At 33.5% G+C, this 71,863-nt stretch overlaps 7 protein-coding genes across 10 annotated transcripts; 4 read left to right on the plus strand and 3 right to left on the minus strand.

Annotated features, from left to right (window-relative positions):
• Positions 1–1,115: 1,115 nt before the first annotated feature.
• Positions 1,116–8,298, minus strand: LOC108336239 (syntaxin-31). 2 transcript variants are annotated; one of them, XM_017572619.2, is made up of 5 exons: positions 7,747–8,295; positions 4,882–5,030; positions 3,471–3,509; positions 1,906–2,103; positions 1,116–1,725 (listed from the first exon to the last, which is right to left on the minus strand). In XM_017572619.2, the coding sequence occupies exons 1-5, from the start codon at positions 8,209–8,211 to the stop codon at positions 1,566–1,568; spliced, it is 1,011 nt and encodes a 336-aa protein (XP_017428108.1). In that variant the 5' UTR covers positions 8,212–8,295; the 3' UTR covers positions 1,116–1,565. The 2 variants fall into 2 exon arrangements, with proteins under 2 accessions (XP_017428108.1, XP_052735795.1); XM_052879835.1 differs by having other exon boundaries at positions 1,628–1,761; positions 7,747–8,298.
• Positions 8,299–9,110: 812 nt separating this feature from the next.
• LOC108337047 (60S acidic ribosomal protein P0) lies at positions 9,111–11,243 on the plus strand. Its single transcript, XM_017573483.2, has 5 exons — positions 9,111–9,565; positions 9,697–9,765; positions 10,122–10,220; positions 10,466–10,858; positions 10,934–11,243. Exons 1-5 carry the CDS (start codon positions 9,308–9,310, stop codon positions 11,075–11,077), a joined length of 963 nt encoding a protein of 320 aa, XP_017428972.1. The 5' UTR covers positions 9,111–9,307; the 3' UTR covers positions 11,078–11,243.
• An 18,676-nt stretch (positions 11,244–29,919) lies between these two features.
• LOC108337094 (nematode resistance protein-like HSPRO2) lies at positions 29,920–31,623 on the plus strand. Its single transcript, XM_017573542.2, has one exon. The coding sequence runs from the start codon at positions 30,080–30,082 to the stop codon at positions 31,439–31,441; it is 1,362 nt and encodes a 453-aa protein (XP_017429031.1). The 5' UTR covers positions 29,920–30,079; the 3' UTR covers positions 31,442–31,623.
• A 5,353-nt stretch (positions 31,624–36,976) lies between these two features.
• LOC108338302 (uncharacterized) lies at positions 36,977–39,459 on the plus strand. Its single transcript, XM_017575097.2, has 2 exons — positions 36,977–38,594; positions 38,987–39,459. Exons 1-2 carry the CDS (start codon positions 37,408–37,410, stop codon positions 39,231–39,233), a joined length of 1,434 nt encoding a protein of 477 aa, XP_017430586.1. The 5' UTR covers positions 36,977–37,407; the 3' UTR covers positions 39,234–39,459.
• A 305-nt stretch (positions 39,460–39,764) lies between these two features.
• LOC108338303 (glycosylinositol phosphorylceramide mannosyl transferase 1) lies at positions 39,765–44,159 on the minus strand. Of its 2 annotated transcripts, none has more exons than XM_017575098.2 (5): positions 43,486–44,159; positions 42,202–42,598; positions 41,362–41,525; positions 41,179–41,249; positions 39,765–40,165 (listed from the first exon to the last, which is right to left on the minus strand). In XM_017575098.2, exons 1-5 carry the CDS (start codon positions 43,686–43,688, stop codon positions 40,005–40,007), a joined length of 996 nt encoding a protein of 331 aa, XP_017430587.1. In that variant the 5' UTR covers positions 43,689–44,159; the 3' UTR covers positions 39,765–40,004. The 2 variants fall into 2 exon arrangements, with proteins under 2 accessions (XP_017430587.1, XP_052735797.1); XM_052879837.1 differs by lacking the exon at positions 43,486–44,159 and adding an exon at positions 42,720–42,845.
• Positions 44,160–50,874: 6,715 nt separating this feature from the next.
• On the minus strand, positions 50,875–58,523 carry LOC108336378 (uncharacterized). 2 transcript variants are annotated; one of them, XM_017572811.2, is made up of 2 exons: positions 58,012–58,523; positions 50,875–52,150 (listed from the first exon to the last, which is right to left on the minus strand). In XM_017572811.2, exon 2 carries the CDS (start codon positions 52,049–52,051, stop codon positions 51,449–51,451), a length of 603 nt encoding a protein of 200 aa, XP_017428300.1. In that variant the 5' UTR covers positions 52,052–52,150; positions 58,012–58,523; the 3' UTR covers positions 50,875–51,448. The 2 variants fall into 2 exon arrangements, with proteins under 2 accessions (XP_017428300.1, XP_052735798.1); XM_052879838.1 differs by lacking the exon at positions 58,012–58,523 and adding an exon at positions 54,964–55,524.
• Positions 58,524–68,400: 9,877 nt separating this feature from the next.
• Positions 68,401–69,963, plus strand: LOC108338215 (probable aquaporin PIP-type 7a). The gene is made up of 4 exons (XM_017574971.2): positions 68,401–68,823; positions 68,923–69,221; positions 69,312–69,452; positions 69,566–69,963. The coding sequence occupies exons 1-4, from the start codon at positions 68,487–68,489 to the stop codon at positions 69,656–69,658; spliced, it is 870 nt and encodes a 289-aa protein (XP_017430460.1). The 5' UTR covers positions 68,401–68,486; the 3' UTR covers positions 69,659–69,963.
• Positions 69,964–71,863: the final 1,900 nt, after the last annotated feature.

Genomic DNA, 71,863 nt, shown 5'->3' on the forward strand with positions numbered 1-71,863 from the left:
AAAATTTTTCCAATATAATATATCATCATATATGAAGAATTTTAGTCAACTTTATTAGACTTGAGGGAAAAAGCCATATGAGTTGATGTGTATTGGAAGTGCTTTATATAAGAAAATGAAAGTTTTGAAACTTGTATACCTTGAACCTGTGCGTGGCCTTTTAAAGTGAAATGCGCCTGATATCGTAACAGATTATGATGGAACGTATCAAAGCAAAACGAAAACTTAAGAGCGGCCATGTACACGTGCTATCACCTTTAAGTCCCCTTGTCGATCTCTGCATGTCAGCAAAATGCTTAGGCTAAGCTTGGGACTACTTTCCTATCTTTTTATCTCTACTATTGTGATCAAAGTGGAATTTATAAGGACATGAATTCAGATGCTAGAAAGAGAGGGAGATTCTCATGGTCTGCCAAATCTTTTCAACTTGGGCTAGGTAAGATTGACTTCAAATTTTTGCCTTTTGCATGCTTACTGTTACTCGAGGATGCTTGAGTGCGAATCAGTGACCCACTCAATTTTCTTTGAATATCAACAGTCAGAACTCAGGACCTCACCTCAATCTGACTACACTTTCAAATCCTTATTTTCTTTGCCTTTTTATCACGTAATATCTTTGACCAGACTAGACAGGTGGCGGCAAAATACAGAACTAGTTAAACCCACTTAAAAATCTGGCATGAAAAAGGAGATTCTTAGCAATAGCTGCAGAATGAGTTAGTGGATTCCCACCCAACATTTAACATAACCTGCTTTTTGAGTTTGGCGGCATCCATATCTACGTAAAGAAAAACATCCTCATGTGAAAATTAGTGCATTATCCGTGAAGAGTAAAAGACTGCTGTAACAAAAAGCAAGAGAGTAAACATTACACGAACACCACTTTGAAATATTAAATAGTTGAAGAAAGAATCCGTCTTTAACCCACAAGTACCCGAAATGGATTCAAAACAGGCAAACCAAAAAATTTAGTACATACAAGAACAAAAACTATACTGCAAACTTCACAAATAATATCAAAGTTATCCTGAAACATTTTGAAAATCTTTGGTATATGCCAAAGAATAATGAAAAAATAAGTTTAATAAAGTATAATTCTATCTGGCACATAAAACTTTAAGAACAAAATCAATTATGATATTACAATATCAAAGGGTTTACATTGTCAGGTAATTGAACAAAGACTTCTGGTATGCTACCATAACTCGTCCTATACGGTATCTAGAAACGGGATATTTTCTTTCTCCCTCTTAATTGCATCTTATAAAATCCCTCACTTTAAAAAAAAAATTATTGCGAATCTTACATCAGTTGCCAAACACTCGTATATTTCTTACTCAATCTGCTTAATTTGGGGCGTCCACGAGGAACGAAATTTTAATAACACCTATAATAACATCAAAGAATATGGGAATGAAAAAAGTTTACAGATAACGGAGCTCTATTTACATGCAAATAGAATACATCCGCACACTTTGCTGCTGTTGTTATTTTGTCTCCACGGAAGAACGAAGACAAACCCAAGCCGTGAAGTAAAACTTCCATGATTAGCACATGTAAGTATATTAGGCCACAAAGAATATGAAGATCAAGAGGAAAAGTATCAGAACGGCAAATATCTTTATTAGAAGCCACCTATTTGATGATATTCGGTTGAGATGCCTCAATAAAGAGCTGTGAGCTCCTTCAACATTCGCCAATGACTCATCCATGTTGTCATCAATCCTGCCCGTGCAAGTTTGGCAGATTTAATGCTAATTGCTAAAAGAACATGAACATCAACACCTTTGCATACAATTATATTGTAATTTAATTTTTTAACACGCGCCAAAACCATAAGTTGATGGAAAAAATCAGTGCACTATAGTAACCTAGGTGTCAAACATTTATGTTAAAGGAGGAAACCTGATAGCAAGCTCCCCTTGATGGGCAACCATTGTAGCCAAATGCGAGAAAATCCCACTAAGTTCTGTGATGGTAGACTCCACATTGTGCAGAGCAGTTGACCTACTTTGAGTGTAGTTTTCTTGCCGAGGAACAACCTGCTGCACCATAGACATTTCCATTTGCTGAGTTGGAGTGTTGTCCACTGCCAACCTTCGTCTGTATCAGCAATTTAACCAAATTTTGTATCTTAAGTTAGAAAATAAGTACATCCTAGGCATGATAGATATATCTAAAGAATCAAAGTGTAAAAATTTACCAAATATTTCTCTATTCCGTCCTTTTCATCTGTCTTTTAAGATTTTTATGTAGAAACCATGAATTTATTAAATATTCTTGATCCTTATAAAATAACAATAAGCTTTTATATCTTATACTTCATAATAAATTAAAAAGAAGATGAAAAATACGAGTATAATTATCAAAGGAGTAATTATTGTTTTCTTGAAATTGATGCATAAATAGAAACAATTGTTTTCCAAAATCCGAGAGATAAAAAAGAAAGGAAGGTGTGGGAAGCTTGGTTAGGTGCTAGGAGAAGAATTGAGGTTGTAACAAGTTCCAAATTGAATGGCCGCATCAAATGATTGTCTTTGTGGCGTTTCGGTAAATGCCCATTCAATCTATGTAAAGCAAATTATAAATGGCCAACATTAAAACATCAAAGATAATCAAAGCTTTAAACAGATGTTATTATATTTTGTTTAGGAAAGCTACAAGGGAATACTGGCAAGTAAATTACTCATAGCAGGTGGCAAGATGTCTGTCAAATTAAACTCAATCAATGTAAGATACAAAAACCTTGCATTCAGAAATAAAAAATAAAACAAAAGACAACCCTGACATTTAAATACTCATTGTATTTAAGTGACTTCAATGGTAAACTTACCACAATCATCAATCAGATGATTTGTGGATTCAAGAGACAGTGTACAGAAAATAAGCATTTTTAAGTTTACAATTGAATACTGCGAATACATGAACCACATAAAATAAAATAAACTAATAAAAGTAACTTCCAAACAAATTATTATTCTTGTTGAGCTAGAAGTTTAATTCATTTATTTATACAGCACAGACAAGACCTGTCAAGTCTACCTAGAGAGAGAAGGGTGTTTAATCAAGTTTGGACCCGAAAAGAAACACATTCCATGCCTCTTTGACAGAGCCTCCCCTGTCGTGGGAACCTAAATAGTTATCCCCAAACGACGAGCATTATCAGGTTAGCTGTGAAATGGGACCAAAGTTGCAAGCTATTCCCTAGTGTATTTGGGGGTGGTTGTAGTGGAAAGCTTAGTGAATGCCTTGGACCCAATGCCCATCATCACATAAATACGCCAAGAATTCAACAATAAACACAATTGGAGATTTATAATCCATGACAACCAATTGACGGCCACTTGTTTTTACATGAAGTTATAGTTTAAGGACATTTTTCTATTTTTCAGTTTACATAAAACCATGCTATATAGAAATGTAAAAGATGATATTTGATCTTATAGCTTTAAAAGGGAATTTAGACAAACCTTAGTTGATTGCTAACAGGAGCTCCATTTGATGGTAATCTGCATAAGATATATAAATATATATCATTTTTCAGGAATTAAACTTTCAGTGGTCTATCATTTTTTTTCATTAAATATATACAAACCCACCCAGTATTAACTATTTCCAAATTGGGATGGGTTTCAGAAGTGACTTCTGAAAGATAAATAAATAAATTACACAGTCCAACAACACTATAATTTATAAGTATCATCATTAAACAGAAAATTGTGTTTATCATACCACAGCTCATTTTAGGCCACACATGTAAAATGCCAAAACTTGTAACAATTACATTCCAATGATGCCCTAAAACATTTTAAGTGGGAAATGGAAACAATTATGAAGTTAAGATATTTTAAGAATGTTCCAACAGGTTTGGCTTATATTTACTGAGGCAACATACTGAAAGGAAGTTCAGAAAATGGCTAGTGAACATAATTATCTCCAATTGTTTAAAGCACAGTTCAGAACTTTTGGTTTATGCAATTAGCATGTTCATACTGGAATTTTTAAATAGAATACCCTGGCCCTGGCCTTGCATTATTAGGACTCAAATGTTGAGTCTGACTTTCAATTTTCTCAGCAAAGGGAGCCGGGATCACCTATTTAAATTTGGAATATATTGTTCTTCTTCTCTCAGCTATCATTGTTCCTATTACTTATCTGATCAAGCTATCACTGTTCCTATTAGTTATCTAATCAAGAAAAGTATCTGTTGGAATATTTTAATAAAAACAGAATTTGCTTAAGGAAGAGCAGATGAAGATCTGATAATCTTATTTAAACAGAAACATTACAATTTATAAAACTTAAGAATAACTTCCCACTAACAACATGGTTCTAGAAATAAGCCATGAAAATAGGGATAACAAATCAACTAAAATTGACTCCTTAAAACTAGGAAAGCAATAACAACTAAAAATAACAAATTCTGAATGTAGACATGTTTCAGTCCTGAAGCATTTTCCTAACAGTATCAAAGTTGTTAGACTTTCTCTTTCTGCTACAAAATTTCATGATTTAGTTGGCAAATAAATATTGCTATACAAATTGATAATTCAGCTGAAATATGAAATATAAACCATCTCAAAATGTATAATATTATTAAACAATAAATTGTCAGACTGAGAAATCCATGACTCATCTCAGCACCTATCAGCATGCAAAATATGACAAGATTGTTCAAGAGTACGAAACTCTTATATTTTGAAATTTGGATACAACAGTAGCCAACTCCCAACTTTTACAGAAGCACAATAACCGGTAGCTCCCACATGAGCCAAATTCCCTAATTTTATTTTAAATTATGGAAGTTGGGAACAATTATTGATGTCTTGCATAATGATAAATGTTGAACTTTAACTTGTTAAGGAAAGAAAAATTACTCACACCGATTCTTGTTGCAGATTGTCATATGCATTCGATGAATTTGACCAAGGAGGCGGCTCAGTAGCTGGCTTTGGTTGATGCTGGAAAGGGTTCTCCCTTGATGCATTCTTGGAAAAAATCTGCTTCCTGCTCTCGTGAGCCTTGATATTCTGGAGCATACATGCACATGCACAATATTAATTACAAGGTTAAATAATTTTTATTGTTTTTTCTTAAGTATTAGTTTCAGAATGAACGAGGTTAAATGATTTTGACTAATAAGTATTATTAGTCAACTCTACATTTTTTTCATATTCTATCCTTTGTATTTTTAGATGTTCTACATTTTTCTACATGTCTAATCTTTGCATTTTTATAGAGTTTATTCTACATTTGCATGCATTGTCTATCTTTTGTATTTTTAGAAAGTTTACTCTTTACATTTTTCTGCACGGTCTAACATTTATATTTTTCTACCGTGTCAAACATTTGTAATTTGTATGTATTCTTAAAAATATTTATTATTTCTTTTTTCAACATCTAAATTTCTTTTAATATAATATATATTTACTAACCGAAAAGGCCCACAAGTAAACATGGTCTCGTGCATAGGCATGGGTTTAAGAATACTAAATTACAAGGGACAAAAAAATATAGTAAGTCATATGATAATTTAAGAAGCCCAAATACACCACACAATACAGGCAATCAAATAAGACACAAGGCAGTAGACAGGCTCTTGACTAAAGAAGATGGACATCTTGCTTCAATGAAGAGTTTTGATAATGATGACTTATGGAGAAGTGTGGAAGACTTAATGATAATTCATGGAGAAGTATTGAAGACTTAAAGAATGGTTGGATTCATGAGTTATTTTAAAGTCTTTTAATTTTGGTTGTTGAAGCCATGTAATCTATGTATGTCATCTAAGATAGTAAGTGTAGAAAGTCATAAGTCAAAAGGTAGAACCCAAACATCATAGCATTGAAATCCTGATAGTCTTATATTTGAAATAACACACCAGATTAGGATAATTGATTATCTCAGTGAAAAGTGATTTTCGAGAAAAACCACTGTGATAATCGATTATTATTGAGAAATTTTCTTTTGAGAAACGTTGCGACAATAATTGATTATCATTTATAATAGTTGATTATTGACAAAAAGTGAAACTTTAGAGAAAAATTCTTTTGAGAGTGTTAGGATATAATGTGTGCAGAATAGAAGGAAACAGATTAAGAATTAGTTGTCAGTTGGTTAGGGAAGCCTTTGTAAGAAGGCAGGGAGGTCTTGTGTCAGGGTACTTTTGGATAATCTTGTAGATTGAGCTTTGGCTGTTTGTGAAGGGGAAACCCTTGGAAGAGGGAGTGCTATCCTATTCTTGTATTTTTTGGTTACAATAATAATACAGTTCTGTTTCCTGGTGGTCCGACTTGCCGGATCTGCTTGGGAGGGGAGTGCTGGATATCCTTAGGAGAGGAGTGCTGGATCACTGGGAGAGAAGCATGATGGAAGGAAAAATGAAGGCTTTGGAGGGAAGGGTGGATGGAAGAATAAATGCCCTGGAGGGAAGGATGGATTCTGTGAAGAGGTGAGCCAACGAACAGAAAAGGGAGCTAGCAAAAGGGAGAAGAAATATGCAAGAAATGAAAGAAATGCTGCAAGAAATCAAGATTCACATAAAGGGCTTAGAAAGAAGAGAGAAATTTGTCATGAAAGGAAAGAAAGAGGGAGAAACAGGTAAGGATGTTGTGCAAGATAGTCTGCTAGACATCAAGAAAGCCAAGAAACCCTCGTATGGAGGAGAAAGTTCAACCAATAGTGAGAAGAAAAGAGAAACGGAAGCTGCTGTTTTGAGTGTTGATGGTTTTGCAAGAATTAGAGGGCAGGATAGGAGAGAAGAAAATATATGTGGAGAGGAAGACAATGACGAAAACTATGATGGAGACATTAGTGTGACTGCTGCTGAAAAAGTTGCAAAAGCTGTTGTTTTTACTGCGGCTGAGAAAGTAGCAAAAGCTGCTGTTTTTACTGCTGCTGAGAAAGTTGCAAAAGTTGTTGTTTTTAGAACTTTGGCTCAACCAAGGAACAGCAAACTTAAGAACTTGAAATGTGATACCTGGATGTCAGTGGCCACAGAAGCCTTGCTGGATGTCAGTCACTGTCAAGTGCCACGAGTCCTGGGGGGCTAAATTGCTCTACATTCACACAAGGCAGGAAATGCCCATGTGAAAGGTTAATTCTACCAAGGTTAGGCCACTTACAGCCTGACTCTTATAAGAGAACTACATTTCTTGCCGCTATTTCAATAAATGCCAGCATGCTGTTAGTATGAGCACCCTGGCGTGACTATAAAACAGTAAGGAGATCACAAGCGTAGTTGGTTGATAACATCAACTGACCCAGCCTCGTCTAATTTTTGTCCCCAATGCTTTTAAATAGCTGAAATGCAGAAGAGACTTTCTGCCAATACTTTGTCGGAAGCTTACTAACTTGAGTGCTGGACTACCCAAGTAGGTAGCAACCGCTGCTGCGGTAAGAATATAAAAGGGTGTTTCATACTTACCACGGATAAAACGAAACTCAGTTGCCAACTTAGCCTATACAATCAGCACCTTCCCCATTCTAGTTCAACCTAACATTTTCCAATCCCAAAAGGATTAAACTATCATTCTGCTGCTGTAAGTATAATAACCTTTCTATACACTTACAATATTCGATTAAGAGACTAGCAGTGGCATCACATCCATCATATCATTTTCCTCTAAACACAAGAAACTGTTTATTACCAATTCTGCCAGTTCTAAAACTAATTTTCCAATGAGCAAAACGTTGAGTCATGCATTCATGAAAATAAACAAAAATCAAAAGTGTGAATTGACTAACCTCTGTCCTAGCAGTTAAGACATCTTGAAGATGCTTCGTGGCTCCCATAAGTTTGCTCTTCAAGTCATCACAAACCGCGGTTGAATGCACAATCCTATCCTGCGAGTAACTTCCATCAGCCATGTCCATGTTCTGAATGGCTTGCAAATCGGAGAGAGCCGAATTGAGCGCCGTGATCTCGTTCTTAATCAGCACAGTCAGCTCCTGAATCTCCACGGCCGGATCGTTGAACATGGACGACCTCCTCGCCAGCTGCGCGAGCCTCGCCACCTTCTGTGAGGTTTCATTTATCCCCAACCCGATTCGTGAGGCCTTTCGGTTGAATTCAGATCTTGAATAGGAATCGTGAGAGGTGGAAGAAGCAATCTCGGGTTGAACCGAAGGTGAGGTCCCTCCTTCGATCTTCTTCAGAGTCTCCGACAGTAACCGGAACTCCGAGGTGCGGTCACGGTAAGAGGAAGCCATCGGAGACACGTACGTTCGTTCCAATTCCAAGATCTCATGAAGGATTTCATTTCAGGGGACGCCCCAACTAACTTAAGCCTTTCACTTTCTGCACCCCACAATTTCTTCCCGCAGCCCACAAATATTTAAAATAACATTTTAACTCTCTAAAAAAGTGATTTTCGAAATATATATTTTGAAAACATTTTGAATTTTTTTTTCAAAATTCAATTTCTGAAAAGAATGAAGTATATTTTGAAATTCCATGTATATTTGATTGTATATACTTTTTGCACCAAAGTCTAGAATCTTTCTTTATTATTTTTCTTATGGAAAAAATATTTTTTTTTATGAGAAAAATGTTTTTAGTTCTTATGTGTCTCGGTAAACTTACTTTTTAGTCCCTATACATTCACATTTATGAATTTTGTCCTCCATTTTCTATAATATTTAAATTTAGTCATTTCGTATACCTAAACCTAATATCTAGTAATGGCTTTTGGCCACCATAAAATTGAAGATAGTAAATTTACATGTTGTTTTAGAGTGATACATAAAATTAAAGATAGAAAATTTACATATTGTTTTTTACCAAAAGTATCCAAACCAAAACCAATATTTTCTATTTTCTAATTTTTACGATTAAACCGACTTTTGTTCTGATTCTATTTTAGTCATATAAAATTGTTATTTAAAATATGCATTTGAGAGTATTTGTAACACTATGTTAATGATTATCATTCGATTTGTTTTTTTTATATATATATTTTTCCATTGAAAACTACCCAAAAAAAATGTTATATTAGAAGCCCATTGGGCCTCTGTAAACTCAAGCCGTCCGATTAGTTACATGAAATGAATCACAACCGTGGGATTTAGGTTTCTCAAAAACCCAAATTCTCTACTTATAACCTCCCCATGCTACGGTTTTCTTTTCCTCGCTTCCATTCCGCTCCCTACCCTCACAGTCTTCCGCACCACACCTCAAAGAAGAAGAGGTTAAAGAGACGGCGCCGTTTTGCTGTCCGCCTTGACCGAGCAGAGCTTCGTCTTGGCCCTCGATTTTGCCGTGCAAAACTCACGGTCACAGACAACCCCGTCGTCATCATCAACAACAATGGCCCCAAAACAAACAAAGGCAGAGAAGAAGATAGCTTACGATGGGAAGCTGTGCCAGCTTCTCGAAGAATACGGTCAAATCCTCGTGGTCAACGCCGACAACGTGGGGTCAAACCAGCTCCAGAACATTCGCAAGGGTCTCCGCGGAGACTCCGTCGTCCTCATGGGGAAGAACACCATGATGAAGCGCTCCGTCAGAATGCACGCTGAGAAAACCGGCAACAACGTGTATCTCAGCCTCATCCCTCTCCTTGTCGTGAGTTTCCCTTTCTCCTTAATCTGTTTAAGCTTTCACTGTTTTGCATATGCTTGTTTTGTTCAATTAATAGCAATGAGTCTTGGTGTTTTAATTGCTTGGTTGACAGAACGTGTTTTGCGTTGTATTAGGGCAATGTGGGTTTGATTTTCACCAAGGGCGACTTGAAGGAGGTCAGTGAGGAGGTTGCAAAATACAAGGTAAAGTGATATTTTTCATCCTCTTTTATTTTATATTCTTATTTTATTTATTTTTTTACATTTTGTATATTGGGTAATGTTGCTTCTTTACCATTGCTTTAAGAATTTGTGGACTCATTTTAGTAAATGTATCTCTTTAGTAGTTGTTATAGTATTTTTGAACAATTTGTTCCATGTTTTTTTGGTGAAATTTTTGTTTAAAACTCTTTTTTCGAGCTGTTAAGGATAGGGGAGTTACATTTTGCTGGTTTCTTGTTTTACAAGTATTAGTTTCAATTTTCTATTTTTGCAACTGATGTCTAGTGTTTGTATTTCCCTTTAATTGAATGTTCGTTCAAACATTGTTCCTTCAACAGGTTGGAGCACCTGCACGTGTTGGTTTGGTTGCACCAATTGATGTCGTTGTTCCTCCTGGCAACACTGGTCTCGATCCATCTCAGACCTCTTTCTTCCAGGTTAGTTATTTCTTAAAATCTAATCTCTATAGTGAAAAACGAGGGGCTAAAGTGTTAAAACTCTAGTAGTAATAAACCAAATTTTTAGGATGCTCTTTATTTAGAAACTGAGAAATAATACCATTTTAAAGTGTTTTTAAAAATTGCTCTAATCAATTATGAATTTCTGTTTTCTGAAACATAATAAGTAGTTCTTAAATTATTATTATTTATTTGGATTGTATATTTGCGTGTGTTCTATTTAGGTCCTTAACATTCCGACCAAGATTAACAAGGGTACTGTGGAAATCATTACCCCTGTGGAACTCATTAGGAAGGGAGAAAAGGTTGGATCTTCCGAAGCTGCATTGCTTGCCAAGCTTGGCATAAGGCCCTTCTCATATGGGCTTGTGGTCCTTTCTGTTTATGATAATGGCTCTGTGTTTAGCCCTGAGGTCCTTGATCTTACCGAGGATGACCTCATTGAGAAGTTTGTTGCTGGTGTTTCGATCGCTACTTCTCTTTCATTGGCTATCTCATTCCCAACCCTTGCAGCTGCACCACATATGTTTGTGAACGCCTACAAGAATGTTCTATCTGTTGCTGTTGAGATAGATTATTCTTTCCCTGAGGCAGACAAGGTCAAGGAGTATCTCAAGGTAATATTTTTTACGTTTTGACTGTGTAGGTTGTCTCCCCATCTTATTTATTACGAGTTTTTATTCTAAATGCAGGACCCAAGCAAATTTGCAGTAGCTGCTGTTGCTGCTCCTGCTGCTGATTCTGGTGCTCCAGCTGCAGCAGCAAAGGAAGAGGAAAAGAAGGAAGAGCCAGCTGAAGAATCTGATGATGACATGGGTTTCAGTTTGTTTGACTAAATTATGAATGCTTATTGAGGTTGCTTTTCAAGTTTTTTCTTTTTTGATGTTTGAATTGCTGAACCTGTTTTTGGTTTTAGGTGTTGTATTGTTTCGCCGTTTTTCCTATTCATGTTATATTCTGACTAGTTTTCTAATTTAAATTTGCCAAGTTATAACACTTAAACATTAGTGTTCCTTTGCTCTGCAAAATAGTTAACTTTAGAAAATGCAATTTATTGTTGGATATTTAGTTTTCATAAGTCACTGACTGATAAATTTCATATCGAATGATTTAACGCTAGAATCCCCGGGCTGATAAATTTCATAAGTTGCTGTTCTTTTATAAAAAATAGGAAGTTACGTTTCTTATTCTTAGCCAAACGGATAATGTGATTGTGAATTTGAACAAAGATAGTTTAAGTGTGATATGTGTCGAAGTTAAATGATGATGATTGTTAAATTATATGTGCACCAACGTTTCGTATCACGATATAGTGACCTTGTTAAACAATTTAATCTGTATTATATTTCATTTATTTTGAATATTTTTTGTCACTTTACATAATTTTATATTACGAACTTTTCTAAAAAAACTTACGCTAATTTATTTTGGTCGTTGAAACTTTAACTTGTAACTCAACATTTAAATCATTTTTTAATCTTGTAGTCATACAATGCCAATTGAATGGAGAACCGTGCTGATGTTTACTATCTTGTATTTCAATTTCTTTAAAAAATTGTTGAAGTTTTTTATCCAAAACCAAAATAGAACATGTTTAAAGGAATTATTACGTCATTTAAAAGAATTATGTAGGTTAGTTAAAATGATTTTCTAAGAATTGCATATTAAAAACTCAAATAAAATCTCGAAATAAATTATTTTTACAAACAATAGATGAAATTTCAGAGTAAAATTGTTGGGTTCTTTTTAATTTTGTTAGAGTAGAAATAAAGTAAGATTTCACTTTTATGACTTTCTTTTACCTTCTTTTACTGGAGAATAAATTTTAAGAGAATACACTCCTTTCAATTAGAAGATTATGTTTCATATTAAGAGATATAAACTCCTAAGAAATTTCACTTCCATCGGTAGTTATTAAAACCTATTTCAACATGTTATTTACAATTTAATCCTTAGATCAGGTATATATTAAAGATATTTCAATATTTAATATTTAAGTTAATTAGGTATTCAATCAATTTAGCATGTTACAGTAAATGTGTTGTAAAAAGTTTCATATTTGTAGATTTTTATATGGGTTATTTATTATGGTTGGTCTAATTATAGTTTAATTTTGTTAAATTTGATTATTAACCTGTTTAAGCTTAGTTGGCTTATTAGTTAATTCTTATCGATATCGATCGGTTTACTTTTAGTTCGGACGATTGATTTGGGATAGTCTGGTCGGTATTTACCGATTGATGTATATACACTATACAGACCTCCCAAGCGTTGTATTTGGACAAATTTAACAAGCGAAAATGGATTGTCAATATGTTGGTGATGGGAGATTGTGTTGCTTCGTGAATTGCAGTGATGCCTCATTCAGTTGTTATATTTGTTCGGTTCGTCTTTAAAAATATGACGATTAAGTTAGAAATATAACCATTAGGGCTGAAGGGTCTTTGCCTCACTAAACGAGTTTTTCGCTTTAACATCGAATGCAAGACATCGTCTATCCTTTACTGTTGGATGTTGAGGATCCAACGGTTGTAGGAGCGCAACGTGTCCTCAAGAATTCCTATAAATAAGAGTGAGGTAGTCCCGTCATTTTCACCATTTTTGCTTTAATTTTCATCTTGCACCGTTCGATATCCAATTCTTTCTTTTACAGGTAATAATGTTTGGCATCGAAATTTCTTCAGAAGGATTTTTTGGTTGGGAGGGCACTTGGTACGTTGATGACGTGTCTGGGTCTTCCTTGTAACTCAAGTCGTCATTGAGTGTTGGGGGTCATCTAAGAGAAGTTTGGCGTCTATAAATAGTATTACAACACTTATTCAACATGCTAATAAGGGTTTGGTTAGAGAAGATGGTCCAATTGGAGAACAAGGTCTGAGAAAGGACGTTGCAGAGCAAATGAGCGACGACACGTTGGAGAAGTCCAAGTGGATACAATTACTGAAAGGGACGAACAAAACATGCCTGAAGTCCCTTGGTACGCATGGGCTGCACATGAGGTGCATGAGTTTGCCACCCGCTGCAGGTGCAACAATGATTTGGTGGACCTCGGTGGTTGAACCTACATTTTAAAGGACGACGTGGGAGACGACTCTGTGCATCTCCATGTCTACCAATGTAACGAGTATGTCATGACAAAGGGAATTTAAAATTGGATTTCGTCTTTGTCTACTCTTGCCTCCTTACAGACTTGTATGTGCGCCTCTTATTCCATGACTTCCAAGCCGAGGTTATATAGGAGTTGAACATTGCTTCCATGCAACTTCACCTGAACTCTTGGGCGATAATACAGGCGTTTGGTGTCTTGTGTAAGGCTTTGGGTATCAATCCTACCCATGCCTTGTTCCTCCACCATTACCGCACCCATCTGAATGCTTAAAAAGAATGAGCGTCATCAATAAGTGAAAACAATCGAAAATTGTTCCAACTCTTCACGACCTCCTACAAAGGCTTTAAAGACGTGTTCTTCAAGATCGCAAGTTATTCTTTAATGAGGAAAATCGGCCTAAGTTCCCCTTATATTGGACACAAAATCCCGCTTGGATCGACCTTAGAGTCCTCCATGATGACCCTTGAGGAATTCATATCTATTGAAGTTTTGGAGCAATTGCATCACAAGTTCCCGACCATATATCTTTTGAAGTGTTCCCATTCTTGAAATCTCGACCAGGATGTTTATGGTAAACTATTTTTTCTTATTCAATATATTTTTTGATCGGTTTTTAACTTGGCTAAGACCAACCCGTGTAACCTTGTTAGGCGATTTCAGCAAGCGTACCGAATCGTTCAAGTAATAAACCGTGGTAAGACCAATTATCGTTTTCCCAAGAGACTCGTAATACTAGAAAATTGTGCGATTAACAACTCATCTAGACTCAAGAACAACTCATCATTTAAGAATATGTGCAAAAAGATAAATTCACAAGTAATTACAAGGTTGTACTTTGGTATTGAAGGCACTTGAAAATGGAAAAGACTAGAAATGGTATGAAATGATATTGTTAAGGTTAGTTTTCACCAATGCACTCTTGTGTATAACCAATTTCATCTCCTCTCTATCAATTTACTAAAGTCAATCCACTAAAACACTCTAGCCCTAATCCCTTAGGTGAAAGAGCCTAGGTTTTCCTTATCAAACTCCAATCCCTTGGACAATATAACAAGCAAACCTGCATTAAAGAGCTAGGATCTTAAGACAACATGTGAATCATCTTCCATCCCTAGAATCAATGACCATAAGGACTCTTGTTTCAGTTCAAGGTTTCATCTTACGTCCCCATAATCCATGAAACCCCAAAATCAAGTCATGAACATTCCTATTACATGCAAGCTTTAAGATCGGAAACAAGAATACTAGCAATTGATAGAAAAGACATATATATATATTCAAATAATTCAACAATTACACAAGATTCAAAGGCTACAACTAACCCCAATAAGATGGGTTTGGCTCTCCATTTCCATGGAGAGCCTTTAAGCTTACAAAATGGCCATGGAAGAAGATGAAGAACCCAAGAGGAAGAAGGGAGTGTTCCCACGAGCCCTAGCAGCCCTCCAAGCTCTCCTCTAAGTGAGATGCACCTTCAAAGAACCAAAGACCCCAAATGCTTCGAGACAACTTGAATAAATAGGCAATTTTGACACATCAACAGCATCACCGCTCAGCTGCACCCCAGCGGCAGCATTCCAGAGAGCTGGCGCTCAGCTGCACCTCAGCGACAGCATTCCAGAGAGCTGGAGCTCAGCTGCACAAAACCGGTGCCGCTCAACTACAGCAAGTCTGGTCGGGTGGCGCTCAGCTGCACAGAAATTGTGCCGCTCAGCCACAGCATTCCAAAATTCTCTCTTTTTGTTTTACTTGCTTTTGTGGTTGGTTAAGCTCTATACATTGGTGGAGGTTCTTCTAAGCATAATATTAGCTACAAAATAAGGGGATTAGTGATTATAATACATAAATGTAGCCTAAACCACATTTATTTAGAAAACAAGACAAAAGAAGAGGATTAAACAAGTTACAAGTTAGAAAGAAGTTGATTTTGCTACTAAAATGATGCTTAGATAATGGTAAGAATTAGCATTATCAACTCCCCCAAACTTACAACTTTGCTTGTCCTCAAGCAAAAGTACTTCTCCTAAGAAACAATTCAATCACAATGGTATAGCAATCCAAGAATCAATTTAAATCAAATAAACAAAATCAATCATGCTTGCTCAACTTGGAAATTACATTCAAGAGATAATATGACCTTAGCAAGCTAAACTTCAACCATGGTGCTCACAAATTAAAAGTCACAAGATAGATGTGAAAGATAGATCAACAAACATGGCAAGTTGTTTTCATTGAGTGCATGGAACCAATTCTCACCAAAGAAAGTGTTTCACTCAAGTACAATGGTGTATAAGGATGTGTGTTTAACTCTCAAGTATCACAATGTTGCACAAATCAACTTTGCCTTTCGTTTCAACAATGTCAAACACATTAACAAGCAAGTTACATCACAAGGACTTTTTGAAGCTTGTATTGTGGCTGGGCTAAGAAGAAAAATTGGTTTTTCTGGACAACAAAGCACCTTGAGATAAAAGACCAAACAATTTAATTCATGATGTAGCACAATCTCTCTTTTGCTCCAAAATTGAATAAACCACTTCTCAACCTATTTCCCAACTCTTTTTCTTTGAATTCATGTTTTTGTTTTTCTTCTTCTTTCTTCTTTTTCTTTCTTTTTACTAAACTTATTGTTTTCTCAATGCTCCTTATGACAAGAACTCCCTCAAACTTAAACCATTCTCATCATTCTAACATATATGTTCATCTCAACTCAAGGTAAGGAGGTTAATGATTTTTCAATAGGCTTAAGGTTCCAAGAATGTGAAAGTTTTCTTTTTAAGGTTCAAAGGTTTAGCATTGGCTTTTAGGTTCAAAATATAGAAGAGGTGGAAGAACAAGATGGCCTTGATCATTTGTAAAATGCAAGTAACTAGTTCAAATAGAGAAACTTAGGCAAAATCAACTGTGATTCCAAAGTAATAACATTCAACAATAAACTCTGAGGCACAACATCTCACAGGTTTACTTAGGGTTCCAAAATTTGATAAACATCATGCCAAGAATATTGATCACAATTTAAAACCAATCATCTATCTAAACAGATACAAGCAACCATAATCTCTGTTCAACAAGCTCAACCACATAATCTCAATCAGATTTTCAAAACAATTCTCATGGATAAAGAGCAAACACAAGAGATTTGCATTCAATTCAAGCTTAACATATGATTCACTCAAATCACCAGACCAATTGTGCAAGAACTATCCACGAGGCAAGTAAAAAAAGAAATCCAAATTTGAAAACTGAAAGCAAATAAAACTTGAAATTAAAACTGAAAAACCGATTTAGGTGGACTCTTTGCAGCTTCACAACTATTGAACACTAGCTTTACTTCCATGTGAAACATCTTCCTCCTCCCAGTAGCTTATGCACTGCAACTGCTCCAGCTCCCCCATCAGTAGGGGCCTGGCCCCCAGGCCTTGTGAAAAACTCATCAAGCAAACATCATGGTTAGTGTTTGTAAACAAGTTTGGAACAAAAAATTAGCACTTAACCAGTGGTATAGAATCATGTAGCTTGATAAAACATGTAAAACAAAAGGCTAGCAGCAAGCCCCACTTATAACAGAACCAAATTGCATAGAAAGTAGGAGTGTTGTCCTGGTGCGCCATAGCTGAGCGACACAGGTGTCAACACCCAATTTCGTCCGAATAAATATAATTTATCACAAAAAAAAATAATAATAAAAAAATAATCAAAAATAAACCAAAATGAAAAAAAACTATTTATTTTACTTTTTGCACCCCTAAATTTTCTTTTAAACACTTAATCCAATGGCCCAAAATAATCTCACTTTTTTTACTTCCTCACCACCCATCTTTTCTTATCACACCCCATTCTCCACATCACCATCCACCTCACCCTCCACATCATCTACCTTTTCCATTTACTTTTTCCACATCATTTCCATATTAATTTTATATATCAACTTTTCTAATTATTCCACTTACATTTTTTAATTATATCTTCTCCATCAACATTTTTTATTATTCATTTTTCTCCACCTTATTTTTCCACCCACTTTTTATATTATTTCTTTCACTTATTTTCCACATTAACTTTTACTATTCACTATATTTTATTTCACCTAATTTTTCCACAAACTTTTTATATTATTTCTTTCACTTATTTTCCACATTAACTTTTTCTATTCATCTTTTTTTTATTATATTTTATTTCATCTAAATTTTCCACCAACTTATTATATTATTTTTATTCATCAACTTTCTTCATCCTTAACTCTATAAATACCTACATTCTCTTCACTTCACACAAAAAAATTACATAATATCCATCTCTTCTCTCTCAAAATCTCTTCATTCCATCCCAAAACTCTACTTCATTTTTCTCTCACATTTTACTATTTCCTAATCCCTCTATACATAGTAAATCCCATACCACATTTCTACTACAAATTCATCTTCTTCACCATCAATCAACCTCTTCTCACAACTTATTACAAGCAAAGTCTTGTTTCATCTTTCAAATCTTTAACAGGTACACATTTTCTTTTCATTCTACTTATATTCATTTTGATCATTTTTTAGTTTATAAATTTATCCTATTTTCTACCACAATTTTATCCTATGCTTTTTGATATTTTTACGTCATAGATATTTCAACTCATCTCTCTTTCTTAATAAAAAAAAATAAAAAATATAAAACTTTAAAAATATGTAATAATAAATATCGGTATGAGTACTTGTGCGATCGTACGCATCAGCCTAGTACTCGTTACCCAAAATATAAAATAAACAAAAAAAAGCCGTATGAGTGCTCGTGCGATCGTACGCATCAGCCTAGTACTCATTTCGCAAAACAATAAAAAATAATAAAAAAGTCGTGTGAGTGCTCGTGCGATCGTACGCATCAGCCTAGTACTCATTACGCAAAACAATAAAAAACAAAGAAAAAGCCGTATGAGTGCTCGTGCGATCGTACGCAACAGCCTAGTGCTCATTACGCAAAAAAATCTAAATATTACATCAAAAAAATACCAAAAAACATAAAAATCTTCAAAAACTAAAAACATCCACATTTTCAAACAACAATCAATATTGCTAGCCAGAACTACGTGATCCTTGATTCTCCATCAAAAGTGGAGATACGTAGGAGCAAGGCCAGTCCTTGTCAGGCTCACTCTCCCAAAAATCCAAATCATTTTCCAAACAATTTTCCAAACAATTTTCTCAAACAGTTTTCAAACGAACTACGGAACCCTGATTTCTCATTCTGAATGAGAATACGTAGGAGCAAGGTCAATCCTTGTCGGGCCCAAAAACCTAAAAAATATTGTTTGTTTCTTTCGAGTTTTATTTCAAGGGAAAGTTAAACATTTTGAAAACCACATCCATATTCGCATATTTAATTAAAGGTACTGCCTTAAGGCAGGCGTTGTAGGGTGCTAATACCTTCCCTACACGTAACCGACTCCCGAACCAAGAATCTGGTTCTAATAGACCATGGCTTATCATTTTATGGTTTTTCCGTAGTTTTCCAGAATAAACTATGGTGGCGACTCCAAATCTCTTTTTTCAAAAACCCGTTTTCTTTTTCGGATCGTCGTCCCGTCGCGATCCCGGTTGCGACAACAGGTTTTGTGCAGCTGAGCGCCATATCAGTAAAATGCAGAGAAAAGCCTTCTGCTGATATAGCGCGCAGGTGCAGCTGAGCGGTGGTCTGGCATATGCAATTTTTCAGCAGTTTGGACATTCAATCTTGGACTTTTGACATTTTTCATGCATTCACACTCAATCAAAACTAGATTTGCATGTTCCTACTCAATAAAAACACATGGAAATCACAGTGAAACAAATTAAATGCATGAATCTAAAACATGAATGCCATATTCAATACACCTAAACCTTACACCTTAAAACCAGATTTTTACATAGAAACACACCTAAACATATCATAACATAACAAAGCATACTTAATCACACCAAAACAAATGAAAACAGATTGAAGCACTCTTAAACGACATTAACTCACCAAAACACTCAACATTACACCAATGTAACTATTAACATCACATAAGTTAAATTGCAAACTAACATGCTCCAAAATAACTAAATAAAGCTAAAACACTCTAAAGTAAATTCAAGCAATCACATCACACTCAAACAACAAAATCACACATAAGAAAAGGTCAGAAAGTTGGGTTGCCTCCCAAAAGCGCTTGTTTAACGTCATTAGCTTGACGGATTACTCAATGAAGTGCAAATGTTGTTGTTGGTGTGCTCCTTTCACCAACTCTTCTTGAACCACTTTCTAGCCACCAAATCAACTTTCTTAGCATAATTCTCTTCATCTTAGCCCTTCCACTACCTTGACATCTTTAAATACTCAATCCTCTTGATCAACTTTGGCTTGCTAGGCTTGAGCTCGTTGTCTCTCATCAAAGGGTGGTGGTGACTAGTCGTTCTCTTTTCCTTCTCCCTTTCTTCTTCATCTTTCACTTAGCACTTGGAGCAACTTCAAGGGAGGAAGAATTTGGGGCAGCTTGTAATGCTCAACATAGTGGTCTCCTTGTGTCTTATAATTCCTTCAATCTTAGGGTCTTCATGATGCTTTTGAGGCTGCAGTCCTCCTTTTATGAACATCCCCTGCATACACTTAGACACACCTAGGCTAAAGTAACAAATTAGCCCAAATAAAAGTGAAAATCTATTTACAACAAAAGAGTTAGTTCTATATACAAAATCAAGTCTACATAAGTTAGAAACCTCACAAAAGTGTAGTATTGACACGAGTCCCCGACAATGGCGCCAAAAACTTGTTAGACGATTTTGGCAAGCGTACCGAATCGTTCAAGTAATAAACCGTGGTAAGACCAGTTATCGTTTTCCCAAGAGACTCGTAATACTAGAAAATTGTGCGATTAACAACTCATCTAGACTCAAGAACAACTCATCATTTAAGAATATGTGCAAAAAGATAAATTCACAAGTAATTACAAGGTTGTACTTTGGTATTGAAGGCACTTGGAAATGGAAAAGACAAGAAATGGTATGAAATGATATTGTTAAGGTTAGTTTTCACCAATGCACTCTTGTGTATAACCAATTTCATCTCCTCTCTATCAATTTACTAAATTCAATCCACTAAAACACTTTAGCCCTAATCCCTTTGGTGAAAGAGCCTAGGTTTTCCTTATCAAACTCCAATCCCTTGGACAATCTAACAAGCAAACCCGCATTAAAGAGCTAGGATCTTATGACAACATGTGAATCATCTTCCATCCCTAGAATCAATGACCACAAGGACTCTTGTTTCAGTTCAAGGTTTCATCTTACGTCCCCATAATCCATGAAACCCCAAAATCAAGTCATGAACATTCCTATTACATGCAAGCTTTAAGATCAGAAACAAGAATACTAGCAATTGATAGAAAAGGCATATATATATTCAAATTATTCAACAATTACACAAGATTCAAAGGCTACAACTAACCCCAATAAGATGGGTTTGGCTCTCCATTTCCATGGAGAGCCTTTAAGCTTACAAAATGGCCATGGAAGAAGATGAAGAACCCAAGAGGAAGAAGGGAGTGTTCCCACGAGCCCTAGCAGCCCTCCAAGCTCTCCTCTAAGTGAGATGCACCTTCAAAGAACCAAAGACCCCAAATGCTTCGAGACAACTTGAATAAATAGGCAATTTTGACACATCAACAGCATCACCGCTCAGCTGCACCCCAGCGGCAGCATTCCAGAGAGCTGGCGCTCAGCTGCACCTCAGCGACAGCATTCCAGAGAGCTGGAGCTCAGCTGCACAAAACCGGTGCCGCTCAACTACAGCAAGTCTGGTCGGGTGGCGCTCAGCTGCACAGAAACTGTGCCGCTCAGCCACAACATTCCAAAATTCTCTCTTTTTGTTTTACTTGCTTTTGTGGCTGGTTAAGCTCTATACATTGGTGGAGGTTCTTCTAAGCATAATATTAGCTACAAAATAAGGGGATTAGTGATTATAATACATAAATGTAGCCTAAAACACATTTATTTAGAAAACAAGACAAAAGAAGAGGATTAAACAAGTTACAAGTTAGAAAGGAGTTGATTTTGCTACTAAAATGATGCTTAGATAATGGTAAGAATTAGCATTATCAAACCTCAACTATTTCAAAAAGTTATTGGATAAATGTCCAATAGGACCGGGTAGTGTTTGAGCTACTCCTGGCAACGACCCTTCGAACAAGGCTGATGGAGAAAGGGTCGGTCGGCCCTACTGTCTCAACGTTGGTTTCCTTGTTCAAGTCTTTAACGTTCCTTCCCTCACCACTGTATGTGCTGCTCTCATCAATCGGGAAGAGGAGACTAGGAGGAAGAAGGGAAGTTGACAAGAAACAAAAGTCCATGGTTATTAATTGGAGAAAGTGAAATATAAGTAATGGATGAACATGAAGTCAACTTTCAGAAGGCCCTGAACCAGACGACCTTCTACATCTCATCCATTTGCCTTTGTTTATTTTTGGTATATGAAAGTTAAATACAATATCCTATATAAAAATAAGATAAACGACTCAATACTTAATTACTTCAATTATTAGATTCAATTCATACTTTATACAATTATTATCATTATTAATAGGTTTAACATCTCGTTAGGTCCCTATTTTCGTCCATAATCCAAATAGTTCCCCTTCTTGTTTGACGTCTCAATTGGGTCCTTATTTTTGTAAAATTGAAGCAAATAAAGGTATGCCGTCAAATTGATCAAACGCCATTAAGGAGGGTGTTACGTGACATGCTGACAGTGTAGTTTTAATTTACGTGGCATTAAAAAGGTGTGTGAAGTGTATTTTTTTCATTTTTGAATTAAAAAATGGAGTGCACAGAGGGGAAATAAAATTTAAACAAGGTCAAAGTGGGCAAAAGAAATTAAAATAAGTGCAACAACCCCTTTCTTTTTTGAAATCGGGAAAGTGAGTTTTAGGGTTCGTGAGAGAAAACAAAATCATTGTTGCAGAGAAAGGGGCAACTTCTCGATCGACATTTCCTCATCTCGCTTCTTCTTCTTATTACACAACGACCTCCTAACGGATCTATCCTCACCTTCTTCCTCTTCCCTTTCTGAGTCATGAACAAATTAATCAGTTACCACTGTTCTCTCTGTTGAATATTGGATTAGGCTTTCCGTGCTTTTGTATTTAGGTTTGTTTTTTTTTTTTCGCGTCTTAGGCAACCATTGCAATCAAACTTTTAACTGTTGCAATTGCTTTACCAAGTCAGGTTGCAAACTTTAGTGCAGATAGGTGAATCACAGTGGTTTGGAAGTTATTGTAAAGTAACGATTTAAATAACTTTGTTTTTTTTTCTAATTCCATTCTTTCTCTCACTTTCCTGCTCAACAAGTTCCTCTCCGTACAGGTTGCTTCTTTTTCTTTTTCTTCCTATGTCACTGCTTCATCGTCTTTCTGTTCAAATCATCTGTCTTTTCCACCAATTAATCACAAATTCCAGAAAATTACTTATAAATCAATTTCTGATTATTTTCACCCTTTAGAGTTTATTTATGGAAACAAATTTTAATTATTTTTTACTTCTCCACCAGATTCAATCTTAAAGTACCGAACATTATACCATTTATGTTCAAGGTAAGGGGGTGATAACGACATTAGAGTTGCGATTCCTCCACCCTAAGTATATATTCCCAAGAGTCCTAAAACTCAACTTCCCCCAATTTGATTTCGTTTTCGCAATTGTAGAGGAGAATCGGGCTTTCAGCACTTAATTTTATTTGATTTCCCAACTTTTCCCTTATTTAAATTATATTTCCACTCTGTACACTTCATTTTTTAATTCAAAAATTAAAAAATACAATTGACACACGTTTTTAATGCCACGTAAATTAAAACTACATTGTCAACATGCCACGTAACACCCTCCTTAATGACGTTTGATCAATTTGACGACAGACTTTTATTTGATTCAATTTTCCAAAAATAAGGAGTCAGATGAGACGCCGAACAAGAAGGGAACCTATTTGAGATTCTGCACAATAATAGAGACTTAGCGAGACATTAAACCTTATTAATATTATCTATTATTAACTTGAACACTTAAATGTCGATTTCTTGTTTACTGCACTATAAAAAGTCATTTGTAGGTACATTTTTTTTTACACTTAGAGTTCTCTTGTCAAGATTAAAAAGCTTAACTCTTGAGAGCCATGTACTCTCCTACATTATGTCAAATGAAAATAACTAATATATCAATAATACATTTATTCAACAAATAAGAACATTTTACTTTAATTCTTCAAACCTTTTTCACATTTTCTTTTGAAAATGAGAAAATTTGTAAATTGTTCCTAGACAAGAAATATGGAAACCCTAACTTAAACCATTGAATATTTCTATTTTTTTTTCTTATTGTCACCTTTATTTAAGATATTATTCTAATATAAATATTTTCAATTTATTATATAGATTCACTGTATTTATAATTATATAGATTCATTGTATTTATAAAGAGAGATGATGTTTAATATCATTAAAAAGTAGTTTAAATTAATGCTAATATCATAATGTGTCCATTAAATGTACATAGGCAAATAAATAGAAAACGATTAGGTAAAGACTAATTGGATGGAGGAAAACACCTAATAACACCACATAATCCCACCAACCTTATTCTCTAAGACTTGATAAAAATTCTTTATTATAATAATAAAAAATGAACATAAAAACCTAATTAAAATTAAGCCTAACACCACACATATAGACTCCACATATTTTATTTATGTACTTGCTTCTTCATGTCATCCTAAAAAAACAAATAAATTTTCAACCATTTATTCTCATTATCCTTCCTATTTTTTTCCAACAAAAAGGAAGCACTATAATTAAGTTCTCTTTGGTACCATATTTAGGTATTGTGCTAAAGAAAAATACTTCAACTACATTTTTTTTTTAATTTCTCTATCATTTATCTCCCTAGTATATGACAAAAGTTATTAATATCAGAAAGATTTGTACGCAGTTTTGTGAGAAAAATAAGTTAAACTCTAAAAAGACAGTGACATTTACGTCATTAACAACTCTCTCCAGAAGTCCCCATATATGGGCTTTGGACACAGTCCATTCACCCACTTGAATTTTCTCCAAAAGATTATTGTCATTTAATATATATATTTCTTTCAATAATCAACTGTAATTTAATCAAAAGCCCTTAATATCTTCCTATTGAAGTTGCCAACGGCTGCTGACAAGTGACAAGTTTGAATACTTTGAAAAAGTTTAATTTACACCATACAAATTGTATACTCTTCTAACCATTACTTAAATGATACTATTTTTAATTAAATGCCAAAGTATTTTTGTGGTAAATAATATCTTATCTTTGTCAAAGCACACGTCAAGTAAAAGTTACTTGCTAAAGACAAAAATTAGAAAATTGAAAAGAAATTACTCTTAGGGTTCAAAGTTCAAAACTTAACGCTTGGGTTATCCAATTCCAAATGAATATATGAAAAGGATTGTTGCTGAATCAAAATAAGAGATGCTTTGCTCATGCATCCGTAGACGACATTTGCATGAAAGATCAGTCCAAACAAATATTCTTATTTTTCTTTTTATGGCACGCCATGCCGAAAATAAAATCATTTATTTAATAAGTATTTTATTTAAGTAATTATCACAATCTAAAAAAAATCAAATATATAATATAAAAATTGGTCTAATTTGGTAATAAGACATTCATATTCTATATCCGTTAGATACTAGAAGATGGATACAACAAAATCTATAAATTCAAAAATTAAGCTTAGGTAAAGTTTTGATTTGATTAACAATTAAATATTTTAACAAAAGATGAAATGATTTATAACTAAAATATTTATACATGAAAAAGGGCAACACCCAATACACAAAAAACTTTAATTTTCTAATTTAAAAAATTATTAACTTTGAATTAAATTATTCACTATCAACATTTGTTAATTGGTTTAAAACAATCACAACACTTTTTTTTATTGGTGATATGAATATGAAAATTTTGGAAGATAAGTTTAAGTCTAACTAATTTTGATGGTTTCTACTAATTTATGTAGTATAATTTGATTAAATCTACTAATAACCCATATAATTTGATTTTTGTAAAGTATAAAATAAAGTATTTATTTATATTAGGGAAATGGGTGAATTTTGATGATAATGGAAAGGTGTGTTTTTGGCAGCATAGAATCCAATAGCCATAAAAAGTGGTAATGGAATGGATTGGAAGAAGTGCATGCCACTATCTTCTTGTCTTTTCAATTCATCTTCTCTTGCATGCATTCTCTTCCTAACCCTCAAGATTCTACCTTATCTCTTCCTCTTTTTCCTTTCATAGATCATCACAATAACTAATTCACTATCCCTAATATGCTTTCATCTTATCTCTATTGCAATCAAATTTCACTTTTTCTTTCTTCCAATTTTATAACACAAATATTCGGTAACTCCGTCAAAAATTATCATTACTAGGAAAATAGGATGCACCATTCATCCATTATAGGCCTCCATCATGATCCCTTTAAGTTTAGTCAAGTAGGCTTATTTGAAAAAGACAAACAAAGAAAAAGACTACATGTAGGTTTTGACTTTTAAAATCTCTTTTATTTAAATAAGTCAGCCGGTACAAAATTTTCAAAAACAATACTGTTACCGTTGACATGTTTGTTTGTTCATAAATAATTTGATTTTTTAATAATAAAAATCTTATTATTTAATATTTAACTATATAGGAATTCTAACAAGGAAAATAATTTATCTTAAATAACGATAAGTCACCTTATGGTAAGTTTCAAAATATGCATGAACTTATTCCACAAAAGCTGGTTGTTTAGGTTGGTTTAAATTATGTGGACACACACATAGGCCAGCATTGACTTTTTAAGTCAAACAAATACCCACCCCATCTTTTGGTACATATTCAACTTCCAATTATCCTTAACTGTTTACAAAGATAACTGCATTAAAAATCCAAAACACATTTCATTATTTGTGTTCTGCTTTTAATAGTTATATATAAATTTGTTATATTCATTTAATCATATATTTTTTTAAAGATATAATAGTTTATTTTTTTTATTATATTTATTTTTATAATAATATGTCAATAAATAGATCTTGTCTTACTAATACCTAGCAGGTGGATGCAGTCACGTGCAGGCCACGCTCCATGCATGGAGGCAGCGCTGAGTTGTATTAGAGAAACAGAGTGGCAATGGGACAGAGGCATCACCATGCTTATCTTTCTCTCAAAAAGCAAAACAGAATAAAAATAATAATTAAAAATTATAATTCTCACACAGATGGACGATGATGAGACGAAGACATTAGAATTAGTAGAAGATTAGCAAAAAACATAATAATTAATAGAATTGAAAACTGTGTGGGGTGGCCCTGAGAAGATCGAAAAGAAAGTTGTTATTAATGAAGTCAAGTTGGAAGGAAGGGTGTAGGTAGTTTTTTTTTTAAATGTTGACACAACTATTTGGTTTAGCCGACTAATGATACCATAATTCTTAATTAATATGTTTTATTTATTTGTCCCAACTCCCAAGGGATTGTTAGTTTATTTGTTGAATGATGAGGAGTCGGTGGGCAAGAAAGAAGAATATTGTGAAACTAGATTCCCCTTTCTCTACTCTATACATTATAACAATTGTTTCAACTATTTTTTTTAAAATATTTCACTTACCTCTTTTTATCTTATCTTATACAAACCACTAACACCTTTTTAAATTTTTAAATAAATATTCACATACTTTATTTTTTTTAAATAAAATGAGATTTCCATCTTTTCAATTTTTAAATAGATATGTATTTTTCATATTCGTATATATAACATTCACCCCTCATATATGCTTAATAAAATAATATTTTATTTCATTTAATTTAAAAATCTTTTGTTGATTCTAGTTTTAATAAAAATTTTATAATTAAAATACTTTTTTATACAAAAAATGAGTGATTTAATTATATTAAAATTATTATAATCATTAAGCTTAATTAAGTCTCAAGTGTTTTGATAAATTTAAGTATTTAGTTCTTATTATTTGTTTTATTGAACATTATAATTTTTTATATTTTCCAATTCAGATTTTACCAATTTAACTTTTATGTTAATGATGTGATATGATTATTATCTAGTCTTTTATTTTACTCAAATTGATTGTACATGTTATTTTGTGTTAATATTAAATGATATAGTTTTTGTAATTAGCATAATGGATTACTTTTATTTTTGGATAAGGATAAAAATAATAAAGAGGAGAGAACAAAATGAAAAACTAAATACCAAATTAAGGTTGAATAACAAAACAAAAATGAAATGAGATTGAGAAAGAAATGAAAACTAAAATGTATCGGTTAACAAAATAAAGTAAAAAACATAATGAAAATCTAAATACAATGTTAAGAGACACTAGAATAAGGATAGAGTTGGAGATTACAAAACGAAGGTTGTCTTTATGCAAAAACCAAGAACCAAATCTTGTGAAGTTGTAGATACTTTGAAGGGCAGAATAACTATATAATTATATGACTTAATTGATAAATCGTACAATGAAAATAAAATATTATATTTTTAAGAAAATACTGTTTAAATATAAAATAAATAAATTCATGTTTGATTTAAATTTATTAAATTAATATGTATATTTTAGAACTTGACTTTTAAATTTTCATAATTTGTTTATTTAATTTTTAATGAATATATATTTTTTTTAAGAAAAACAAGAACACCTCACGTTATTAAAATCACAAACTATCACTTATTAAAAGTATAAATAATTAAGTTTAATTTAAAAATTTTAGGAAGAGCAAGTGTGAACTTTTATATATTAATTTTTTAAAACTGTATTTCCAAGTTATATATAAGTTAATTTTAATCTATTAAGAAAATTTTAAATAAATATTTATGTGAAAATTCTTCAAAGTATCTCTATACCACCTCAACCTATCTTCTAAGAATTTACTTCTTACTTTTATCCCATTTATTATCACATTTATTATCACATCATTCCCATCCTTACATAACTTTGAATTCAGAAATTCTGTGACAGTGAATTTTGGAAGCTAATTAATTAGCTGTGACATGTGTTCATCCTCCTAAGAGTACATGTAGGTCTAGAGTGACGCACTAGTGTATTTATTTTTTCAATATATAGAGAGAAATTATAAGATGATAGTGTATTATCCTTTATTTATCCCATCTTTACATAATATAAAGAGAGAAATTGGCACATTAATTTATGCATAAAAGTCTTAAACAGGAAAGTTGGTACAATCTTTACTTATCATTGCAGTAATAAAGTTACATTTCACATCCGCATTTTTTTGTTTGAATTAATCCCAACTTATTAATACTTAAGGCCTTCTTTGATAAATCTTTAATTGTGAAAATGAAAACAAATACCAACATTTATATTATTTGTTTTCGTGATAGAAGAAAAAAATCTTTTTGAAGAAAAGGAAGTGGATATGATGTGGTCTAAATTCTAATATCACTTTTTTTTCTCCATGATGTGTTGTGAAATAAAGAGTTGATATTAATAATGAATTAGAAAATTGGAATAAAATTTGATAAATAGATTTGATTAATATGAAAAAGAATAATTAAAACTAATTAGGTTATGTTATTTACCAAAATATCTTTGGTGTAATTTAAGAAAAAAAATGAATTAAAATTTAAAATTATTGATTATGAAGTTATTATTTTATAAAAATATGAGATATAATGTTGATCTAGTAGTTAAAAGTTGAAAAGTTGGGTGAGAGAAGTTGTAAGTTTAATTTTTCCGTTAATAAGATATGAGTTAATAAGATATAAGGGTGATTTAAAAGGTTTGGATAGAAGGGAGAGTATATTATAAAAATTAACAAAATCTTTTGTTGATAAAAATATATTTTATTAATTAAGAAATAGGAATAATTTAAATCAATTCTCGATTAAATATATTCATATAATTTTATTTAAATCTATATCTACATCGTTGTGTAAGAATGTGAAGAAGGTTTTAAATTAGTATTTTACATGTGTCCTTCAAATTCTTCGAATAGATACTTGAAATTATTGGTTGAATGTAGAGTACACATAAAGCTGTTAATCTATGATTATTATTATTGTTTTGTTATCAAATAAACTAAGTCAGAATACACTTTAATATCATAAATTGAAGTTGAAGTTGCATTAGTGTGACTTGAATTTGTGATGATGATTGAGTTAATAGAAAGATGCAGAAAGCAGAAACATCTCTCATAGGAGAAAGAAAGACCCAGAAATTAACCCATTGAGTTCAACGCGTATGAGTATTAGAATTATTAGAAGGTCCAAGTTCAACGACTCCAAACAAAACACAAAACAAACGCTTTTCTCCTTCAACTTCCTTTCTTGACCTTTTACTATAGAGTTTGTTACGGATAAGCTCCATCTGCTCCTCTTTTTCCTCCATCACATATTTACTTATTATTATATTATTTATATTACAAAAATACTTTTCAGAAATTCGGTTTGCGTTTCCAAAAGGAAAATCATTCCACTCAATTGCGACTTTCAAATTCCATGTTCTTCATGTGTGTGCATGCCCTCTGTCCCCGGTCCACACGTCTTTCTCTCTCTTCTCTTCAAATTTCTACTCTCTCTTTCCAACCCCATCTCCATATAAATACACTTGTATCTTCTTCCTCCTCCTCTTCAAATATCACCAAAACTACATCTTCTTATCCATCTATCACTTTCCAAACATGGTTGATCTAGATTGGCAAACAAAGATGGTTTGTTCCAACATGCCTCCCAACTCACCCAAACTCTCTCTCTTAGACAACAACATCCCAATCCCAATCCCAATCCCTACTTTGCAAATCCCCCTTCGTCAAAACGACATCACCGCTGCCTCCTCCCCGCTTTGTGCTGCCTACGACAACTACCTTCGCCTCCCCGACCTCAGAAATCTTTGGGCCTCCAACAACTTCCCCGATTGGTCCAACGAGCCCATCATAAAGCCCGCCTTACACGCCCTCGAAATCACCTTCCGCTTTCTCGCAACCGTTTTATCAGACCCGAGGCCCTACGTTAACAAGCGCGAGTGGACCCGACGCCTGGAGTCTCTCGCCGCGGCGCAGGTCCAGATCATTGCCGTGCTCTGCGAAGACGAGGAGCAAAACCCCCAGACACGTGGCACGGCACCCGTGAGTGACGTCAACGACTTCGTCACGAGTCAGAGAAGAAGCTACAGCGAGGAGAGCTTGCTCCCGCGTCTCGCCACGTGGCACAGATCCAGGGACGTGGCCAGGAGGATCCTCGCCACCGTGGAATGCGAGATGATGAGGTGCACGTACACGCTGGGTCTCGGAGAGGCCAATCTCGCGGGAAAAAAGGTTCTCCATTACGACGACGTTTGCAGGCCGACCGAGATCCGATCCCTGGAGACCACGCCGTACGATCACGTGGAGAACTACGAGAACAGGACGGTGCACGCGGCGCAGCAGATCGTGGAGTGCTGGACGCGTGCGGGGAGGAGGTTGGTGGAGAGATTGGTGGAGTCGGTGGAGAGGAGAGAGTTGGAGAAGGCGGCGAGTGAGTGCCACGCGGTGGAACGGATCTGGAAGCTTCTGGCGGAGGTTGAGGACGTGCATGTGATGATGGATCCGGAGGATTTTCTTCGGCTGAAGAAGGAGTTGGGGATGGGAAGGCAGGGCGAAACGGCGGCGTTTTGCTTTAGGTCGAAGGAGGTTGTGGAGTTGGCGAGGGTGTGTAGGGATCTGAGGCAGAAGGTGCCGGAGATATTGGAGGTGGAGGTTGACCCGAAGGGTGGGCCAGGGATGATGGAGGCGGCGATGAAGGTGTACGCAGAAAAAACGAAGGGGTTGGAAAAGGTTGTTGTTTTGCAGGGTATGCAAGCGATTGAGGTGGCCATGAAGAGATTCTTCTTCGCTTACAAGCAGGTTGCGTCGCTTCTGATGGGAAGCTCCGGGGCCGATGGGTTAACTCAGATATTCCTTCAACCCACCTATTTCCCTAGCTTGGATGCTGCCAAGACATTCCTCAGTTATTACTGGGAAAACAACGCCAATAATCAAACTCAAAATTTGGTAGTTCCTTGGTAGTTAAATTAGTTAATTATTAATTCAACTCGATTTCATAGTTAAACCTACCCACACCAAAAACTTAAATTTTTTAAACACATGCGTCTGTAAAATATTATTTCTCAATTTTTTGAATCATATTCTTTTCTCTGCTGTAAGCTGTTACCTTACGGTTGAGCAAATAGATGCATTACAACGAAACAAAGTAGTTCGTGTTTGTTGTGTTTGTTTTAGATTCCATTGACACACTCTGCATGGTTTCTATTATCCACTCTTACTGGGTCAATAAAATTAAAGAATAGCATCACTTTTTCTTAATAAAAATATCAGTTATTAATTTTAAACTTTGGGAGAAACCAGAAGAATCTGAGGGTACAGATACTGGTCTAATACGGGACAATATACCAAATTTTGTATACAACGTAGCAAACTAGGTCTTGGACATTCTTCTCTTTGACTTGAATTATTTGTGTGGATGACACTAATAACATCAATGAGAATCTTAACGAGATTATAACTTGTTGGAGGTTCTAATACATTCATAAATGTTCACAATATGATCCACAATAATAAGTCTGAATCAAACTTTTATAAATTTACTTTTCATACTATTTAAAAAGAATTTTTACTAAAAAATATTAGAAAATATATGTTATGTATATTTATCTCTTATTGTATAATTTATTCTCAATGTAGAAAAAAAATAAGTTAACTTATATTACAAAATATTTTCACCTTTGACCTTAATATAGGATTTGATTGGAAGGACTTCTTACAAACTGATTTCATTTGACCATTCCAAATACTTAGTAATGATTTTGTTAAAAAGAAAATTACGTGATCCGACACCCCAAAAAAAAAATCGAAACGAAAAATAGGTCTGAATTCTATTCTAATGTCGGTAAAAAAGGTCAAACATTATACGAAGAAAGTAAATTAATGAGAAGCGGTCAACGATTTCTATTTTGTTTTCAAACCTCTCATTCATTTATCCTTTGGACAAAACCATTTTTTAAATATCCATTTATTTTATTTTTTTTCTGTTAGGAATATAATAAAGATGGTAGAACAAGTAACTATGCGCGTGATACCAAAATAGAACTATGGGAGGAATTAGAATATTGCATGTTTTATATTTATTCTACTGCAATTAAGACATAATGGTAAGTTCGGTAAAACAATCTTCCTCTTATAATATGTGACCATAGACTTGATTCTTAGTTTTTTTTTAATTAAATTTTTTTTATTGGAATATGTTATTTCTTAAACAAATATTTTTAAATATTTGTTTGTAACTTTTGGCCAGAAATGCTTAAGCTCGTAAAACAAAATAACTTTTTGAAATTTATAAATTTAAAATTGTTTCGGTAGAATTGAGATCCTAACCTAAAGCATTCAAGGTTGTTCGTTTCATCATCTAGTTACGTTGTCTTCTCTCTTCTTCTTGTCCAAGCCACGGGGTAGGGTGTCTGCAAAAGACACTCCGACCAAGTCAGTGACTTTGCGTAATAATCTTTTGCCGCGGGGTAGGGTGTCTGCAGAAGACACTCCGACCAAGTCAGTGACTTTGCGTAATAATCTTGTAATAAATATTAGTAATCAGAGTTAAAATTACTTGTCTTTTCTCTCAGACAAATATTTATAAATTATGATGAGCTTACCATTAGGTCGGAGTTATTAATCAACAATAAAATATATTATTCTTATTAATTGTCAATAAATGACAATTATTTTCATTAGTTTCCTATCAATGACAATTATTATTATTGATTACCTTAACAGCTGTTTTTACCGTTTGATTAACTGTTTGTCTGTTCGGTCCACTAGCATGAGGGATATTCATACCGTACAAGAATATTTAACATATACAAGAAATAAATTTCTTATTATTAGTCCTCATAGTTTATTTCATAATTTACGTCATTAAGAGATGTGAGAATATGAGTTTAATATATATATATATATATATATATATATATATATATATATATATATATATATATATATATATATATATATATATATATATATATATTATATATATATATTATATATATATATATTATATATATATATTTTGTAGTAAAAGAATTTACGTTTCTATTAACATTATTTAATGTGATAAATAATCAATCTTTTAAATATACTATATTACTATTTGACTCTCAAAACAATTGTATAAATATCTGGAAACATATTTATGATCGATTAAAATTTTTCAACCATTCGTAGGAATAATAATTTTAAGAATTTAGAATTTTCATAATTGAAAAAAATCATTTCTATCAAAAGTCTTAAATTAAAAAAAAAATTCATTATAGATTTTGTAATATCCCAAAAATATATTATGAAACTATATTAATGAGACATCACATAATAATAATAATAATAATAATAATAATAATAATAATAATGTAGAACAGTCACGATAAAGAAAGTTAACTTACAGTTATTCTAAAATAACAAGAAGATTTAAAACTTTAAAAAAAATTCCTATGCTGATACGAAACAATGTACAAGACCGAACGGTCTTATGCTAAACAGATGGATCCTCTCCTTCGGCTGCTTGCTCCAGACGAAAACTCCTCTCCCTCTGCTCACATCCACAGAACGATCATTGCAAAAGAAAAACCGAATGGACAAACAGAAAGAAAGGTAAGTGTTATTTAATATTCATGTGATCATACAATTCAAACAAACTTAAAATACACTCATGCACACGTATAAAACATATAAGTACATATTGACCGACCACTTTAACTTGACCGTCCAGACTAGTATGAAAATGTAGCTTTTGGCCGTTCATGCACTCATGGGTGTAGTAACTGGAAACCCATCAGCTGTCGCACGAGGTTAACCCCTTATCACTCACCGTAGGACCCCTCCTCGGCTAGGGCCTCCTGCTATTCTCACGACATGACTTACTCATCTCTACTTGAAACTTGGTAATCATTAGAATGTCAAGATGAACACCAGAGATTTCGCTGTCCATATTCATACTATAACACCACCTTGATAACCAATCACTGAGACATTCCTCCTTGAAATTCTCTTTTATACTAGTTGGAACATCATACCTTATTCGAACATTAATACAATTTCTTATACATAGTAGATCAATGCAACTATAATAAACAATCAGAGTCAAACAGTAAAATCATCATTTGAAGACCAAATAACATTTCGTAGAAGAAGACCGAACAGGCAACAACACAACTCCTGAGTACGACCGAACGGAAAAGATCAATATAACCTAGGAACAAGACCGAATGGGAAAATACTCACAACACACGAGCATGACCGAACGGTCATTAACAGAAGACCTAGAAGAAGTCGAACGCAGTTTAGACCGAACACCAATACAAGACCAAGCATTACCAAGATCGAGCGCTAGTAATAGATCGAGCACTACCAAGACCGAGTGTTAGTACAAGACCGAGCACTACCAAGACCGAGAGCTAGTACAAAACTGAGCACTACCAAGACCAAGTGCTAGTACAAGACCGAGCACTACCAAGACCGAGTGTTAGTACAAGACCGAGTACTACTAAGACCGAGTGTTAGTACAAGACCAAGCACTACCAAGACCGAACGCTAGTACAAGACCGAACATTACTAAGACCGAACGCTAGTACAAGACCTAACACTATTAAGACTGAGTGCTAGTACAAGACCGAGCACTACCAAGATCGAGCGCTAGTACAAGACCGAGCACTACTAAAACGAGCGCTAGTACAAGACCTAACACTACTAAGAAACCGAATGCTACTAAAGGACCGCACCCCCACCTAAGACCGAACGTTCATGAATGGTAAGACTCTACAGAGACCGAATTCAGTTATGACCGAGTGGTCAACAACACTCTTAGCGTTCTGCATAATTTTGCAGAATAACTACAGAATTATGAACAACACCTAATTTTACCAAAACTGAATATTTTTTCCAACTTCAAATCCCCCATACTTGAATCATATACCAAATTACACCTATCCAAGGATACCTAAACCTTTATAACATCATCATAAAGAAATTCGTATCAGATTAAACTCCAAATTATGCATAATCACCACTCAATGACCAAACATCAATTTTTCACTTTTGACACATTTTAGAGAGGCTTAACGGTTCTAACAGGTCTAAAGAAACTTGCCTAGACTTTCCCCACTGACCAAATTCTCTCCCGACCCCAAAGTCTCATTTTCACCTCTCCACTTCCTTAAAACTAGAACCGAACAAAGACAGAATACACCTCAGAAGACTCCCAACCAGTTCACAGATTTCAGCAAGCATAAAATCAATGTAAAACAATCAATCATGCAATTTCCCACACATGTAACCATCCAAACAACAATCTCATATACAGAAAATCATAATTAAATTAACTAGTTTCTCTTACCTTTTAGTCGAACCGAACAACTTATATCCTTCTAGAAAATTTGCTCACAACACCAAAAAATCTTAAGAACAACTATAACTAACAGATTTGTGAGAAGAGACCAACCAAAGGACTAAGAAAGAAGTCAGAATTGAGGAGAGAAAGCTGATGAACACATGCAAAACGAAATGTTGCTTGCATGTGCAAAAAGTTTCAGAATTTCACAAGACTCCAGGGAAACGAAACTTACCGGCTCTAAACACGAAATTGATCGGTGAGATAGAAAGTTCTTGACGTCTGGATCGTCTAGGAAGCTTATGATCGCCAATCAAATGAATCTTCAATGAGAAAATCTAGAGAGAAGGGAGAGGAAGAGTAGAGAATAATGTTTTTAGAGAGATATAAAATATTTAGATAATGAACCGAGTGTTTTAAATTTATATTTATACGATTGGCTTATTTTAACACAAATTCTCGACATTACTTTAATTCATTTATCTACTTTTAACAAACTATTTTCTGAGCTCTTGATGATCACATAATTTAAAATGGTATAACAAAATAAAATTGCTTGATGAAATTTTAAGTAACATGTTTTTTGTTGATTAATGTCTGATCAAAAATTCACTTAATTAATTAGTGACTAAACGTTTCAACATCAAGTAACGTATAGAAGTATTTTTTTTCCTTTTAAGTTTTTGGCATTATTAAAAGGCTTCACATGATGAAACACCATACACGATCCTTTAATAGAAAGTATACGGTGTGAAGATTTTCTTTTTGTTGCATAATATCTCTAACATTAATTTTATTCAAAATTAGCTAAAACTTAGACTAAATATTTAATTACTTATATAGTTAAAATTTGAATTTAAAAATATTGATTAAATTAAAATAACTCTGTATGAGATTTAGAAAAAAAGTTAGAAAATTTTGAAAAAATAAAAAAATGAACCTTTTGGTTCTGCTAAACATGAGCAATCGGTGATCCGAAAGCACTTTTTAGTGGTGCCCAAAGTGATCCATTGCGTATGACTCGCATAGCAATTTGGGTCACAAAACGAACCATTCAAGCAGAAAGACCATAATCCACCAATCAATAAATATCATACAAAATCCGTTGAAAAATAATATTAAAAAACAAAGAAAAATATCTTGAAACTTTATCTCTTTGCCACGTTAATCAGGCCCCACGTGTTATCCACTTCTCTCTTTTTTCTTAAGCATTCATCATCAAACTCCCAACTTTTTCAGTAAATTTAGTACCCTCTTCTGTTGACATCTGTTCTCTTCTATGTTGGTTTTTCATATACAACACTCGATTCTCCAACTCCCATGATTCAATTTCTTTCATTCTTCTCCTTCTTAATTACTCCTCTCTGAATTCCATACCCACCCTTTTTTATTTGATCGTTTTTTATTTTTACCCGTTTCAGTTTTACAATGATTTATGTGATCTGATTGTGTTGTCGATACAGAAAACAAGAAACTTTTTGGGGTGGTTTTGATTGATTCTATTTGGGTTTATTCAATTATGATTGTCTTTTAGGTGTTTTTTTTTTTCCTGTTATTCATTGTTTGTGTGATCCTTGGAAGAACTTGGTGATCGAGCATGGCTTCTAGAGTCTCTTCCAATCTGAAATGTTGGCACTTCAGGACTCCTTATTATTGTGATTCATGGAAGACGCCTTCTTCTTCTACGCTACCGAGGCGTGTCACTGAGAGGAACAATGTTATGCCATGTGGGTTGGTCTATAGGTCAAGGAATTCGAGGGTGCAAAGAGGGAAACCGGTTTTCTCTGCACTTTTTGATGACTTTCACCAAGAGGAAATGGTGAATCTGGTTCAGATTGGTTGTTGTGATGAAAATGGTAATGAAATTGCTTGTGCTGTCTCTGATATTGCCCCAAAAAAGCAATTCAAGAATGTCTCGGGCAGAGGTTCCTCTGAGGAGTTTAGGACAATGGAGCCTGAAGTTTTGGAGCCTTCTCTTTTGGGAATCCAGCCTGAGCCACCTAGCTGGCCGGAGAGGGATGAGATTTTGAGACTCAGCTTTGAGAGGAAAGTGAACAGTGTGGAAATTCCTTTGTCCATTAGGATGATCAAGAAGAAGCTACAATTGGAGGAGGGTTTCAAAGAAGCTGGTGAGTTGACTGAATTAACTAACTGTTCTATGAAAAAGGCATTCTCCTCTATGATGTTTATCATGCATGAGCTTCAAAATCAGGCCTTGCAAACAAGGGAGACTCTGTGTGGAGAAGACTTAGAAAGTGTCATGGCCAAGCTAGGGAGAGAAATGGATGCTTCGTTTATTTGGCTCTTCCAACAGGTTTTCTGGAAGACCCCAACTCTCGTGGTCGATATGATGGTCCTCTTAGCTAACTTCTTGGTGTTCTCTATGAATGAAGACACTGTCAAAGCAATCATTCCTTCCATGACCACAGAGGCTGTATCCTTGACCAACAACGAGAGTAAAGTACAACGTTTACTAGACGGTACTGATGATGATCAAGGTGAGCATGTGAAGCAAGAGTTGTCAGAGGAGGAGGAAATGCTGTGGAATTCCTTGCAAGAGGAAGCTGCAATTTTGCAAAAGGAATTGAGGGGTGAGGTTTTGGACCACGAGACAAGGGAGCAGTTTGTGGCCCCAGTATCCGTGGAGCTTGAAGGAGATCATTATGAGGAATATATCAAAACTGAGCTTTATTACAAAATGCATTTGCTCCGGACACCTCACTGTTCCCTTCTGCTGTCTAACTATGCACACTTTCTATTCGTTGTTCTTCATGACATTGATAGGTGAGTTCTCAACTTTCTGATAAAATCTGTTTGGTACTTGACGATGCTGCATTCTTTAGCTATCATTTTCATGAGTGAGAAAGAGAAAGAGAATAAGAGGAAAAACAAATCTTGTTGCTTGTTTATTCTCTATGCAGAGAAGAGTGCTTAATTTATGGTTTAAGTGAACATTTGAGTCTTTGTGAAGATTTATTTTGGTGTAGAATGGATTGAAGTGACATTTTGCAGTATTGACATAAAAATGAGGGGTTACTCCTCGACAAGTGCTCTGGTAGAGGGTACTGCTTGACAAATGTATCTTGAAGTTTCTCTCTTTATTTTTCTACAGGGTATTTTATTTCTAATTTTGATCTATATTATTATTATTGAGTACATTTTTAATTGATTTTCAGGGCAGAAGAGTACTACAAGCGTTCGGTGTTGGTGGAAACACCGGAGGCCGAGGCATTCATTCGCTATGCTGATTTCTTGTTGATGATAAGAAAGGATGTTTGGGCAGCAGAACTGAGATATCTGCAAGCATTGGAAGCAGATCCTGGCAACAGTTACTATTTATCAAAGTACGCCAATTTCCTTTGGAACACCGGTGGACAAGATACAAATAGTTTTCCTATAGAATTGGACAACTTACAGCTATGACAATGTTCATACGATTCATTACAGCTATGACGTTGTTCATATGATTCATCATGGCTGAGTAGTGGTACTTTTTGGTAGAATGATTGCTTTTAATGCGGTTTTATTTTATTCTTTTCCTTTGTTGTAAAATACTGTTATGAAGGAAGTGTAAGTGCCAACTCTACCTTCTGCCTTTGAGAATTTGAACAACAATTTCTCTATCACAACTTCAACTTTCTTGTTTGTAGTGATTTTGTATTCGTTTGTGGGAATTAATTAGTAGTTATATAATTTGACATGGAATTATATTAAGAAATGCAAAAAGTAATATGGTGTTAATTAATTACGGTATATTATGAATCCCATTTTCCAATATTCTTCCAACACAATAACGTTATCAATTGGGCTACTTGACTATTAATATAGATTCAAAATCTCTTCTGTGAACCTAGCTAGTCCCCACCTATCTAAGTTATATGAAAGACAGGAGACAGATCACGTTAAAATCTGTATCTTAGAGCTTCATCACCCGGTTGTAATAAACCTTAATAATGTTGTAGAATCAAACTCTTAATATTATGAGAAAAAATCACCACAGGATGCTGCCTTGTATTACTTAACAATAATACAAGAAATTAACCTAAGGAATTTGATCAATTAGTGGCAAAACACGTGTATACGATCCAATATAATACAAGATCTGTGTGACTAACGAGAATGGAGTAACTCAACTAGCAACTAATAGACGAAAGTGCAAATTCTAAAAACCGTAAAGAAATCAAAATTCCAGCGTCACCAAAACCAGATATTGCGGCTATCGACGGCCTTAACTGAAGTAGATATCAAGGGCATCCGCCCATACACGGCAACAAATCTGTTGACGCACTCTGTTCTTCTTTCACTGTGACCTCCCAAACTACTGATTCCAGTCGATCCAATCTCAAATATTTTACCTGTTACAAAAAATAACAAATCGATCAAACTAATATTTGTATATGTCAAAACTGTCGTTTAAAAATAATGAGTGCATTTTCCAATTTTGTATTAACCGTAATGAACTTCACAGCACAAAACCAATTATTAGCATCAAACTTTACAATCAGCTACTCAAGACTGTGCCTATTATTAACCCCGTAAACAGCAGTGTACTGGCCAATGGCTTGTTAATAATACAAAATATGTCACAAAACACCAACACCATCACGAGTTCAGGTGTCAAACGAAGAATGAATCGTCAAACTGTTTCAGTGATCACCGAGGGAAATTAAATATCTAAGCTTGCACCGCTTAATTTCGCTGATATAGAAGGCCCTAAACTTCCATACTTGAACTTCTCGGTTCCTTAATGAAATAATAAATGTTCTAATAAGTTCGAGATAGTTTCCATCTCAATTCTAGTTGGGTTAACCTTGCTGTATTTAGATGCGGTATGCTTTGTACACTGTAAATCCACACTATCTACCATATAACTCGCACAGGGACAAGGGACACGGAGTAAAGGACTAATTTCACAAAAAGAAAAAAGATTTAAATACGGCTGTTTTCTTTTGCTAATGATATAACTCTTTATGTATGCTATCAAGATAAGTAGTAGTTCTAGCATCAATAAGTAGCAAAATGCCAAAAAATTGTTTTCTTGTGCAATTTTGGCATAATAAAGATATGCGCGCTTCATTTATTGGCTCCCCATCCTCAACTTAATCACACAAATGTCAGGAAGGGGATGAATCCCTATAGAAAGGAAGTTCGTCACTAAAAGGACCATTTGCGGGAAAACAACGGCACTGTGCACTTTGAGCTAGTTATGGAACTTCTGAATTAAGCAACCAAAATAGAAAAATAATAATCCATGTGATTCCTATGCAATGGTTATAGAATGTACAGTAGTTTAGTTTTTAAGTGTCTTCATCAGTACTAGAAAAAAAAAACTCAAGATAAAACAATTTGTTTTATGTGAATCAATTACCTTTAACCCAGATGGGAGGTGCACCAGTAGCATTTGCAACAAGAAAAGACATTGCAATATCTTCACAATTCCTGGTAAATAAATTCAATTACTGAGTAAAGAATTAAGAAAAGGTGGAACCAAGGTTGAGAGATTGAAATCTGATTAAAAAGGTGATGAATAATTATCTATCCAGGGAAAAACCTGTTCTTGGTTACATATTCTCTAATTGATGAGGGCATCTCGTTTGTATAAATGTTGAAATACTTTTTGTGAAAGAATGCTGCCTTGGAGAGCACCATGCTATATGTACCCGTCCACCACACAGACCACCATCCACCATAGCTAAATTTGTTGTCATCATCTTTCTGCGAGCAAATGGAATAACTTGAAACATTACCCTCAGAATTTTTTCATATTTTTCCAGTCACGGCACTGAAGTCGTGAAAATTAATGAAGGAAAACTAAAATCTTGCAGGTTTAAGGATCAAACATTACGGCAATCAATAAGGTTCACTTCAAGTTTAAAGATGCATCAAACAAAGACTAGAAGGATGGATGAAGATTAATAGACGAAATTCCTTCTTACATGACAGAAACTGAGCTTTCTTTCCGTTTAAATTAGATACTCACGAAGAAAAATATAACAGGCCTCAAAACCTCAAAATAAAAAACCCTATCTGAAAGTAAATTACACAAGATATCCAAAATGTGTTTTTTTTGCTGTTTCAATGTCAGTGGGAAGTCCCTCTCAAAATTGAAATGGATCTTCACACTCTAAACCCTAAACCATATTTTCACCAAGGTATGCCTTCTATATTTTGCAAAGCAGCATTTTGAAAAATAAATGTTACGAGTAATCAATGCAGTTATGCATGAAAGTTAAAATACACATTATTGACTTGCTCCACGCCTCCATTCAAAATTAATCATACACCTCCTCTCATGTTTGAGCACCAAAAGCAAAGGCAAAAAACATATTATGCGGGCAAAATTAACAGGGATAGTGAACAATGATTCAATAAAAAGAGAAGAAAATCATACCAATGAATCCATCCAATGGACACGAGGTACAAATCCAACCATCGTATCAGGCGCACTTTGCCAAACGTCAAATGCAAACTCCACTGAAGAGCAAGGAAATATGACATCGTCATCAATAGAAAAGACAGCATCTGTCTCCAAATCCTTTATTTCTTTAAATCTATTGTTCAAGCTGTCTTCCTTGTTGATGTCAAACCTCAATTTCACTTGCCGTCCATCTTTAGGCTTTGACTTTACAACGTGGTGCAGAAATTTTAAAAGAATATCCGAAGGAGGATTGGGTTCACTCCACACAATATGTACTGATTCAAGACGAGGACATGATGAATAATGCTTGATGGACTGCTTTAGCAGATCATATCTCTTCCACGTGTTCATTACGATAGAATACCCTCTCCTGTGAACAAAAACATTAAACGACAATGAGTCTATGATATCACAAGCAGCATACGCTCATCAGCCTTAAGACAACAAAATTTAGTATAAAAAAACAAATCCCCAGACCAAATTTCACGAACATGTTTATCAAAAACATATGATTAAGGCGGTTGGAGTTCTCCTGAGCTAGGTTCTAGGTTAATAATAAAAATTCTAAACCACCAAATCCCAAATCCTATTACATTCACTCGATTTTCAGTTCAATATAGTTTGGTGGCTTAGAAAAATTCATAAAAAAGGTGATGAACCTAGTAATATAAAAACTTCCATATAGTACATGGTTATCAACCCAAATTCCATTACATATATAATATCTTCATCACTTGACGACAAAACACAAGAAATGAATGAAGTGTAAACAATATTAATAGTAGTAGTGACATCAGGAAGAAATTTCCCAAACACCAACTTCTAAGATCCCAAGACCCAAAATATCATCCGTCTCTCTAATTTGCAAAAATTCCCTCAGAAGAACACCCAATCATTTTAATAGCTTGCATCCAAAACGACGATAGCTTCGCCCTCCTATGCTCTTTCCAAAATTAACCTACCAAATAAAACCTGCAGACACTCGTATTCCTTTCTTTATGTTGTTTTCCCACAAATACAGGTACAGGAAAACGACGAATACAAATAAAACGGAATCTGAGCAGCCAACACGTATATGGAAATCAAAGAAATGAAAACAAACTTTTCCGAAAAAAAAAAGGAAAATCCGTTGCCAAAAACGAAGCGATCTTAATCGTTTAATTTAACTTTTGGAATTATCCGTATTAAGAAATAAGAATTTTTTTGGAAATAAATTAATGAAGTGAGGAGGAGAGAAAGGAAGGAAAGAATGAGAACCTGGAATCGGGGGAGCGAGGGGGAAGAGGCGTTTGGTTGTTCCATACTACGAAGGAAGAAGCGCTCATAGAGAAGGCAAGAAGCGTGAGGGCGACGCAGCAACAGAGGAGAAGCTTGATCTTGACTGATTTAACAGTTGAGATCGCGAGTAGACGGAACCGCTGCTCTGTCCGACGGTTCCAACCGCAGCAGCTCCCTCTCATCACCGCCGCAAGGAATGCGTGCAGCCGAGGCGAAGATCTCTCGGAGACTCAGCGGTCCAGCTCAGCGGCGAGGCATCCGGTGGCGGAAGCGAAGGAGTGAAAAAAATTGAACGGATTTTGTTATGTGTGCTCTCGGATTGGCTCCGACGTGTGAAAGTGAAAGCTTAATGTTGTAGCTTAGTGATCGTTGGGCCTTGTCGTTGTATGCCTCTGTCTCAGTCGCAGATCACATTGACAGGAATTGATGCCAGAAATAAAACGAAGAGAACCTTAATAGAATATAACGAGAGAAAATGGGAGAGAGAGAGAGAGAGAGAAAGAAAGAGAGATTCGTTATTTTCTTTATCTTTATTTTTATATTTTATTTCATTCTCATTGGTTGGGTTCCGACATGGTATTTTTATTTTCTATCGCTTCACTCACGAACATACGTCAGGTGCTGCGTGCCACGTGGACCTTTCTTAACCGGTTGATTGATCGGACCGCCATCTTGTGGCGTCTGAGAGGGGTGGTTCTGCGTCCCTTCACACATTGATTTATACACGCAAGTATGGAAGATGATGAAGATAACGGCATGTGAGTGAGTTGAATAAAACGAGTCCAACAAAACTTCGTTGCGGTGGCTTTGGAAATTCTTCATTTGACTTATATAACTGCGATTCTGTTCATCGTTACTAACTATCTGTTTTGTTTCCTACTTTGGTAATTAAATTCATTTTTAGCTCTTAAATGGTATAATTAAACTAAATAATTAAATCATAATAATTAACTACCATTACATCAGTTTAAGTGAAATTTATCTTAGATTACATCAGTTGAAGAATGATTAACTTTATGTTTTCCGTATTTATGAGTATTTATGGCAAGTGTTAGTAAGGATTGATTTGTTTTGAACAAATTAAATAATGATTCATTTGCGTCAACGTTTTGGTTTGAAGGAGAGTTTGTTTATTTGTTATGTTATTAATAGAAGGTCCACGAAATAAGTGTTGTTTGAAGCATTGGTGGAAGAAAATTCAAAGTTGGAGGAATGGATATAAATAAAATGAAAACACGGAGTTCAAAAAGAAAAACAAAAGAAGAAGCTTCATTGGATGCTACTAGGGTTGGTGGCACCATTTGTATAATATTATCTTAGATTTCAGATGGACCATTTATAATAATATTTTCAGATGACCATTTATAACAATTTTGGTTTGATTACCGTACCCTATACCTATTATTCGATTGGATTAATGTATTATGCATTGGACCATTTTTGTCAATTATATTGCGTATAGCCATGAAAATAACCCTTTGGTCTTGTTTTTTTCTAAATATTTTGCAACAATATAATTATATCTGAATTGACTTTTCCCTTTAGAGAAAATTTGAAATTTCTTTGTTTTATTTTTTCTCTTTGATTATCGTTTAAAGAATATTCTATAATGTTGTGATTTTGAGAAATGACTTTTAGACGATTAAAATTTCTTTGACAAACACAAATAGTACTAATAAGATGTGTGATATGATAAAGAAATACAAATACTGTAAATAGTTAGTTATTGCGTGCTTCGAAAAGTTGGATCATAATTTCTTCACTTCATCTCTTGATTTTAATGTAAATAAAAGTTTGGCAATTATTGAAGTTTGCACACGTGGATGATAATGTATAAGCTGCAGACAACGATTGATAATCATCCCATTTCTTTTAAAAAATCATATATTTTAAAAAAGTTATTTTCTAAATAAATTTGTTTATGTCATTAATTAATTTAAGAGAGTAAGATAGTTTTGTTTTGTGGACCAGTTCTTGTTTATGTTGATTAAACCTCTTCTTCACAGCACTTATTTATTTCCATTCTATCACTTTAGTTTTCAGTATTACTTTTTCTTTTAACTTTTTGATTTTGGGACATTTCTTTATAAAAGTAGGATTTTTTTTAAGTATCTTGCGATGGAAGTGAAGAGAGCAAGAAGGCCATCTCAAGACAAGAAACATAGATCCTAAAATGACATCCAATAGTCTCACATCACTTTGAAGTTGAGACTAATAAAAATTTAAATACCCATTAATTGAAACATGACCTAACTTTTTGGATTGTTTTAATTTATTTTTAATATATTCTCAAAGAAATTTAACTTTACAAAATTCAAACGTTAAGGGTCTCATCTAAATGGTTTAAAGTAATTTTAACTTCTGTAGACTGAATTAGATATGATTTTACTTAAAATTTGGAGTGTTTAAAACATGATAGACATGTAGTTTTAAAGGTTTACATTTTGTCTAAATTATGAAATCAATTACACCTACATTAAGTAAAATTTAAATCAATAAATATAAAGTGTTTCAATATCGATAATAATCCAAGCAACACAATTTTTTAGAAGATTACAAAAATAATACAAATCCAAGAGGTATGAAAGCCCAAGAGGTGTATAGTAATTTAGTTTATGGCAATTGTTTTCTCAAATCCATCAAATTTCTTTATTAAATTTTAATATTTCATATATTTCCTTTTTAATCACATTTTAATTTTAATTTTATAATTATTTTTCCAAATGAAAGTGAGGATTGATATCAAGGATTACAAATACAGGCAGTGCCTATATTAATTTTTAACACTTTCACATTTACTGTACGAGAGAGAGGAAAGAAAGGTTTTCTTATTTGCAACATATACAAATCTCCAAATAGCTTTTCTACATTTAAGGAATTAATTTGAAATATGTTACTATGGGCTCATAGCCGACCGAACGGTAAAAGTGCAGAGACCGATGATACCTCTCAGGTCAGTGAACCGATCAGTTAAGTTAGCCGTTAAGATAATTAATAGTAATAACTGTCGGGGTTAATGAAAATAATTGTCATTTATTGACAATTAATATTGTCATTCATTGGTGGTTAATGAGTCAGACCTAACGGTAAACTCATTATAATTTATAAATATTTGTCTGGCAAAGGCTACAAGTAACTTTTAACTTGAACTTGAACTGAACTTAGAGCTCTGATAACTAATCTTGATTACAAGATTACTACGCGAGGTCACTTTCTTGAATGTCGGAGTGTCTTTTGCTATAACCCTCCCCCGCGGTTGGACAAGGAGAAGAGAGAAGACAACACAACTGAACATCGGAGCAGACAACTTTGAATGTTTTGGATTAGGGTTCTAAATCCTGCTGAAACAAAATCCTTTAAAACTGATTTGTAAAATTACAGTAAAATTGGTTTCCTATATTATCTTATTGCAGAAAAATTGATATGTACTTTTATTGCACAATGGATTTTGTTAATGTTACTGCATAATGGATTCTACGATAGTTCGATATCAAACTTTACAAAGTCCTAGAGTCAAATTCAGTTCTTAAGCATGAAGAAATTGAGAAGCAGAGAGACTATAAATATAATATCAAGGGTGACAACAACAAAAACAATTATCAAATACTTAGTTGGGTTAAGGTTACTGCCAGAAACACCTTGAAAGAAGAATGTCACTTTTTTTCTTTAAAATCTAAGGGATAAATCAGTATAGGATTATTTTCACCCAATATAATAATATACTCATATAGGGGTCGTTTATTTGCTAAGAAAGAGATTACATCATTTGAGTTAGGCACTGATAGAGAATACTTTTTCACTGGAGATGGGACTGGTTTGCTTAAGATATGGAAATGGAATGAGTTACCTAAGCAAATTAAGATGTTTTCTATATTCTTCATACGTTAATTTTTCTTTTGTTATCAAAGTGTTCTTCATTCTTATGCATGTCATCTTGTCTAACATCTTACGGCATTAATGCATTTACACAGTTTATTCATTACATCTTGTTTTTTCATAACACATATTTAATTGGAAATTCATCATCTTAACTCTAAGTTCCAAGTTTGTTTATTGATATTTTCTGAACACATTGTTGATATATATGTTTTGTGACTATGATAACTTGTTGGAAAACTTCACACACTATACACATGTAGTCTTGACATCTTGACATGTGACATTTAAGGAAGATAGTTTTTTCACTAATATACTTAAATAAGAAATGAAATATTTTTTTTTGACACCTTTTTGAGACTAGGTTAGGAAAGAATTGTCTATCAGTTAAATAAAAAATAAAAAAAAAAGTTAAAATTTTCTTTTAGTAAATTAACACCCCTTTGAGATTATATTTGAGATTATATGTTACTAGGGAAAGAGATACTCCTTAAGACCAAGTGTGACAAGTGCAAAGTATTTGAGAGGAAGATCCATGCCTAGTTGACAGGTAAGTGCTTTCTAAGAAACCTAAGAAAAAATATTTTATAAAGAAAAAGTAAAGTTACAAAAATTATCTATCTTAATGTCTTTGTCTTGCCTCGATTAGTCATTGCACTCGCGGACCCAACAAGTTAATCATTGTTCAAAAAAATTGTGAAATGTATGCTTTTTGGGATATCATTGTATGAATTGGACTTGAGATGAGATCATATATTTCCATTTAAAAACATTCATCATTATGTTTCCATTATCATTCTATTTTATTTGAATTTTAGTTGTATTATCCTTCATACCTTAGTTTAGGCTATTTTCATGCATTATTGCATTATTTGAATGATTTCATCACGTGTTATCTCTATTTCGAATCATACCCTTGGATTTTGTGTCTTCTTGTAAACAAGTGTTTTTAGGTGTTAAAAGCAGAATTTTTAAAGGTTAGTATTAGGGATGAGGCATATTGTATTGCACCACTGTTAGCATGTGCAATCAATAACAGCATCTGGAAAATGCAAACGTACGTTGGTGTCACTCCGACGATTGACCTAGGGTTCTTTACTCTGAATAGCAACCATTTCTCCCTCTTGATTATGTGTACGTCTTTACCTTCACATAATTTAGCTGCAACAGTGACTGGATTTGGATCACATGTTTTCCAACCACCACATGATTGACAAAGCTCAATGTTGTCATCCGATTTTTCACAGGTTGAACATTCAATGAGGTTGTTATTTCCATTGCATCACAAAAATAAAAGAGTATAGGTAATCTGAAGAAGTAAATAGGTAATCTGAAGAAGCAAACAAAATGCGAATTAATTAAATTTGTAATCCTTATATACATATTAAAAAAATGATTTACAAACATGTCAAAATATTGTATATAACAAGTCAAATTATGTAAATAAAATTAGCCCCTACTTCTTGCTTAACTAAAAATCCAATGCTTATGTTAAAATGGAATACATGAATATGTATTACTTGAGGTCTTAAACACCTCTACACTTACATTTATAGAAAACAAAGTAACTAACAACACTCCTTTCCAACTCACTCTTAGTTGGAACACACTTGAACACAACTCATACACACATAACTCATACACAATAACCAATAATTCTAACACTCTCCCTCAAGCTGGAGCATACAAATTGTATGAACCAAGCTTGGAATAATTGAACTCGGTTTTGAATTGGATGATTTGTCTTCAAGAGTGTGAGGCAAACAGAGATGGGTTATCACATGTCAATGAACTAATAGCAGCTTGTGAAACTTCAACTTCAAAAATGGATGAAGGAGAGCAGCGGTGGACAATGACAAACTGCAAGGACTGAATCCCCATTAATGATGGATGAGTGATGGGATCTGCAGTGGCTGAAAGCTATAAAACTGCAGGGACTACACTGAATCTCCATCAATGATGGATGGGTGATGGGATCAACTGTAGTAAAAACTACAAAACTGCAGGGACTACACCCATGCTTATGTGACTTGTAGTGTCTTGGAAACGTACTCCCCTTAGTGTGAAGGGCGGAAATGTGAAATATCACAGTTGTTGGACCACTAAAACAGAACAAAATATTAAGCTACAATGCTGAAACAAAGGCATCAAAGATCCAAAGACATGTTGGAGGTCCAAAATTCTTTGCTGGACAACTCCCAAGTGGTGATACTTAGCAATGTATCACAAGAAGATCGGGCTAAACTCTAGTCCAAGAAGAACTGACGCAGTTGCGTCTGTCTGAGACGGTAGCGACTGTAGCGGCGGTAGCGACTGCAGCGGCAGTAGCGACTGCAGCGACGGTTGACTGCACCGGTGCTGACTGCGACAAATCTAGTGAGAAAGGAAGAAGATGAAGATTCTGTGAAGACCAAAGAAGATGGAAGCTATGGTTGCTATGGAGGGTCAGAACAGAGAGAAGAAGCTCCGACGAGACGACCGGCAGCAGCGCGGTTTGATGCCGACGCCGAGAAGACGGCGCGTGATGAACACGCGTCTGAGATCTACCAGAGAGAGGAGGCGCGTGACAGCGCATGCGGACGAGACAGAGACAACAACCACCAGGGTTAGGTCGCGCTTGAAGAGACGGTCCAAATCCACTGGACACCGGTCGGAACTGTGACGGTGGCCGACGAGAAGGCAGCGCGTGACAAACACACACCCGAGACTAGCTGAAGACAGGCGGCGCGTGGAGCGTGAAGAGGAGTCTGGTCTTGACTCCGACGAGGTTGGTCGTTGCTCGAGGAGACGGTCCAGATCCGCTGGTCACCGGTCGAAACTGTGACGGTGGCCGGCGTAGATCGGAGAGATCTGATGCTCGTGGCGGCGCGTGAGGGAGAAGTAGCTTCTGAAACTAACGTGGTTGGCCGTCGCTCGAAAAGACGGTCCAGATCCGCTGGTCAACCGTCGAAACTGTGACGGTGGCCAGCGGCGGACAGAGGTTGGCAGCGGACAGTGGCTGGCGACGGCGGAGAGGGGCGATCGATTGGGTTGCGGCTCGCGACGGCTGACTGTTACGGAGGGAGTGTCTTTCTAGGGTTCCCAGGAGACTTTAGGTCTCTTTGATTCTAGGTGCTGAGATTCAAGAAGAAGAGAAAATGAATCTTATGAAACTTTTAGGGACTACTGACGGCCATGACGGCCGGCCGCCGACAGACAGCAAAGACCACCAGAAGAGATCAGAGAACCTGCTCTGATACCATGTTAAAATGAAATACAGGAATATGTATTACTTGAGGTCTTAAACATCTCTACACTTACATTTATAGAAAACAAAGTAACTAACAACACTCCTTTCCAACTCACTCTTAGTTGGAACACACTTGAACACAACTCATACACACATAACTCATACACAATAAGCAATAATTTCTAGCAGCTTATTACCATCTATAGTATATTTCTATATTACTCTGTAACTAAAATCCACCAAATAATTTGGAAGCCGAAAACTAAAAAAAAAAATAAGAAAATGGGGAACTTATGTATACTAGCAAATGGTGATGATCCATGCATTTTACTGACAAACCGATCCATCACTTTCTAAAATATCTTTTAAACTTAAAAGCCTATCATTTAAAAAAAAAAAAAGACCTAAGTACAACCTTTTTTATAAAATCATAAATCCAAACATCTAATTAACTATTACAAATTTTCCTTCAAAAAATACTATAGGAATCGCATTGATCAACATGGTATTTGAAAAGAAGAATAAAGAAATCCAAATCTGCATCTCGAAGTCAAAAGGAACTGATTCGCTTTAAACTAAACCGACATTGGAATTGACTGTTTATTCTGAGGGAAGAATGGCACTGACCGTTTATATGAATGAAGAACGACACTAAGAAAAGCCAGAAGGTCTTGGTGCTATAGTTCTGTATCCTTCACGTTGCTAATAATCCTTTTAGAGTGTATTGATCCTTATGATTGATGCTGGTAATACAAGTTCAGCCAAGGCTGTGATTCTTGGAGTTCCAGGGACACTGTTATTTCTAACAATTACTAATTAAGCATCTCCCATATACATTCAATCCTCATCTGTATCATTGTCAGATAGAACCGATTGCTCAAATTCAGCATCCATAATAATCCCATCCATAAGATGCACAACGATCTCTTCTTTTCTAACATCTATTATTTCTGATCGAACCCTGTTAACAACAAGCATTTCGTCGATGTCTTTTGAAATGTACAAGGGAAACCCGGATAACGAATCATAGTTCACAAGCTCACCCAATTTCACATTAGAGGAAAGAAGTGCACGAGGGACAGTTGAAAATCCCAATATACGAGTCAAAATCGCATAAGTATCATTAAACCTGTCCGATTTCAAAGAATCGTTCACTGACAGACGCAGATCTCGCTTAAACGCTTCCTCGGACGGAACAAACACGGTAAAAGCAAGATCTTGAGGCAACATGTCAATCATCATTTCTCCAAACTTGCCCAAGTTGCCATCTTGAAGGGAAACTTTTCTGGATCTCGTTATTGGGTAAAACCCCATTGCACTTTCCTTTGTTGGGGCGTCTGGAAGCCTGAGAACAGTCATGGTCACGATAAAAAAACAGCAGACACACACCAACATGCTTACAAGAGCAATTGAATGTTTCAAAACTTGACGCCTCCTCATTTTGATACAACTCACTATCCCAATAGTTGAATAGTTGCTATTCTGAAAATCAAGATCTTAACTTTTGAACTTGATCAACAAAATCCAGCACCTGAGTATCTAAACAAGAAAAGGAGAGTCAATGTTGAAGGGTCACAATAAACGAAACTAAAAAAGTACAATATCCATTAATAAGTGAATCTTTAAGGGATCAAAAACTACTAGGAACTCAATTGAAGTCAAATGATCAATTGACAATTTGAGACTAGTGAGTAGGTGACCTTGGTATCAAAGAAACAAGTTATCCTCAGTTAAACTTGTAGTTATCGTCGCTGCTGATGGTGACTATACTTTGTCATTTACTTCCATATTCTTTTAACAAATATAATTGGACACAGTTGTTGATTTAATCTATGTTGACCAAATAGTGTATACTTATTCATTCTTTTAAATTGCTTTTGTAAGAAGTTGTGGAAAAACAATTACAAGTCTTACATTACTATTTACAATTGAAATTAAAGTCTTTTAAATGGTAATTTATATATACTTTTAGGAGTAGTCAATTACATTAGGCCTTACGAGCTGTTTCTTCTTTCATTCTTTCATCTTCTTCTTTTACTTTTACTTTAGTTAAACTGTTTATGCAAATATTCCTTCGGGAAAACACGGATAACTTAAATAGCTTGCTTCCAGAAAAACGATAGCTAACCCTTATGTTCATCCCCCCTATCCAAAATTAATCTAGCAAATAGAACCTATACACACACATATCCTTTTCTTTATGTTTTTTTTCCACATATATGTAGGAAACATGAAATTGGAAAATGACGAATACAAATAAAACAGGATCTGAATAGCTAACTGTAAGACCTTGGAAAATGAACACCGTAACCCACCTGTCAAATCAAAATTAATGCACTAAAACCCTTCTCAGACCATTTAAAACGCACTTCCAAACTCTGCACACTGACGCCAGGTGTCAAGAATAGAACGTTCGAAAATCAGTAGTGGATGACACGTGTCCGTATGAGAGTGCACGTTCGTTTTGCCTGGGAAAGAAAAATAATTTTTCTGAAACACATCTTCCCACTCTCTGCATGCACCCTTCTTCCTCCTGAAACCTGACTTTTCATTTTCTCATCCTTCTCTCTAGAAAGCTTCCATCTTCTCTCTACTGTAACTCACTACTCTTTTCTCCGATCAACATTCAGAAACCGTAGGAACGTTCCCTGCATCGTGAGCTCCATTCTGAACTGAACAGCTTCAGAATCTAAAACTGGTAAGTCGCTCGTCCTTAGTTGTTGTTCGTATGAACATGCAAACCAAGCCTGGTTGCATGCTTTCACTTTGTCTGAAGCAAGTCTTGGTTCTGTAACTTGTTTTAGTTTAAAAAGAGTTGAGTGATCTGGAGGGTAGAAGTTGTAGTTGGGCGAACCAAGAACAATACGTTAGGACGTTTTCACTCACGAATCCAGGTAAGGGAAGCTTATTTGATTTAATTCATATGTTGTGTTTTGTATGAACGACCTCTGTTTGATTGAATGAATATGGTGTATGCTGGTTGATCTGTATAATGATGTTTGAGTTGTATAAATGTGAAAATGAGTTATTAATTCGAAGTATGAATTCTTAATGTGGATGCTATAAAGTCTGAAAATTTATAATTGATGTGAAGTATAAAGTATGAACTAGTATGCGGAAAAACTAAATTTGAAGATAGTTACAAATTTGAATATGAACTTCTTACTATGATTATGTACGTTCGTCATCGAACGGTCCTCTACCGTTCGGTTTTCTAATAAACTGGTTAAAATGGAATTCTTTCATTTGGAAAGAATTCTAGTTGAGGACGAACGCCCTCTTTTATTAGTGCTACGTTTAAGCGTTCGGCCAACGTAGATATCCTGAGAGTTGTGTGAGGAATTGAGAAACTTTTAAACATAATTGGATACTTAATCATTCTGAATTCTACCTTCATCATCCTGTAATAACCTTACTGCTATTTATAATTATGAGTTCAAATCAGCGATGGGTCTCGACCCAAAGCGTTCGTATTGAGTGGCGCTCGGTCTTATACCGAACGCTCGTCCTTGTCGATAATTATCTAATGGGTAGAAATAGCGTTCGTCCAAATTTCTATAAATCAGTATACCGCGTTCAGTCATTGACTGGAAGTCGGTCTCTCTAATTGAATTGTTCTCGGTATGGTCTCCTACTTGTCTTGAGGTGTCTTCATCTATTTGAATTCGGCCTAGAGCCTTCTTACTTAAATTATTCTTTGAGAAATGATTTGATTTTACTAGAGTCAGTTCATTCAACTGATTCGAGTATAAAATGACGTTCAGTAAATCTGATGTGTCGGTTTTGTTCGGTTCTGAAACGAGAATCTCTCGGTCTAGTGGTTCACGTTCGTCCTCGTTATGGAGAGGGCTGAACGCTCGTTATTTTATGTAAATGTAATGAAAGACGAAAATGAGGTTAAAGTGAAGAATGATAATGAACGAACAGTATATGAGATGAAATGATGATAGTGGATTTTGGACGAGCGTTCCAGGGAGGAACGACTCTAGGTATTGAATATGGGAATTTTGTATAGTATGAACGTGGTAAAGCTACTGATGGCAGTTCATCCTGATGTTCCGTGAGTGCTCATCCTCACATAGAGGAGGGTAGGTCATGTGGGGGGAACGACAGGAGGTCTCAGTCCTTTTGTGTACTTTGGACTGATGGGGCTAACCTCGGGTGGCAGCTGTTGAGTGTTTCCAGTTACTACATCACCCGGGTGCACGAACGCCTGTAGATACACAGATTCATACAGTCCGGACAGTCTGTCTATTGAGAGTTTTTGGATGGTTATATGTGTTGAAATATTATTGTATTGTTGGTATATTTAAATTGTATGTTGATGCATGAATTAAAGTACGTAAGCTTACCCTGTGTTCTTTCCTTGTGTTGTCTTGTCCTTGTACGTCCGTCCTGTCATTGCAATGATCATCCATGTGGATGTGAGCAGAAGGCGAGGCGTTGCTTGAAGACGTTATTGAAGAGGAGAACTTGGTGGACGTCAAAGTTAAGGCCGAGCCTTAGACCGTCCAGCTGTGTTTAGAATTTTAGTGTTTTGCAGTGGTCGTTCGGTATTATAATTTTGTACACCGTACGATCCTGTCTTCTCTTCTTATTTCAATTATTGTAATCAACTACATACTTAATGCCGTTCGGCTTTTGAGCGTTGTTGTTAGTGTAAGACTGCACTGTTTAATTATGCAATGTAATTAATTCTAATTTATGGTTATTACTATATTTTGGGATGTTACACTAACACTTATAAGGAGATGCATTAAAAAAAATCCTACATTTTTCACTCGAACGATCAATTTTTGAATTTCGTCTACTATTTTTGCATATTCTCAATTTAGTTCCACCTTGGTAAAAATGAACATGTGGTGTTAAGTTCATTTCCGAACTTTGACCTAGTCTTATGTCCAACAATAAGATTTTCATTCAATTAAGAGAAAAAATGTTAATTTATAAAGGACATTTTATGAATAAAGTCAGCTTTTAAGGATTATTATGATTATTCCTGAATATTAATGGATAGGTTTATATGAATATAGAAAGGGATATAATAAAAAAGACATAGACAGTTAGAATGCTGTAACTAAAAGTTTTCTACTTCTTGACTATAGCACTTTGACACCATCCGGGGATTTAGTGATCTTAATGCCCATTTTTTTCAAGAAAATCCTACTCCAACATTAGGTAATGACAAAATCTTAGATTTCCTTTTCAATTCCTTTGAACTACAAGATTGGTTAATAAAAGATGATAAAAAGTAATTTTTATATTTTGTGTTATGTGCATACTTTTTATGCATACATCTTGTCTTCTAATTTTTAAGCAAGCGTTCTAAGAACTTGGGATATATGTTTTAATGAGACAACCAACCATTGTGAGAACTCTTTCTGGAGTCATTGTGAGAGCTCTCTCACTGAGCTATTATGAGAGCTCTCTCATCGAGTCATAGTAGGAAAGAAATCAATTATTTGTTTAAGAAAATATAATGATAGACAAAATTCTAACATATTTTAAAGTTTAGTTTTATTGCTCGAGAGGTTGTATGGTAATAAATATGATTTCGACTTACCAACTTTAAAGTAAGTCTTCTCGCTTAAATACCTAAGTCTATCTATCGGTTCATATTTGTGGAAGGTGGTCTGATACCAATGTAATCACTTATTCGAAATAATGAAGTATTTATCTAGTTTTACGAAAGGTTTTTAATTACAAATATCTTATTAATTATGACAAGTATTTATCTAGTTTTACGAAAGGTTTTCAGTTACAAATATCTTATTAATTAATCAGAATGTCAGCCAATAATTATAATAATAAAGATATCTTATCAACTGGAAAAATGTTCAGCTTCTGATTTCTTTCAAGTCTTATCTTTATCTAGCCTTATAGTATGAAGAATTTTAACTTTGGGGCTTATACCATGTTAGACCCATTCCCACTAGCATACTTGACCACATGGAAGATCACATAAGTACGGAATAAGCAATAATGAAATTATAGCATTTATGTCAAACTAATTAACTAGTTTAATTTTAAAAAAAAAACAAGTGATTATAAAGGACAATTATTTATTACAGAATTTATGTCAAAATAATTAACTAATTTTAAAAAAAATAATTATTATTTATGTTTTGGATGTATGAAATCAAATCTTCTCTTCAAAGGGCGATCTTCAATTCATCGTCTTTAAAATCGATCTAATCAGTAATCAATCACAACTAATTGTGATTAAATTTTTAAATAAAATGGTTTTAAAATTAATATGTTTCAACTTGAGTATTTTGTCTTTATATTATTTCGATCGTCTAATCTAATTCCATCTAACAAAAAAATTGACTGTCCGATTAATATAGTTTATCAGACAACATATATTGTCCACTTTATAAAGGACACTTTTTAAATAAGTTTTGGTTTTGGATTTATCGGAATATTAATTGGGTAGAATGACCAAAATTGCCCAGAGGTGATGCGTACCTAACCGTGTGCCTTTAGGTAGTAGAGTAGAATGACCAACTAATAAATTTTTCAAAAGACTCCAAGATATTAAACAATGATGAGTCCCATGATATCACAAGCAACATAAGCTCATTAGTCTTTAAGAAAATAAAATTTTGTATGAAAAAAAAAAACAATCCCAGACCAAACACCACGAACATATTTATCAAGAATATATGATTAAGAAGGTTGGAGTTCCCCTCAGCTAGGTTCTAGGCATTAATCAAAATTCTAAACCACCAAACCCCAAATCCTATTACATTCACTCGATTTTCAGTTCAATATTGTTTGGTGAGTTAGAAAAACTCATAAAAGGGTGATGAACCTCCTAATATAAACCATAAGTACATGGTTCTTAACCCAAATTCCATTCAATATCTAATATCTGATAGCTTGACAACAAAACACGGGCAATGAATAAAGTGTAAAGGATAGTAATAGTAATAGTGACACCAAGAACAGGATTCCCAAATATCAACTTCAAAGATCCCGAGACCCAAAAAAACCATTCATCCTTCTAATATTGAAAAAATTCTTTCAGAAAATAGCTTGCATCCAAAGCCACGATTGCTTCACCCTCCTAAGCTATTTCCAAAATTAACCTCGCAAACAAAATCTATAGACGTACATATATCCCTTTCTTTTTTATTTTATTTTTTTTCACGCAAATGCAGGAAATAGGAAAACGACGAATTCAAACAAAACGGAATCTGAGAAGCCAACACACATATGAAAGTCCCTGAAAAAAAAAAAGCTTTTCCGAAAAAAAACCAAAATCCGTTGCAAAAAACGAAGCGATCTTAATCGTTTAATTTAACTTTTGGAATCATCCGTATTAAGAAATTAGATTATTTTTTTTGGAAATAAATTAATGAAGTGAGGAGGAGAGAAAGGAAGGAAAGAATGAGAACCTGGAATCGGAGGAGCGAGGGGGAAGAGGCGTTTGGTTGTTCCAAACTACGAAGGAAGAAGCGCTCGTGGAGAAGGCGAGAAGCGTGAGTGCGACGCAGCAACAGATGAGAAGCTTGATCTTGACTGATTTAACATTGGAGATCGCGAGTAGACGGAACCGCTGCTCTGCCGACGGTTCCAACCGCAGCAGCTCCCTCTCATCACCGCCGCAAGGAATGCGTGCAGCCGAGGCGAAGATCTCTCGGAGACTCAGCGGTCTGGCTCAGCGGCGAGGCATCCGGTGGCGGAAGCGAAGGAGTGAAAAAAATTGAACGGATTGTGTTATGTGTGCGCTCGGATTGGCTCCGACGTGTGAAAGTGAAAGCTTAATGTTGTAGCTTAGTGATCGTTGGGCCTTGTCGTTGTGTGCCTCTGTCTCAGTCGCAGATCACATAGACAGGAATTGATGCCAGAAATAAAACAAAGAGAACCTTAATAGAATATAATGAGAGAAAATGGGAGAGAGAGAAAGAGATATTCGTTATTTCCTTTATCTTTATTTTTATTTCATTCTCATTGGTTGGGTTCCGACATGGTATTTTTAGTTCTTAAATGGTATACTTAAACTAAATAATGAAATCATAATAATTAACTACCGTTACATCAGTTTAAGTGAAATTTATCTTAGATTACATATTTTAATATTCAAATTAAACTCATGATCGTATGTAACATAATAGCTTTATGCTATAATGTTAACATGCTATACTTTAAAAAAACTCTTACAAATTTCTAAAATAAATTATACTTGTCTATCTTAAATTCAACGTCAGCTATTAAAACCATGATTTAAAATATGAGGGAATATAAATTAGGGGAAATATTCAATATAACTAAAACTAAAAACAATTGTTTCAAAATTTGAAGGAATAAAAGATACTTTTTTTATATATAAATCAAAGTTAAACCCCACTAATTTTACGTCACCCAAACTACATTATAGAAAATCCTTTTCCATAATGTATTTCATTTTACTCCAGAAATTATGATATGAAAATCTGATTTCAGAAATTCTATTTCAGAAATTTCGTTTCAAAAATTTTATTTTAGAAATTTCAGAAACTTTCTGAAATATGGTAAAGTAGTCATTTTGAAAGATATGGCGGGGTGTGCAATAACGTTGTGGGGTACAGAAATAAAAGCCTTTTATTTGGTTATGTAAACAGTATTATTTCATATTGGGCCTTGAACTAAAAGCCTAATACGAGAATAACATTTTAAGAAGTGAGTGTTTCATCCTACACCTCCAAGATCTCATCCTGCACCTCCAAAAATTCCACTTTTAACCTTCTCACATCTCATCATTATCCTACACCTTTAATTTTATAAAAATATTTATTTTTAATTTTAATAAATATATTTTTATTTTATTTTCTTTTTCTTGTGAAAAAAACTCTACACCACCTTAATAATAATTAAATTTAAAATTTTAATATTATTTAATATAATTTTATATTTTAATAATTATTAAAATATAATTTATATTATAATAATAGTTATATTAAAAATATAAAAATAAAATAATTAAAATAAAAATAATAACAAAAAAGTAAAATTATATTAAATAAAATATTTAATATATTCAAATACATTAAATTATATTAATATATTAAATTAAATAATTATTAAAATTTAAATAATAAACAAAATTTTAAAACAATTATTTATCAAATAACAAATAAAATTATATTAAATAAAATATTTAAATATACTAAATTATATTAAAATATTAAATTAAATTAAATAATTATTAAAATTTATATATAAAATAAAATTTTAAAAACCATTCTTTATCGGATATGATATCCGATTCATAACATATCGGATATCCGATTAACAAATTTTTCAAAATTTTGTTTTTCTTAAATTTTAATAATTATTAAATTTAATTTAATATTTTAATATAATTTAATATATTTAAATATATTAAATATAATTTTAAGTATTATTTTTATTTTCATTTTTATTTTTATTTTAGTTATTATTTTTCATTTTTCTTAATAGAACTATTTTAAAAATATAAATTATATTTTATTAATTATTAAAATAGAAAAATATAATAAGTAATATTATAATTTTATTTAAGTTTAATATTTATTAAATTTTAAATAAAAAGCAAAAGTATTAATATATTTTATAGATTTTGATATATAAATAAGTTTTTTAAAATTTTCATTTTTATTTAAAATTTAATAATTATTTAATTTATTTTAATATTTTACTATAATTTAATATATTTGAATATATTAAATCAAATTTATTATTATTATTATTATTTATTATTATTATTATTATTTTTATTTTATTTTTATGTTTTTAATATAACTATTATTATAATATAAATTATATTTTAATAATTATTAAAATACAAAATTATTTTAAATAATATTTAAATTTTAAATTAAATTAAAATAAATTATTGTTAAGATAATGAGATTGTTTTTAATAAAAAAAAAAAAATGAAAAAATATTTATTAAAGTTAAAAATAAAGTTTTGAAAAAGTTGGAGGTGCAGAATGAAATGTCAGAAGGTTAAAAGTGGAATTTTTGGAGATGCAGGATGAGATCTTGGAAGTGTAGGATGAAACACTCTTAAGAAGTTGGGGTGCTTCCACGCACCCCACATTTTTTTTTACTTCTAATTGTTTTTTCTTTCTAATTTTACCCTTTTTAGTAATAAGTGTCTAACTTTGAGCGTTGCTCCCTCTACCATCACAACATACTTAATACTTTTTTACTTTTATCACGAATTTTTAATTTATTTCTCAAACCTTAATTTTACCTCATTTATATTCCCTGAACGCAGCAGCTGCACCTCATCCTCATCCCACCCCCATCCCACCCTAATCTCATTCCCATGTCAATTCAATCTTCTTCTATCTAGTTGTACCTAATCTGACAGATTCGTTAATCACCATGTTATATTGTAGTATATTTTTTTATAGTATATTTTTTTATATCACTCAATATCCATATATATATATATATATATATATATATATATATATATATATATTTTATACTTTTTAATTTAAAAAAATATATAATATAAACTTAGATTAGATTAAAAAAACTTAAGTACAATTCAAATCAAATTATATGAAATATTAGTGCAAATAAATTTAACTTTTTAAAAGTTAAATTTAAATGAATTGCAACAAAATATAAATTCTAGAAATTTATTTTTTAAAAATTAAATTCAATTGTATAGGTCTAAATAAAAAAATAGAAATATGTGAACACAAATTTTAAATTATTCTTAAATGATTAATAGGTTTCATTATTAATTTCATTTTCATCATTCAAATGTAAAAGATTAATTAACTAAAATTCAATAATAATTATTAGGTATAATCAAATACATGATAGTTTTATGTACTTCATCAACAAAAGATAACTAAATATTTATATCTGATGTGGATACAACTAGGTAGAAGAATATTTAATTGACATAGGGTGAGGGTGTAGCTACTGCGTTTAGAGAATATGTATAAGGTAAAATTAGGGTTTGGAAAATAAATTAAAAATTTGTGGTAAAAGTAAAAAAGTTTTAACCTTTAACTTAAGTTAGTTTTGGAAATAAAAGAATTTGAGGAGGTGCAGGGAGCATTCCGTGGTGGTGAAGGAAGCAACACTCTCTAACTTTTGGTGTTTCATATGCACTTCCAACCCTTTCACTTTACACCTCCAATTTTTATAAATGTCATCTAATTAATAAGGTGATTTTACATTAAAATTGATTTGTTGAGAAATTATCTTAATGAAGCATTGAAAGTTTTTAATATATTGTTTCAAACACTTGCACCCCATTTCACCACTTTGTGTAATGTTGTGCACCCAATTTTGTTGAGTATTTTCCTCCTCCTTTGTTGACTTTTCAGAGATTTTATTAAGGTTGTTGGAGGGAGCTTGAGAGCTTGGTGGTGTAGGAGGCAACTTGGACTTGGAGGTTTAAGATAGCTTGGAGGTGTTGGAGGCAACTTGGACGTGGAGGTGGTAGCAGCTTGAATGTTAAAGTGTTCTTTTTTAAGATTTTGTTTTCAGGTACATGAATTTATATTTTTAGATTTGTGTATATGATACAGAACACATCAAATGTTCACATTCAAGGAAATGTAAATATTCAAAAACATGAATCGGATATGAAAATCTAAAAATCACAACATCGGATGTCAACATCCAATGATGGAAAAATCGCATTTTGACATCCGATGTTGTGATTTTCAAATGTTTATGTCCGATTAATGTTTTTAAACGTTTATTCCAAGTGTTTTAGTTTTTAAAAATTTATTTGACATTTTAATTACAAAGTGTAATGGAAAAAAAAATTTCAAAAATTTTGGAGGTGCAAGTGAACACTTTGGAGGTGCAGGATGAAATGCCCTCTGACTTTTTCTTTTTCTACACTTCCAAACATTTCTCTTTTTTTTCCCATTTTATTCTCTTGGTAATAGCAAACTGGATTATATAATTCAAGAGAACTAATTAGAGCAAGAAATCTGATTAATTCTTTTGAGGGTGTAGTTGTTGGATTTCATAATTCGGTGTACAACTCCAGATTCGAGAAAAGTATATTGGATTTATAAATTTAGTGACCACATATAAATTTATATAACCATATTTTGAAATTTGGAATATACAAATAAAACATTATTTCAAAATCCAATCAGCACACAACTTTACATAATCAGATTTCAAAATCAATACACAAATAAAATTGGATTTCAAAATTCAGTAAATATATAGAACTTTACATAACTGAATTTCAAAATTCCGTACATACAAATGGAATCAGATATCAAAATTTGGTAAACATCTAACTTCACATAACGGAATTTTAAAATTTGATATATAAAAAAATAAAATCGGATTGGCAAATCTAGTGACAATACGCACACAAATACAAGCGGATTTCAACATCCTATATTTAAAAACATTTTCACAGTTTAGAACTAAATGAATTTTACAACTAATTTGATTTTAGAATCTCGTTCACCCATCACATTTTATATAAATCGAATTTCTAAATTTGGTTGAGACTAAAATCAATTTACACCTCCTCTAAACAATACCAGATAACAACTTACATTAAACATGTTAATACCTAGATTTTGCAATCCAATTGCAAGTTGGTCGTCATTGAATCCTGCCATCTAGTGTGTTGTTAGAATTTTCATTAGTTTGATATATGGTTTTACGTGACTGCACACATAACTTTACATAGTTTCTCTTTTCTGTTAGTTATACAACGGCCTGTGATCTATCAATTTTTCTTTTCTTTTAGGCCTTGTTTACTTGAGTGGATTTGGAGAAAAGTGATTGAAGGGATTTAAGAGGATTTGAAAGTAAATTTTGTTGTTGTTTATTTGAGTGGATTTGGAGGTAAGTAAGAATAAATTTGAAAATAAAGTTTGTGAAAATTAGTGTAGGATTTGATTGACGTGACAGATTAAAAAAATTTACTTACAAATACACTCTCATTTACCTTCATGTTCACTCAAATAAACACCAACAAAATTTATCTTCAAATCCTCTCAAATCCCTTCAATCACTTTTCTCCAAATCCATTCAAGTGAACAAAGACTTAGTGCATATAAATATATCTCTCAATCTATGCATATATGAAATAAAAGTATTCTTCTTTCTCATATTTTCTCTCTCTCTCTCTTCTCTTCATCTTAGATGGTATCAAGAGTTGATATGACATCATCATATTCCGCTTTTACATATTCAATTATTTTTTTCTTATCCAAAATATTTTGGTCTTTAAATTCACTTTTATAATTATTTATTAGAAAAAATGTATCTTGATTAGGTTTTTATAATTCACGAAAAATCATAATCGATTAAATGTATATTTTATGATAATTAAACTATTTAAATTTATAATTTTATATTAAATGTTTTTAAATTATTTGTCATTAAATAATTTAGTTTAAATGATTAAGAAAAACGATAGTATTAATAATAACTTTCCTTTAAGATAAGCATACACATTAATGTGGATAATAACAACGATACGATTGTATTAATAATGAATAAAAAATATATCATCTAGCTTTCTTTTATATCTCATACGTTACATGAAATATTATAACTCTAAAATGGTAAACAAAACAAATAAAAGTTGAAGTTTAGAGATTGCCTTTTGAATATATTTATATTGTTTTTATCCCATAAAAGTGTCTTATGAATATCTCGTAGTTATCATTGGACTAGTTGATTTTCCATAGGAGACTTTAGCCTTTTAGCATTAATATATTAAGAAACACTGATGGCATAATGTTCTCTCAATCCTCACCCTAATTCTGACAAGAGATATCTCCAATAGATAAATTTTAAGAATAAACAAGTTTTAAGTATTTTTCAAGCAAAAGCTTAACCCCTCAAATAAAGGGTGAACGAAGTAGTAAATGATCATGGCTAGGAAAAATGTTCAATGCAAAATGTAGCATATCTATTGCTGAAGTAACAAGAAAATAATAATAATATATAAAAATATGCTGACGATTGCAAGGAAAATCTTTTCTTTTTGCTTTCACTTAAAGGTATAGTGATTGAAACAATTAATTATGGCACTATTAATGAACCTAATCTTTCCCTCCAAATAGATAGACCTGAACAAAAGTGTAACTAACAAGAAAGAACCATTAATTTTTTTTATTTATCTGGAGCCAAAAGTCGTGAAGCAATTTTGTAAACTTGAAATGCAAATTAGTTCAATAAGCATATTAAAAAATTATGGCATGACATTTGAGTCTGTGGCTTATCAACACAAACCTGTGGCCCTAATTTCCCAGACGGTCTCGAATGATTAATTTATTATATAATTTAACATATGGTATTGTGTCATTAGTGGCTGTACTTTGAGGATAAGAATAATATTAGAAAAAACAATGCTTCGCGAGAGAAATAATCACCCACTTTGTAATGTTTTATCCACACATTTATTCAAATATATGGTCTGTTTCTCTTAACATGAAAAGGACTGCTTATGGTGACCACAGAAAACCATCGTTTCGAGAACAATAAATTATTGTCAAAACAGTGACACAAGAACCACTTTATACGAGAAGTTTCTGAGGTTTCAAATTTAAAATATATATTATGGTAAATCTTTCTATTATTGTATATTTATATCCCTAGCTACGATAGGTTCCCAGGTTTTGTTTTTTCCTCTCTGGGCTTAGAGAAAATTGAAAGCTGTAATTACAATTAAATTGATAATTATATTAATTGGCGGCTTGCTATTTTTTATTATAATTGAATAAGTGTTAGGTATCACATACTAAAATAATGAAGATATAAGGACCACCAATTATGCCTGTATAAGATTTCATATTGTTGTACAAACATCTAAATATAAACAATTTATATGTAGACATTAAGAAAATACTGTACTTGTACCTCTTAAGATCCAAGTAAATACTTGCTCTTACATTGGCATGTAACCTGATATCAAACTTTATATAATTAAGATAATATAAAATCACCTAATTCTAGTACGCACAGCTGTTTATATATTGATTAAAAATTGGTTCAATTCCATTGTTTCTCAATCCACGTTCCTGTGTTTAATTGATTTTGGGATATTGATAAATTGGACAACTGATCAAATTCTATTGCTTCATTTTTCATTTTTCATTTTTCATTCTATAAACAACTAAGATTTTTTACCTTTTAAGAGATGTGTTTAACTGTCCTTTGAGTCTATATTTTCTGAAGTAAAACTTCCTATATATTTTTTGTGGAATCTTCATTTCGAAAGATTTTTTTTTATAAAAACTTGTTTTTAGTATTTATATAATACAGTAATACTCTTTGTTGTTATTAATAGAGACAAAAAGGGGTGACTTTGCCGAAAACAAAATATGGAAGAATTTTGTTACTTTTATAAACAATTAGTTTAAGTATGGTTGAAAGCAAGAAATTTGAAATTAACAGGTGAACTTTAATCTCAAAACAATTTCACAAAATTGGTCTATGAAACTTGTATCCATTATATTGTAATTAACTTATTTTTAATTAATGTGTGACTTTTATCAGATCTCACGTACGTACATCATGGTCTGAAAATTAGAAAGACGAGAGGGGTTCTACGTGGTGGTTATGATGTAAGGCAAATCACTAATTTTTCAATTTTCAATCCACTTCTATGATAAGTGAAATAAGGAAAGTTCTTATTAATAATAAATTTTATTAGAATAAACTTAATATTAAGAGGTTAATTTTAAATCTATAGGTGAGATTTATATTCATAAATATATTGTAAATTAATTTTATTTTAATCCATGTGAGACTTGTAATAAATTTATAATTTTTATGTAACATTTAGTGTGATAATTTTTTTAAGACACTTTTATTTAGTTTAATGTTTTATTTTTCTTCGTATATGAATAATGCTTTATTTATTGTAATAATAGATATATTTCATTGTCTAGATAAATTTTCTTGAAACAAAGGAGACATAAAAACCAAAATTTGATAGGGAAGTGAAGAATCTAAGTGGAGTTGTGATCCCTCACTCAAACAGAAAGCATAATGCAAATTGCTAAAAGGGGTTCAGAAAATGCCTAGCTATATTGTGTGTGTTTCTCAATTAGAAGCCACGAGACAAAAAACTATAAAGAAGAGGTAGGACCCTGCCACCCAAAATCTGCCTGGAGCTGATGCATCCCTAACCTTGTGCCTTTTGCCAGAGTAGAATTACCAACTCATAAATTTTCCAAAAGATTCCAATGTTTTTGCTCACAATTCAAAACTCAATATCATCAACAACCCTTCCTTTTATTAATCTTATCCTTACAAGTCACTCACACTAATCAACCCACTAAACTAATGCATTAGCTAACTAATACTTATAAACAACAACGCTCCAACCATATTCAAATTCTTTATTTTGGCTTTGCTTCACGACTTTTGTATCTCTACGTATTACCAGAGCAAAAGCTGCAATTCTTATTATTATCCAGCAAAAAAATTGAAAGCTACAGTTAATGACATGCCCTATATTAATTAACATATATATTACCATTGTCTCATCCACGAGAAAGAAACAAAATATATTAAAGGGCTACTCATTATGCTTGGTTCAACCAGAGAGGTATATTATGTAGAATTAACATTATTTAATAATGGACGTGAGATAAGTTAATCACTGACATCCATGTGCCGACCATGTTTTAGAAATGAAAAGGAAGAAATGTTTGTATATAATAATTAACAGACAAAAAACCTTCTGTGTTCATCATTATCGTTGTATTCTTTTTGTTTTCTGAAAAACCCTGTTCATCTAATCATTGATGAATATTTCTAATTTCCCTGCAACTCCATACCATATCGTCGGAAGTGGATTTCGTGTTTTCATAATAACGTTGGTAATTACTACTGTATAAACAACTATTTATTTATCGAAATGATGACATGGATTTGCGAACACGAACAACCAAACATTTGTTTCCAATAGCAACGGCATCTTCCAATTTATTACATTAATTGTTGTGTGTACTTCTTTCTTGGTTTAGAATTAATATTCCACAATAATCAATGCATATATAGAAAACTTGAATTCATATTCAACTTAAATTTATTATATTAATTTTTTTTACCTTATTATTTTGTATTTTAAAGGTAAAAACAAACTGTAAACTTTCTTTCTTAAAATACCACTCGGTGTCTTAATTATGTACTGGTATTTATTTATTTAAGAGAGAAGATAATACCTGAAGCACTAAATTATACATTAAAAAATAATGAAAACTGAAAACTAGAATTGCTTGCATGGTTATTTGATGTGTTGTTTACGTGTGGTTCAATGGAGCCAAATCCTAACAAAGTAAAACTCAAACAAAAAGAGAAAGAAACTGTAGACACCTGACAGAAGTAACAGCGAACCAACAGTAGAGGGAGTATTTGCGTGTCGGTTTCAAATTCTCGAATGCACCGTGCCAATGCATGAGGTGGTGACACGTGTCTTTTGCAGGCGCGAGTTCAACGTGATTATTTGTCGAGTCTCGACAACAGCACCGCCCATGAGCAAGCGCAGTGAAGGACCACGTAGAATTCGGTCCCTGCAATTGTATCCGTCAAAACAAAACGTTTTACCCTTCCTCTGTTAACTTTTTTCCAAGTTCCGTTATTTCAAACCAAGTAATCCACGTCCACGTTCCAGTGCTGCGCGGAACATGGTCGGTCTTTCTAGGAGTGGTTGGAATCACGCCAGCTAGGACAAACCCCATCAATCATTGGTCTCTATCAAACAAAACAATAAAAAATTCAACATATTACGCTTGCGGGACCCACTCCCACTACCCTCACCCTCAGTTCTATTAACTCTAACTCATTAGGATTATAAATCCGCACCTTCCTCCTTAGCCGATCACACTCACTCACTCAACTCACAGGAATCCGAGGCGAGAACAAAGAAAAAAAAAACATGGAGGGGAAGGAGCAGGATGTGTCGTTGGGAGCGAACAAGTTCTCAGAGAGACAACCGATTGGTACGGCGGCGCAGAGCCAAGACGACGGCAAGGACTACCAGGAGCCACCGCCAGCGCCGCTTTTTGAGCCCTCAGAGCTTACGTCATGGTCGTTCTACAGAGCAGGGATAGCAGAGTTTGTAGCAACTTTTCTGTTTCTCTACATCACCATCTTAACCGTCATGGGTGTCCTTAGGTCTCCCTCCAAGTGCCAATCCGTTGGTATTCAAGGAATCGCTTGGGCCTTCGGTGGCATGATCTTCGCCCTCGTTTACTGCACCGCCGGAATCTCAGGTGCACTTTTTTTTTTCCTCAAAAATTCTAGGGAAAAATATATATTTTTTTTCAGCTGTTTAAGATAAACAACGTTGCTTGTTTGTGATTGTGGTGCAGGGGGTCACATAAACCCTGCGGTTACCTTTGGGCTGTTCTTGGCAAGGAAATTGTCGTTGACCAGAGCGTTGTTCTACATAGTGATGCAAGTGTTGGGTGCTATCGCTGGCGCTGGAGTGGTGAAGGGTTTCGAGGGAAAAACCAGATACGGTGCATTGAACGGTGGTGCCAACTTTGTTGCCAAAGGTTACACAAAAGGTGACGGACTCGGTGCTGAAATCGTTGGCACCTTTATCCTTGTTTACACCGTTTTCTCAGCCACCGATGCCAAACGTAGCGCCAGAGACTCTCACGTCCCCGTAAGCGTCTCCCTCTTTCTTCCTCTTAATTAATAAAAGTACACAAGTTTGGTGGAACTAATTGTGTGGTTTGGTTGAATAAATAACTAGATTCTGGCACCTTTACCAATTGGGTTCGCCGTGTTCTTGGTTCACTTGGCCACCATCCCCATCACCGGAACCGGTATCAACCCTGCTCGTAGTCTCGGCGCTGCCATCATCTTCAACAAAGACCTTGGCTGGGACGATCACGTGAGCTATTTAATTTCATTCTTTCTTTTCTATTCTGCCAATTCTAGGGTTTTCGGGAAAACCAATCTGGACCGTCCGATCTCTGACGCTAAATGATTGTCTTTTTTGTGCAGTGGATCTTCTGGGTGGGACCATTCATCGGTGCGGCTCTCGCTGCCCTCTACCACCAGGTCGTAATCCGCGCCATTCCCTTCAAGTCGAAGTGATCGAGTCCAACGGTTCATGGTTAAGCAATCAAGTTGGGGAAAGAAATCAAGCAATGTTTGTGGGTTTTTCGGTTTCATTTATCAAATGATCTGTTTTATCCTTTTTCTTTTCTTTTAATTTAAAAAGTGTTGTATTCTGTATGTAAAGATGTAAACTTATGATTATTAGGTGGTGCATGTGTCGCGTAATGGGCCAGAGTTATCCTCTGCTTTTAAGTTGGAAGAGGCCCAGCTCATGTGTGATGTACGGCTGTGATTGTGTATTATTATGCAAAATCAAAAATAACAGCAGAGTCATTTATGCATCTTTTATAATATTAATTTTATTTTGCGTAGAGGCCAGTGTGTAATTTTTGTCCTCTTCCCTGAAATGTATGTGAAGGTTGGGTTTCTTTATCGACGGCAGTGGCAGTAATGAGTAGCTACGGATAAAAGAAATGCATGGAGTGAAGTTAAGAAAAGAGTGGGGTTGGCAAGTAGGTGTGGGTGGGTGATGCTGTCTATTGCCTACGCTGGGACCACTTTCCTCGTCAATAATGCTCATTTGGTAGTGTTGTCTATTTAATAATGATTTCTGATCATAGCGCAGAGAAAAAAATAATAATGTACATTATTTTTTTTCCTTATTAAATAAACTTAGGATAAACTTCATCTTACCAACGGGATGGTATTTCCTTCTAGTTACTTCCATGGAATATGACGTGGCACGCGTGAGGAGAACTGAGAAAAAAGCGTTAATAATTTGACACGTGTATATTACTTTTTTTTTTATTTATGGTTTTTTAAGTGTCTTTACAGATTCGTGATCAAAGGGTTGGGATAAGAATTTGGACTCTTATCTAACATTTTACCGTACCCAATTCCTTCCATTGTTTTTTCTTTTGTATAAGTTTTACCTCATATATACTACATATTAGATCTTTGTATTTATATTTAATAAAATCCAATGAAAATAAAAGCAATTAAAAAAATTGAATTGAATTGATAAATGTCTGGATTGCATATTTCTTTATGTTAGCAAACAAGAAAGATAAGATGTCTATTTCCATCTCTCGTCATTCACCTTACTTATGTCATTTTATTATTTCCTAAAGCATCACTCTCCCTCCTTCAAATGTACACTTTTTTTTACCAATATTTATTAATATTTTGAATAACCTGTTTACCTTTTATTTTAACATAAAGATTACAACAGAAGAAGTGTGTTTACTGAGTATCTGTTCCGTCTAAAAAATATGCTCCCAAAATAGTTATTATTTTTCAGATTTCAATAAAAAATTATGACATTTTTTATACATACATATTCGTGAATATTTATATATATATATATATATATATATATATATATATATATATATATATATATATATATATAAATTCTTTAAATTAAATAAAAGTATTTAATTTTTTAAATACAAATTTAGATAAAAATAATATTTAAGTACAATTTAAATCAAATTATTCAATAAAATAATAATATAAATAAATATAATCTTTTCTAAAAAGGCAAATTTAAATAAGTTAGGTCAAAATATAAATTTTAAAAAATTAATCTTTTGTAAAATAACTTCAAATTCATATATTTAAATATATATATATATATTTAAATATATATATATATATATATATATATATATATATATATATATATATATATATATATATATAAACTTTAAATTTTTTTATCATGATTAATAGTTTTTCACTAACTAATAGTTTTAATTTGATCAATTAAACTTAAAATAAAAAATTCAAATAAAATTTATTAATATTTATTTGTTGTATCAACAAATACTATAATATTTATATTCGTCATTAGCGCGGTTAATTAAATACTTATTTTTTACAAATATCTATTAAAAATAACTATTTAGTATTTGTTACATATTTCATCCACAAATATCAGTGGACGTATTTTTTTTATCATCTCTAAGCTCTTGTTCTTTTGAGGGGATTTGAGAGGATTTGAAGATAAATTTTTTTGTCGTTTATTTGAGTGAATTTGGAGGTAAATGAGAGTGAATTTGGAAATAAAATTTGTGAGAATTAGTATAGAATTGTATTGAGGTGACAAATTAAAAAAATTTATTGGTTTTTGCCTTTCATTTACCTCCAAATTCACTCAAATAAACGACAAAAAAATTTATCTCTCAAATCCACTCCCTCAAATCCAACAAGGCCTAACACTACACCATAACATCATTG

This window comes from Vigna angularis, chromosome 7, assembly GCF_016808095.1.
Source record: "Vigna angularis cultivar LongXiaoDou No.4 chromosome 7, ASM1680809v1, whole genome shotgun sequence".
Taxonomy (NCBI): Eukaryota; Viridiplantae; Streptophyta; class Magnoliopsida; order Fabales; family Fabaceae; genus Vigna; species Vigna angularis.

Excerpts from the sequence above, each read along its gene's own strand:
- LOC108336378 (XM_017572811.2), bottom strand. The coding sequence starts at position 52,051 with ATGAGGAGGCGTCAAGTTTTGAAACATTCAATTGCTCTTGTAAGCATG.
- LOC108338303 (XM_017575098.2), bottom strand. The coding sequence starts at position 43,688 with ATGAGAGGGAGCTGCTGCGGTTGGAACCGTCGGACAGAGCAGCGGTTC. Across the intron at positions 42,599-43,485 it reads CCTCGCTCCCCCGATTCCAG|GAGAGGGTATTCTATCGTAA; the intron begins GTTCTCATTCTT and ends TTTTGTTCACAG. Across the intron at positions 40,166-41,178 it reads ACCTCCCATCTGGGTTAAAG|GTAAAATATTTGAGATTGGA; the intron begins GTAATTGATTCA and ends TTTTTGTAACAG.
- LOC108337047 (XM_017573483.2), top strand. The coding sequence starts at position 9,308 with ATGGCCCCAAAACAAACAAAGGCAGAGAAGAAGATAGCTTACGATGGG. Across the intron at positions 9,566-9,696 it reads GCCTCATCCCTCTCCTTGTC|GGCAATGTGGGTTTGATTTT; the intron begins GTGAGTTTCCCT and ends GCGTTGTATTAG. Across the intron at positions 10,859-10,933 it reads AGGTCAAGGAGTATCTCAAG|GACCCAAGCAAATTTGCAGT; the intron begins GTAATATTTTTT and ends TTCTAAATGCAG.
- LOC108337094 (XM_017573542.2), top strand. The coding sequence starts at position 30,080 with ATGGTTGATCTAGATTGGCAAACAAAGATGGTTTGTTCCAACATGCCT.
- LOC108338302 (XM_017575097.2), top strand. The coding sequence starts at position 37,408 with ATGGCTTCTAGAGTCTCTTCCAATCTGAAATGTTGGCACTTCAGGACT. Across the intron at positions 38,595-38,986 it reads GTTCTTCATGACATTGATAG|GGCAGAAGAGTACTACAAGC; the intron begins GTGAGTTCTCAA and ends ATTGATTTTCAG.
- LOC108338215 (XM_017574971.2), top strand. The coding sequence starts at position 68,487 with ATGGAGGGGAAGGAGCAGGATGTGTCGTTGGGAGCGAACAAGTTCTCA. Across the intron at positions 69,222-69,311 it reads CCAGAGACTCTCACGTCCCC|ATTCTGGCACCTTTACCAAT; the intron begins GTAAGCGTCTCC and ends ATAAATAACTAG. Across the intron at positions 69,453-69,565 it reads ACCTTGGCTGGGACGATCAC|TGGATCTTCTGGGTGGGACC; the intron begins GTGAGCTATTTA and ends TTTTTTGTGCAG.
- LOC108336239 (XM_017572619.2), bottom strand. The coding sequence starts at position 8,211 with ATGGCTTCCTCTTACCGTGACCGCACCTCGGAGTTCCGGTTACTGTCG. Across the intron at positions 3,510-4,881 it reads AATCTGCAACAAGAATCGGT|ATTACCATCAAATGGAGCTC; the intron begins GTGAGTAATTTT and ends TATCTTATGCAG. Across the intron at positions 1,726-1,905 it reads CAAGGGGAGCTTGCTATCAG|GATTGATGACAACATGGATG; the intron begins GTTTCCTCCTTT and ends TTGCACGGGCAG.